This window comes from Rattus norvegicus, chromosome X (genome assembly GCF_021556685.1).
Source record: "Rattus norvegicus strain SHRSP/BbbUtx chromosome X, alternate assembly SHRSP_T2T, whole genome shotgun sequence".
NCBI lineage: Eukaryota > Metazoa > Chordata > Mammalia > Rodentia > Muridae > Rattus > Rattus norvegicus.
In genome coordinates this window covers 80,035,377-80,107,465 of record NC_141554.1, presented here as the reverse complement: position 1 = coordinate 80,107,465, position 72,089 = coordinate 80,035,377, and the positions used below count along the sequence as shown (strand labels likewise).

The 72,089-nt window shown below is 37.0% G+C and overlaps 1 protein-coding gene and 1 non-coding gene across 3 annotated transcripts; one reads left to right on the top strand and one right to left on the bottom strand.

Annotated features, from left to right (window-relative positions):
• Positions 1-23,359: 23,359 nt before the first annotated feature.
• On the bottom strand, positions 23,360-36,852 carry Lpar4 (lysophosphatidic acid receptor 4). Of its 2 annotated transcripts, none has more exons than XM_087599417.1 (3): positions 36,330-36,852; positions 33,325-33,426; positions 23,360-27,059 (listed from the first exon to the last, which is right to left on the bottom strand). In XM_087599417.1, exon 3 carries the CDS (start codon positions 26,980-26,982, stop codon positions 25,870-25,872), a length of 1,113 nt encoding a protein of 370 aa, XP_087455543.1. In that variant the 5' UTR covers positions 26,983-27,059; positions 33,325-33,426; positions 36,330-36,852; the 3' UTR covers positions 23,360-25,869. The 2 variants fall into 2 exon arrangements, with proteins under 2 accessions (XP_087455543.1, NP_001100410.1); NM_001106940.1 differs by having other exon boundaries at positions 23,363-27,059; positions 36,480-36,851.
• Positions 36,853-62,310: 25,458 nt separating this feature from the next.
• LOC120099398 (U6 spliceosomal RNA) lies at positions 62,311-62,415 on the top strand. Its single transcript, XR_015647255.1, has one exon. It is a non-coding gene; the product is annotated as a U6 spliceosomal RNA (small nuclear RNA).
• Positions 62,416-72,089: the final 9,674 nt, after the last annotated feature.

The window sequence follows — 72,089 nt, the reverse complement described above, 5'->3', positions numbered from 1 at the left end:
GTTGTCAGAGAGAGAAAGTTCATGGAATTGGGTTGTGGAGGTAGGGAGGGTCTGGGATAAATTATGGGAGGAAGGAAGTATGATCATAATATTTTCTATGAAAAAGTTATTTCAACTCTATACAAAGTGTAAAACCTGTTTTTTAGACTGTTTTTGGCATGTAAATATAGCTATCGTCCTTTTCAAAGAAGTGTCTCTTCACAGAAAATGGAAACCATCACAGAAAACCAGAACTAGACACAATGTAGAGTACCTAGCACCAATGGCTAAATCTCTTCTGCATTTATGGCTCAGGGAGCAGTGAGGAAGAGGGAGCAGAAAGATTGTTTAGAGCCAGAATACCAGGACATCTACCATGAGACTGTATCTTCTAGAAATGCCTGAATAAACAAGACCCAAACAATGACAATATCAAAGGACATATCAATACAGAATAGGGGAAAAAATCTCATGGTGTCCCACTCCTAGACAAGGAGCTACAGGCAACTAATTACTTCTAAGATAGGGAGAGTAACCTGTCCCAGAGATGAGCACCCTAATTGGTTATCCAATACAAATGGTTAGCCCTTAAACCGTGTGCACACAACAACAAAAATGAAATCAACAGGTTGTATTTACATATGTTTGATACATAACAATAATAAAGAAAAAGAGGGGCTGTGGGAGGGATTGGAAGGGGGAAGTGATGGGATTATATTTTAATTAAAACTGTATTAAAAGTGTAAAGCATAAAACTATGAAAATCCTGGAAAACACAGGGTAAGCCACTTTAGGTCATTGCAATGGCATGGATTGTTTTGCAACAAGACCTTCAAATTATAAGGTTAATACAATAAAAGAAGAAGAAATGAGTTGTAATTCCATTTGGTGAAATCCTTCTTTTTACCTTCTCTTGGCTTCCAGAGTTGTCCTCCTCTAATTCAATCTCAGCCTTGGATGAAGTCTTAAATACATAAAAACAGATCTTGATATACTCCTAATTTAGCACTTTAATTCTCTATCCATATGCCCCGTATCTCTTTGACATGCTACCTAAATCATTTCACAACTTGGACCTTGTCTCCTCCAAATTACTTCCTACTCTTGTTGTTCACCTAACATGAGAAGTTCTGATAACCTTAACTTAGGTTACTGTCAAAGTTTTAATTTCTCCAAAATAACATTCAACATACATATATTTACTATATGTAATATATTACTATGCATATAATTGTTTAGTTAAAATCTACTTCTCTAGCTAGGTTCAGTTCAAACAGCTGTTCCTTTTATCGACTCCACAGTTACCACATCTAATGTTGCACTTTTTCCTTTCCAGTTCTCCAAGAGGATTGATTTATTGCTTTCTCCAGAATTTACTGTGTTACATTGTTAACACCTGTTTACATTTTCCCAACATGCTAAACTGAGCATCTCAAGGGCCAGGATGAGTTATGTTTTTATTTGAACCTATAAACTCAGGCACCTGTGCTTACCACATTGCCTGGAATCGTGCATCTGCGCTGTAAAGACATGTTGACTGAGGAAGCGAATAGCTAAGGAGATGTTATCTGAGTTCCTTTTGTAGCTATTTAAATACTACCAAATTTCATTAATTCTCCATATGCCTTCTAATTTCATCATATTGGCATGCCATGTGTATGGTTTGAGTTTTTATGTTGAGTCAACACACTTTTTTAAATCTCAGTATCTCCTGTATTAAACAAGGGTGCCTACGCATTCAAAAACTAATATTCTACTCATGGATTTTATAATACTGATTAAATTAAATAATACTCAAAGTAACACTCCATTTTAAAATGTTTACCTATCACCAGCCATCACCTTACAAAACTGCCAGTGATGTGCATTGCCCACATTAGGAGCTACTGAGTCAGTCACATAATTCTGCATTTATATCCCTGGCCTGTGATCAGGCAAGATGAGTGTGAAATAAATACCACAGTCCAGGTCTTCCAGACTACAGCCAAAAACTGGCTACCTAGATTAAACTGTACTTCCATAGATAGCCTTCCGAAAGAGAAATGGATGGATAAAAACCCTCTGAAGATCCAGAAAAGGAACACAAAAAAGCCTAATTTAGTATAAAGCAGGGAAGATATTATTAGATCAGCATAAACATATGAGGGATGCAGAAAATATAAGGTAGAACATAAGATGAACATCACCTGAGTGAAACTATTGATGTCCTCTTTTAGAATCTCCTAATAGAAGATGACGAGAAAGCCACAGTAGCTTCTAAGGAAGCTCCAGGAAATTCTCAGTAGTTTATCCCTGAATCCTGGCATTTAGCAAATCTTATGCCTGTTGATTTAGCCTAAGGCTGGTGTCTTGTCATACCCATCATCACCAATGTACTCCCAAAACAGTGAACTTCTGAGTTATCCTTTTCTCTTAGGAAGTGCAAAAAAATTATATTTTTCAAAGTGAGAGAAAATAATATGCTATAGGAAGCACATTAAAGTACTGAGTACAAATTTGGGAGTTAAATTTTCTGAATCCTCACCTTTGTTCTCCCACTGATTCAGATTTAGAAAAAACAAGCCTCTCCAGGAAGTTTCCAGAATAAACATTTACCTTGGTTTAATTCAGGGCTAGTCTCACCATTAAGGGCTATTTTTACATGAAAAAAGTGAACATGTTGGCATTCATACAAAATGGACACTGTTTAATGAGGCCTTTCAATGGATCAGCTCAGCAGAAACACTGGTTCTGGACAAATTCTTTTCCAGGACCTACCCTGCTGAAGTCCTTTTTCTGAGCTAAGTGACTGCATATTTATGATCCCATTTTAATAGGTGTTGTTGACTTGGCCAAAACTGTGATGTCCCAAGTAGGATCACACCAATGTAAATTATGGAGTGCAAAACTGGCCTCTACTGAGGAAATTCCACTATAGCAGTCAACGATGCAGCTTTAGTCAATCTTTTCTTGCTATAGCTATCATAACTAGAATGACAAAGGGCTGGGTGTGTTCTAATAGATACAAAGAAACTAGGGAAAGTCAGGACTAAGGCCTGAGGAACTGACTGAATCACAATACATCTCTACCATTCCCATCACACATGCACTTGTATATTTCCTCCCTAAATCAGATAACCCTAATTTGGGGAAGTCATGGCTGTTTCAAGAGCATGCATGACGATCACACTGGCTGTCTCTGGGCACACCCTGATTACAGCCAGCCTCCTCAGATAGTGCTGGTGGTTTTGAATTTCTTAATCTTTCAGTTTTTCAACATGGTTGATGAACAGTGATGTGTAATTTGTTTTAAAGTTACATGAAATAGATGCCTGGCCTCTGGACCAACAGCATCAGAATCACATAGTGATTACAAGTGCAAATTTTCTTGGCCAATAGACATACTACTAAATAGGAAACTCTGGGGATGCAGGCTAACAGTCTCCATTTTAATAATTATAGATATTTTCTCTCATCACATTTCATCTAATGGACAACAGTATCTCATTATGATGTTAGAACACTACTACTTTAATCCTGCTGTTTCCATGAGATCTGTCTCTCCATAGTTCTGTGCACATCTTTTGCCTGTATTTTCAGGTAGCTCATACCCTCTATTTCAATCGCATCATCACTTCTGCATCTATCCAACTCCGACCCACAATTAGGATTCAGTCTTCTTTCCCTAGGAATTTACACTGATCTCTTTCTCGGCTTCAGTCTAACTCTTTTTTATGTTAGTTAAGACATAGTAGAACTCTGAATTATTTACTCCATTATTTAAATGACCTCTGTGTTTGTTTGATTTTTTTTTCAGGTTGATTCAAGGAATGAAATCAACCGGTTCTTTTTGTTTGTGTTGTTTTTGTTTTTGTTTTTGTTTTTGTTTGCTTTTTGTTTGTTTTGGTTTGTTTTTGTTTTTTTTTCTCATGCCATGGGAAGCTGCAAGGAAAGAATGAATTTAATTCTTTCTGACTACTTTCATAACAGCATAGTGATTTCTGGAAAAAGTAAAATGACAATATATTACATTATCTTCTTGGTTTAGATTTCTTTCAATTGAAATGAGGAAATCCACAGATGAGGAGGATTATATAACACTACATTTAATATTCCTCATTGTTACAAAAACGTCTGATATAGAGAAGGAAAGAAGACCTGTTTTTTGGGTCATGTTCATAGTGGTTTTGTTCCATAGTCAGCTAGCCTCACCAGTTTTAGGGAAAAATTCGGCAGATTATTATGATGGAGAACACATGGTGGACCAATGATTCTCAAGCTTCCTAATGCTGTGACTGTAATTATGAATAATAACACATATATGTAATAGACATACAACCCTAAGGGGGTTGCAACCCACAGATTGAGAACCGCTGTGAGGAAAGACATTCACCTCATGGCTGACAAAAAGTAGAGAGACTGATAGGGAAGGAGAAGGGACAAGGTAAGTCCTTCAAAAGCATAGCCAGAATGACATATTTCCTCTGAGCAGGTCTCATCTCTTCAGAAGCCATTTGGATTCAAAGAAGCAGCAGCAGAACTCAGGAGACAAATGAAACAAGCTTGTCTATATACTTGATTACAAGAAATTGATTGCGACTTATTCCATGGTATTCCTTAACACTTTAAGGGCATTTCAGAATTTCCCTAGTTAGCAACAACTCTTACTAATGTCTGGAAAGGGTGAAATAGAAATAAACACTCGGTTTCACACCTGTTGAAGTCTTTTCCCACATAAGGGGAAAATGTGAGGTTATATGGATCGTGTTTTCTATGAGAAATCAGCTCTGCAAAGCAGTACTAATAAAGTTAATAAAACTTTACTCAATGGACTGTAGAACAAACATCAAAGTCACCAAAAATGAAAAGTAAATACCGCTGACTTTTAAGATTTCCTCTTAAGAGTCTCATGTTGTCTTACTAGGTGTGTAGCTTAGGTCATAAGCCAATGTTGGCAAGATCTGGGAGGTTCTACACTCTCATTTTAGAAGATGTTTGTTTTTGTATGAAAGGGGGAACGTACTTACTTTCTGTAATCCCTGGGAACTCTGTGAGGCCTTAGATGATATCAAACACACAGAATGTTGATTTCAGTAGGATTAAATAAAATTCTTTCTCTTTTTCATGGAGACATAAAGCAATAAGTATCTCATAAGGGTAATAGGTGATTACCTGAGAATAAATGAAATTTGTAGAGGTCAACCTTTCACTGTAGAAACCTATCCAGATGAAAAAGCCAACAGAATTAGAGCATTGTATATTGCTTTTCTAGTGTCTTAATTGACTCAATTAATTAGCAATTCATCTAGTTGTTCGCAGTAGTAAGCCGGGTACTATGTTGAACTAATCATTTGATTAAAGTATGATTCATTCTGTCTAATATTATCAACAGAAAACAAGAATAATATTATTAGTGTTTAAGATGCTTCAGAGTTAAAGACAAATAAAGATTAAGGGAGAAGCGCTCACTGGTAAATGGTATCTATATCATAAATGTATGATTGCAAAACATAAGCGAGATGAGATAAATCATTCTCCCTGAGCTCTTTACATTTTACTTAGGAAAATAGAAACATGTCCTTGGATCTGGTTCTTTTTAATTGATATTTATTATTACTTTTCACTCACTGATATTTATTGCACCTGATGATTTTTACATTTGTTTCTCATAGTAACCTTAAGAAATGTAAATCAATGTCCCCATTTTACAAATGAGAACATAGGGGTAAAGAGTTTGAGTGACTTACCTTCATACATGACTCAGAAGGGCTGGATGAGAAATCCTAGTACAGTTATTTTAATTCCAGAGTCAATTGACAGTGTTTCGCCATTATTATGTATTGATTTGTCTTATAACAAATTCCTTCTAACTAAATCTACACTGAAAAAAAGAACTGCAGGTTTGAATGATTTAAAAGATGAAGGGGGATGCTAGAGAGATGGCTCAGCGGTTAAGACCACTGACTGCTCTTCCAGAGGTCCTGAGTTCAAATCCCAGCAACCACATGGTGGCTCACAACCATCTGTAATGAGATCTGATGCCCTCTTCTGGTGTCTGAAGACAGCTACAATGTAGTCATATAAATAAATAAACAAATCTTTTTAAAAAGATGAATGGGTTTAGAGTCAGACAGTCCTACATACTTAGTTAGTTAGTTAGTTAGTTACTTAGTTAGTTAGTTAGTTAGTTAGTTTGGTGTATGTTTGTGTATGAAGTAGGGGAGAATGAGGGAGAGATGGAGCTAGAAGGGGGCAGAGAGGAAAGAGAGAGAGAGAGAGAGAGAGAGAGAGAGAGAAAAGCATGTACTTCTGGTGGTCGAAGAACAACTTTATTGAGTCAAATCTTTAGTTTCTGTCGAAGGCTAGCTATACCTTGAGCTATCCAGCTGGTTCTTATGTCTTTGCCTCTCATGTCTAAGTAAGAGAGCTACAATGTAAAACCCTCTTTTTACACACACATGAAAAATAAGAACAAAGAATATTAAAAGTCTAATCAACTAATAGAATAAAAGGCAATCTAAGATCTCTATGACTGCAACAATTGGTCAATTTTAAGGTAACTGTGTCTCTTGAAGTCTAGCAATGAGTAGATAGATATGGTTCTCCCATCTTTCTAACACCCCCTTGTATTTTCTTGCTCACATTGCCACTTCCAAGCTAGCCTTCCCTTTTCTCGTGCAATTCTTCTTGCCTTTTAAGATGCATACAATCCACTTATATCAATGTTCCCTTCACTCTGAGTCTGTATGTCGAGCACTGACCAATTTCTTTCATATAGACTATATTCTAAGGTACTTTAACTATCGTACATCCTTGCATTATCTAAAAAGACTTCACTGTTTGTGTGAGTAACCCACTTCCTATTTTCAACTGATGGTATCTAAATATTTTAAAAAAAGCAGTGAATAAATTTTCAAACTACTGAAGCCACACACATTTCTGGCCACATCTGAGCATCACCATGAGGCAAAACTGCTTTAGTTAGTAAACATTAATTTAGACATCTTCTTAAAAACAGCATGCCTCTAGCTTTCTTGTTACTGTCTATGAATATGCTTATTCTCTGGCCTACTGTCATTCACATCCTCGCTTTATCTCAGGGTACAACTTGTCTTTTGTTTGACTTCGTTCTCTATCTAGTCTGAATGACTTGAGCCTCACTTCAGTTAGACTTTGCCCTGAGCTCTCAACAACCATTTGCTTTCATCCTTGAAACATATATCCCCCTAACAAAATCTGACACTTTCTGTTCTGTACCCATGAGTTAGAGTGCCAAGGTAGTGGTAATGGGGGCTGTCCCTGCACAAACATGCAGACTGACCCGTGCAAAGCTCTGCCGAATAAGACTTCAGTGTAGCTCAGAAATTTTGGACAACACCTTCTCTCATTATTCTTAGGAGCAAGTCCAGATACTTTTTTTTTAATCCCTCACCACTACCTCCCTCTCTCTTTGAGCAAATGACATCATCTCCTACTCACCAGAGAAAAAACCAAGGTCACTAGGCAGAAACTTCCACGACTTCCTGACTCCAGCTCTACAGATTTATCTACATCTGTAGCTGTTCTTTAAAGCCTTTTCCCTTCACAACTCAGTGGGAAAAGGTATTTCTCCCCCTACTTAACACTTGGATTCCTTGATAACCTTGCTTCTACTGGGTTTTTTCCCATTTAACATATGAATTAAAATATTTTCAGTCTAAAGAAAATCACAACAAGTGGATCAAAAAAAAAAAACACTCCACAGTCCTCATTTTCTCCACTAATTTGCTCTGCCTTTGCTTTCCTTCACAGACAGACCTACTACCAACAATAGGCTGTCTCTGTGTACTCAAAGGGATTCAGTTCTCAATATCCTTTCATTTAACTTCTGTTCTAAACACTGCTGCCACAAAAGCCACTGGTCACTCCAAGTTTCCAAATTCACTGGACAATTTTTTCCTTTCCTTTTGTTTTTCTTAATTGTTTTTCATTTGTTTATTCAATTTACATCCGGAGTGCAGCTCCTCCCTTCTCCTGGACTCACACACACACACACACACACACACACACACACACACACACACACAGCCCCTCCCCCATCCTTCCCTCTCTTTCTCCTCTGACAAAGAGGAGAGCCCTATGGGTATCACCTCACCCTGGCACATCAAGTCACTGCAGGACTAGGTGCATCCTCCTATTTTACTCAGAAGATTCCTTTCATTAGTAATTCACAATCAATCAAGACATTTACTCCTCCTTGTGACACCCTCCCTGTCTGCCTATTAAGTGACTGAAGTTTTTCTAGTATGGATCCTTTCCTCATTTTTGATTTGGTAGATCCTCATTTGTTCTGTATCCTCTCTAAATATTTTCCTCATTTACTTATTTATTCACTTAACAGCCTGATATCCACCCAACTCCTTCTTCTCCTCCCATCCTCCCCATGTATCCCCTTTCCCTACCCCTCTTCCCTTCTCTGAGAAGGGGAGCCCACCAATAGGTTCCAACCCATTCTGGGACATGTAGTTGCAGAAGAACTAAGTGCATCCTCGCCTAAGGAGGTCAAACAAACCATCCCCACTGTGGGAAAGGGACCTAAATTTTGTTTGGAGAGCTCCAGACAGAGTAGTTCACAATGTACAGCCACAACCTACATCTCAAAGTGTCGAAGCAGGCAATTTCCTCACTGCCTCTATCTCAAAGTCACTCTTTGTCTTCCAATATAGCCCATTAGCAAAATCATGCACCCAATGACCCAAGTAAAATATAAAAATCACGATATCTTCCTGGTCATCTTTTCCCTTCCCTTCTAACTTTACGAACATATCTAATCTGTTTCCTCCTCTTCGTTCCCTGTATAGAAGTCAAGACCCGAATGTTTGTCATCTCAACTAATAAAAGTGCCATAAATATTCTGCTCACTTCCTTTTCTCTTTTGTAAACCATTCCCTATAGAGCATTCAAAATAATCTCAGTCAAGGCCAAAAATGGTTGTTATTTAACAGCTTCAGCTCCTCAGTATCCATGGGTAAGGTACAGAGCAACTTCAAATCCCTTCAAGCAGGAATGCAAAGCTTGCCGGCCAGTGTTTTTCATCTGTTTCCCATAACATGCAGCCATTTATAGGCATGCAGGAAATTCTTTCAGAGTTGGATCTGAAAAGACACACAATCATTTTACCAAGTGAATTCCTTGCAAGGAGTCTTAACACTGTGGTGACTAGTTTTCTAGGAAATCATGTGATCAATTTCATCATTCCTGGATCACAAAATCATCTCAATTTTCTGGACTTTTGAAGCTGGAGTGGAAGTGAGATACATTTCTTGCTTCTTTCTTTAACTATCTTTAGAGATACCTGTGTATCATAGTGAAATGACTGGCATTTTTCCTCTCTGGGCAGTAACATTAAAAAAAAGCTGAGCCTAGTTTTGATGTGAATTACCTCAAGAAAGGTTTGACTATCTGATTTTGAATGCACAGATCTTTTAAATGCAGTCAATATTAATAAATGCATTTTGGTTTTGGAAATAAAATTGAAAAAATCTGTATTATACTCATTCACCCTTGTATTTGAATATTGAGATTTGTCCACTAGCTATGTGGCCTGAGGCAAATTTTTTAACATTTGTGAACTTCAATTTTCTACAAAAGAGATAATCTAATATTCATATCACTTTCATTATAGGAGTCTTACAATGATTAGCAGAGAAAAACACGTATGTAAGGAACCTTTGAGCACATAATAAAGGATCTAGTCTCCATGCCTTCGATCCTGTATTATCTTGTACTGCACTAAGACAACTTAAGAATTTTCTGGAAAAGCAGCAAACCACTGAACTGAGAATAGGTCCCCCATTGAAGGAATCAGAGAAAGAACTGGAAGAGCTTGAAGGGGCTCAAGACCCCAAAAGTACAACAATGCCAAGCAACCAGAGCTTCCAGGGACTAAGCCACTACCTAAATACTATACATGGACTGACCCTGGACTCTGACCCCATAGGTAGCAATGAATATCCTAGTAAGAGCACCAGTGGAAGGGGAAGCCCTGGGTCCTGCTAAGACTGAACCCCCAGTGAACTAGACTATGGGGGGAGGGCGGCAATGGGGGGAGGGTTGGGAGGGGAACACCCATAAGGAAGGGGAGGGGGGAGGGGGATGTTTGCCCGGAAACCGAGAAAGGGAATAACACTTGAAATGTATATAAGAAATACTCAAGCTAATAAAAAAAAAAAGAATTTTCTGGAAAAAGAAAAAAAAAACTCATGGAAAGACAACACATTATTGCATAGAAAAAAGAAATAATTAAAATTTAATATATATCTAAATTATTAAGACACAGAGAAAGTGAACAATCTTACAACCTGTTGTATTTTAAAACTCTTACATGTACTTTTCAATGTGAACACAAAGAAAGTACGAAGAGTTAAGGAAGTTTGCTCAATCCATGGATTATCTGTAAACAGTTTGCTTCTGGGGCTGAAGAGATTTCTTAGTGATTAAAAGTATAAACAAATTTTACAGAGGACCCAGGTTCATTTCCCAGCACCCATATGGTGGCTCACAACCATCCTTTATAACTCTAGATCCAGGGGATCTGAACTCTTCTGTCCTTCCCTCTGACATGCATGTGAGACACATTCATACATTCAAATACTCATACACATTAAATAAAAATAAAGAAAATACGTTCTGAAAAGTTAACTACCTAAGACTTTGATGTACAAGATTATGTAAGATGGTTGGGTGGATGACTTGATATACCATAGTATTACTCCAGTCAGGTAGGGAATGTTGAGCATTACTAGGAAGGTATACATCCTGTGAGTGCCACAGTTCAAGAGATAGAGGACTTGCGAAACTTTGACATTAAAGTTCCCATTTCCACTTTCTTTTTCTTTGCCAGGCCACACACAAACTGCAAACAACCAGCCTACTCATGAAGTTCTCTAGACCAGAGTTACTAGAAAAAGGAAGCCTGTTCTATTTTAGATCTTTTTGGTCCCTGTAATCATACCGGTGGGTGACGGTGGGCTTGGGAAAATATGAAAGCTCCTTGGGGCTTCAAGGGGAAAGAAGGGGAGGGGACCACACATGGAAATCTGCAAACAGAGTGGCTCATCCAAACAGCACAGTTACCTTCCACCTCCAGTTTGCATTCTGCATGTTCTGAAATGTCTGTTTCTAGGAGGCAAGCTTTTGTGTTCAGAAAACATAAATTGGAAAATTAAAAGTAACAAAACTAATCTGTTTTGCTGAGAAAATAAAATCATTATTTTCCTACCTCTTCATTCAGAAGCACACGAATGGAAGAGAGAATATTAAAATAACGTATGGAGTGCTCTTTAGGTTTGGCAAGTGAAGGGATGGACAAATTCAAATCTGTGTCAGGAGAAATTAGTTGAAGAAATTTCCATGAAGGTGTTTGGGAGGTTGGTCCTCTTTTTGTAGATTGGCTAATTGAACATTGATGTTGGATAGTTTTTTGTTTTCTCTCATAATTAATATGTGTGTGTGTGTGTGTGTGTGCGTGTGTGTATTCTGTTTTATTGGTAGCTTTCTGACTACTAACAGGTACTTCTTAGAAGAAGGAGGAGGAGAGAAGGAGAAGGAGAAGGAGAAGGAGGAGAAGGAGAAGGAGAAGGAGGAGAAGGAGAAGGAGGAGAAGGAGGAGAAGAAGAGGAAGAGGAGAAGAGGAGGAAGATGAGGAGGAGGAAGAGGAGGATGAGGAGAGGAGGAGGAGGAGGAAGAGGAGGAGGAGGGAGACTTACTCATTCCATGGCAATGTGATCGACTCACATAACACACAGCATTTTTTTTTAAATCAGACTGAGATTTCCTTTTCCTAACCCCATTACAGTGGTTCTCAACCTTTCTAATGTTGTGAACCTTTAATACAACAGTTCCTCATGTTGTGGTGACCACCCACCATGAAATTAGTGTCATTGCTACTTCATAACTATAATTGTGCTACTGACCACTGCACTATTACAAGTCACATCATTGGCCTCAATCACTTGGTGTAAAATGGATCATATGCTGTCTCTTTCTCTAGACACTGTCTAGGGAGAATAAATTAAACAGTAATTTCCTAACTAAAACAATTCCACCAACTTAGATAGATAAACAAAGAAGCAAGCAAACAAATGGAAGGGTTTTTCCCTGAAGAAAGATCTTTCTTTCACATATAGGCATTGTTTAGTATGGATGGTTGATCCATTTGTATCCTCCACTCAGCTATGTGCTTTGACTATTTCATGACTAGTCATGGCTGGCTCCTTTCCTAGCTCATTGACAAGAATGACATGCAGTAGACAGTGTTTATTTGTGTGATCTCTTTCTGTTTCACTGGGTGTTTTAGAAGCCAAGCTTAGGCTTTCTCGTGGCATGATTGGAATGTTAAAGATGACAAGGAGTGATAAGAGAAATCAAAGGGTTATTGCTAAAGGAAGGCAGAACAAAACACAATAGTTGGGAAAGACTCGGCATTCATTTCTTGCCACTCTTTCACACCATAGCCTTCAGTGATACATAGTAATCACACATACCGGTAGGATATAGTGTCATAGTTAAATTCATGTGTATAACATGAAGTGATCAGATCAGAGTAATTGGTATATTTATTACATCAAACATTTGATGTTTCTTTTTGGTAAAACCATTCAGACTTTTTCTATTCATAGGCCTTTATAATTTATTTCTTTGTATGTGTATGCCTTCATTCATTTGTATAAAGACTATTGTAGTGTATATTGTGTACTTTGCCCATGCTTACCCGATACACACACACACACACACACACACACACACACACACACAGAGAGAGAGAGAGAGAGAGAGAGAGAGAGAGACAGAGAGAGAGAGAGAGAGAGAGAGAGAGAGAGAGAGAGAGAAATGCACATGTACCCACATGGTTTTATGTGACTATATAAAATTTAAGACTCACAAATGAGAGTAGGTATGTGATATTTGTTTCTCTGAATCAAGATTATTTCACTTGCCAGGAGCAGGATGCACAACATTAATTTCAGAACTCAGGACCAGAGTTAGGCAGGTTTCTCTGAGTTCAAGGCCAACCTGCTCTATATAGTGAATTCCAAGTATGCCCGCGCTACAAAGTGAAAAACTTTTTACCAAAAAGAAGGAAAGAGAGAAAAAGAGAGATGGAGAAAGGGAGTAAGGACGTAAAAAAGGAAAGAAAGAAGGAGGAAAAAAAGAAAAGAAAAAGTATTTCACTTAATATGATAATTTACAATTCCATCATTCTCCAACATAAAGAATGAAAGACATGCAGGTGAATAAAATTCTTTATGGGTGAATAAAATTCCACTGTGTTTATTCAATACTGTTGCAACAAACATACATGTGCAAATATCTCTGTGGCATTAAGTTATTATCTTATGGATGCTTTATATTTATTCTGTTTCTGAAACAGATTTTCAGACTTGATGACAAAAGGAGGGATACGATCAGAGCTATCAGTGACAAATTTAAAAGTTCTGTCACAGAAATTACGGAAAGTGGGTAAAATTCTTCTAAGTGGGTAAATGAATGCAGTTTGAGGTTACTGTATAGAAAGTCAAAAATGGAGGCTTGAACATTACACTGAACTTGCCCAGTAGCTGAAAGCACAAGAATGTTTCAAGAAATAGACTAAATGCCTTATGAAATGCAGTAATCCCTTTTGTGATCAGCACAGGCCTGAGCATATGCAGGGGATATTTATTATATGAATGACTAAATTCTAATGAATTTCTTGGCTGTGAAGACTGACTTGATTCTTCTTGCAGCCTAAGCACTAATCAGTGAGACATAGTAGGTGCTCAATGATGGTGGTCTCTATACAAGAAAGAGAAAAATGTTTTAAGCATCTATATTTAATAATATACCCTTTTCCCCATAAAGAAACCTGAACCCTGAAAAGAGAGGGGTCCTGTTTTGAGTCATTTAGCTATGAACTGCAAACTTTAATTCAAATTTCTCATCTCATTTTCTATACATACGTACACACCTGCCAGGTTTGGTGTGTTTCCAACTCATTACTGATCAATATAAATAATCTATTTAGAGATTATGTATTTTCCCTTTTTAAACTAAATATTTACTTGTGTGTGTGGAGAATGACTGTGCCATAGTGAGTGTGTGAAAGTCTAATCAGAAGACAATTTGCAAGAGTCAGTTCTCTCTTTCCAACAAATAGTGTCTGGAGATCAAATTCAGGCAATTAGGCTTGGTGGCAAGCATCCTAAACAGTAAAGCATCTTAGAGGGCTGATATGTCCACTTTTAATTAGGAACTTATATTCCATAAATGTCAGGTTATTTAACAAAACCCAGGTAAGTGCTGTGTGAAAAAGGTAATGTTTGAACCTACATCTGAGTCTAAGGTAAATTCTCTTCCTACTGTTTTGTTGTCCCTCATATGCTACGATGCAGCTGTCCAGAGAACAGTGGTTTTTCAATGCCCTCTGGTTGTTCCCAGAGGGAACCTGATTGTCTCTATCTTGATCCAGAAGAAACACCCTTAGAGTTCAATGCTTCTTTTCACCAGATCAATAAAGCCCCTTCTCATAAACCATAGCCTGGGCCTTAGAAACCCTTCTTATAGAGTGAATTTCTCACCACAAAGGCATTTGTCATAGTGGGATGTGTTAAATCCAAGAACAATGCCTAGAATCCGTCCTTTAAGAACAAATATATGCATTATTGACAATCTAGGATAGAAAGTCCACAGACTGACAGTAATACTTCCAGAAAACTTTTTGGAAATGTTTGATATGTTTGTTATTTGCAGAAACAAGGCAAGGGAACATGAGTGGCATTGAGACTCTTCGTTTTTCTATTCCTTTCATGGTTCAATTCTCTTCTTTTGTTCCTGTGCTCCGGTGTGACTAGGCATTTTCTGAACACTCAAGTAGTGACACATTTCCACAATTAGGAATACACAGATACATGCTGCAAATGAAGCAAAGATTTGCAGCTATTTTAATGTGTTTTTCCGTGAGGCAACCAATAGACAAATATGAAGCGAGCATGAAGTATTTACACAAGAGGAGGAATTCAGAAACAGGTCAGAGAGTGAAAGTGATGGTTACTTTCCACAGGCCTTAACCACTCATGAAGCCTCCATGAATGGTTCAGAAAATGACCTCCAGGAAAAGGTTGAAGAAATAGTTTATTATGTAACTAGTAGCCATTAATCAATCCCCTCGCCAAAACTTCTAGTTCACTGCACCAGTGCACAGTGTCACCACCCAGTGACATTTTCACTGACACTTGGGTTTACTTGCTAAAGTAGCAGCCTAACCTGAAGCTGCAGGAGCTCAGGAGTATCCCTTCTTCAAGACGTATCAGAAGCAGCTCCAAGGTCAGAGTTAGGGCAAGCTTCTATTCCATAGCTCTTGCAATCTTAAAAACAGATACACAGGATGGTATCAATGGTGGCCTTGTTCCTGGGCACTGTAGAGGCCTGTGTCTCTCTTAGGACAAAGAATAGAGTTCAATAAATAAAATAATTAATTTTAAAAATTGATGAAACCTTAAAATGAATAAAATCTATCATGGAGAAGGCAGCCTGGGACCCCATTGCAGTAGAAAAGTATAGGTTCAAATGCAGTCAAAGGCTACATACCTGTGCATACACATATACAGACTTAGGAGATACACACACACACACACACACACACACACACACACACACACACACATATATATATACATATATATATATATATACACGTGGATAATGAAAACTAAGATAAAATAAATTTAAAAAGACATTGACAATCATCACTCACTCAAGAAGTACAATAAAAGTCACCTAATAAATCATAAACTGAAAGATTGATTCAAAACCTATAGTCAATGGCCCCTGAGTTCCTTGCAGTCCATATCTCATAACACAAAATTTCTCTCTTATCCTTTCACCAAGTAACCATTTATTGACCATGCATTATTTACCTGACAAATTATGTCACAAAAGGAAACACGTTCTATAGACGAGGCAGAGAGCCATCTCTTAATACAGTTATAGACATATAACTAAGAGAATAGAACAGTAGTTCTACCTGAACATAATGAAAAATACTTAATATCTGAACTTGGATTTAAATAATAATTATAAATGGCAAATCTGACTGGTTTTAAGGCCCTCTCCAAGACAGGCAACCCACGTCTGACACTGCTTATGTGAGCAAGAGTCAGATACTAGCTAGGTCATGGGCCTAAAGGTTACTCTTCTGCCAAAGGAACATATTAATAAAATGATTCCTAACAACATTCTGCTTTACTCATAGATCAGTGCCTCACTGAGCCATTATCAGAGAAGCTTCCTCTTGCAGTAGCTGCCAACTACCACAGAGATCCACAAGTGGACAACTCACTTCTAAATGGGATGTCTCCATCAAAACCCTTCCTCAGGTCCCAGAGAACTATGACAAAGACAAAATAGGGAAATTTTAAGAACCAGAGGGGATAAATGACACCAAGAAAAGAGTGGCTTCTAGAACAATCAGGACTCATGTACATATGGACTCACAGAGAGTGTGGCAGTTTGCACAGGGCCTGCACAGGTTCAAGCCAGGTGGGGTTCCAGTACTGAGACAGGAAAGTAGATACAAGCTCCTACCCCTAACCAAGGAGCTATCTGCAGTGAATACTCATTCGAAAAGGAAAACTTAGTTTTCTCCAATGGAGTCTCACTGAATATATATAAAACATACTTAAGGTAGGCCTTATGGCCAACAGAAGATATCCATTACAAAATGAGCTTAGTGGTATTTTTATAGATTTTTTTGAGTTTCATATTACTTTGTTTGGTCTTTTTCTTATCTTACTGGTCCTTTGCTTGTTTACAATGGCTTCTGATTTTGTGTTTTTATGGATTTTATTTTTTAGTGTATGTTTAGTATATGGAAAGGTGTTTCTTATGCTTTTTCTTTGTTTTGTTTTTTTAATCTTTGTATTTTTTTAGTTAACACTTTTTTTGCTTTGTTTTGTTTTGTTTTCTCAAGAGAGAGAAATGAGGCAAAGGCATGGATTTGGATGGATGGAAAGATGGAGAGAATTTGGGAGATGGAAAAGGGGAAGGGGGAAAGTGATCAAAAACTCTTGATTTTTCCATAAAAAGACTTCAAAATGAAGTAAATAACAAGTAAACAATCAATGTTCACAACTTTGCTAAATAGGTACTGCTACGAATTTGACAGAGCACACTAGTGTGTTCTCTGTTCGTATCATGTAAAACCAAAACTGATGCTGGGTATTTATACAGAAAAAAGGATTATTTAGTTCACACTTTTGGAGACTGAAGTCCAAACAGCACAGGGCTGGTTCTGATAAGGGTCCTTTTTGCTCTTACTTGTGGAAGTTAGCACAATGGTGGAAAGCCATGCAAAAGTTAGCAATTACCTGAAAATTTAGAAAGCCCTATGAAGGTGGGGGTAGACTGAGGAGCAGACCTCTTCTGGTAAGAACAACCCTTACATGATAGGTAACTCAGAAGAGCTGGCTTGATCTCTCTCTTTTTTATGGCACAACTCTGACTTCCAATTAGTCTTCACCTTCTAAAGAGTCTACCATTTCAATGCTGCCACTCTGAAGATCAGACTTCCACCGAATAGACCCTTAGAAGCACAAAGAGTAGCAAGGATTATTCTATTCTATTGCTGGTTTCCATTTTGCCAGTGCATATAACACTTCATATAATATTTTGGCTTTCGAGAAAGTAACAAAAAATTTCTACTTATAATGTAAGAAATAAACCCTGACACTGTTTTTTTCCTAAAAAAAAGTATTTCTTACAATCATTTATGGCTAACATAGTATTTCTACTTGTAACAAACTTTTTCAAATATTATTAATTTATTAAAAATTACTTCTAATAGACTTATTAACATACCTCTCATATATATAGTCTATATAATTAGAAATTATGATGTATACATCTATAAATACAGTATATATTTAACACCCACATATGCAACACATACATGGGCAGCAAGCTTCATAATGAGTGTGGAAACATGCTTGAAGACTGCATAGTTTGACAGAAAACATTAAATTTGATTGGTAAATTTGAATTTGAACTTTTGTAAAGTCAACAAAAACAAGTATGTGAAACTAATTCTGATGCTTTTATACTCTCTAATTTCATTTTAAGAAGTATTAATTTAATTTATTTATAATTTGCCATCTGGTAACTCAGTGAAGATGGCAATTTTTTATTAGCTTTAATTGTTGCGCCCTGTTCTTCAGCTCAGTAAAAGAGTTTTGCATTCATGCTTTTTACCACTCACTGTAGCTCAACCCCAGCTTGCAGCTTAGCAGACGCATGCCATTTGTCACAGAGAGCTGGGAAAGGCAGAGTAAGCAGTTCATAGAAATCCATCTCAGTTTGAGAACAGCTAATCCCCAGTCATGCTCGGCTTTAGGGGGAGGTGTGTCAGGCACTCCCTATACTGAAACTTAAACATGAATCCAGAAATGGCTCAAAGAAAACTGAAGCTGTGCAAAATATACCTGCAAATCTTCTGACTGAACAAGAACTGGCAAATTAACAGTGGAGTCAAAAGCCTTCATGACAAGCCAGATAACACTACTAAGCTCTGAATTTTCCTATTTCTCTTCTTGAGACTAGTCTGAATACAAACTGGAAGAGTGGTCAGAAAGTAGGTCATTTCCGGTTAGTACTGGAGAGCTAAGCACCTTTCATCAAGAGACAGCTAGAGAGAAGGGAAGACTCCAAGAACATATTCATCTGATTAACAAAGAAACAATTTGTATGTCCTTCAAGCTCTGGCCAGCTCACAATTCACACTTGTTTGAAAACAGGCAGCTATACATTTTCCATATAAATTCCAACTAGGCACTGTTCATTTGCATCCCCTCCCTCACTACAAGCCAAGCCAGTTCCTCTGAGGTTAGCTGACCAGCAGCTGCGAAGAGACCTTTTCTCTATGAATGCATAATTGGTCATTGATGAATGAACAGGCACTCACTCAGTCTACCTGACCTAGGGGAAAAATTCCCTGACCATCATCCCAGATGTCCATGTTGGTCAACACAATCTCCATATAATTTATAAGGTATTAAATATCAAAAATAATGGATCTTTTCAGTTAGCATCTTGGCAGATGATGATAGCAGTGCATTTTATTTGAGAAGCCAGCACAGGCTTCTCACAGTAAAACTGCAAACAGAAAACTGTGAGCATTGGCCCCAGATCATCCTAGAAAAAGGCTGCCATTATACTCCATTACAGTTGAGGCTATGTATGTGCCTCCTGGATGGCATCCAATTACATAGCACTTTCCCCTCCCTTCTTGCTTGCTTTTACTTTTTTTCCCTTCCTTTTTAGTAAAAACATGTTCTCTGAATGGCTAGACAGTGGTTTATAGTAAAGAAATAGCTTGCAAATCAACTAGAGGAATGTGTGCTAAAAGGAATGGGAGCTTTTCAGAATTACCAGTAACAAGATCCTTCTTTGTAGTCAACTTTATGTGCTATGTGACATGCCATATGGACTGAAGGTTCCAGTCTAATATATAACTCCAAGTGCCAGCAAGTGCCAGGGAGCACAAATTAAATGCAGAGAAACTGCGAAAGGAAAGGTGGTTATTTGCTTGGGATCTGAATACAGCTTAAGAGTTTTGAATACACTCAAAACATGTCCTTCTTTGAGCTCTTCCTTTAACGTTTTTAGAACCACTGTAACTTGCAGAAAAAAAAAACAAGAAAGTTAGACTAAGGAACATGACTTATCGACTTATCTAGGAAATACAGCTATCAACTGGATGTAAAACAAAGATTATGCTCTTCAACATTCATGTTCTTAGGCATGAAGGAGTTAGAAATGATGTTGCAGTCAGAAGAAGAAAAGAGTAGAGGAATATATTGAAAAGCAAGAGAGTGGATAGCAAAGCTTCTAGTATCCTAGAGACCTGAGCTCTTCTAGAATTTTTTATTTTATTCCTCTCAATAGGATGATTTAAGCATTGCCTGTATTGGATACTGGACTAAAAAGAGAAAACTTGGTTCCTCTCATGGAGGTTACATTTTATTGGGAAAGTTGCATAGGCAACCAATGAAAAGGAATCAGAGGAAAGAAAAGGTGTCATGAAGCACTAATAAGAAAACAAAAATAGTGTTACATTTTACTCCGCGTGTCTACTATATATCGGGTGACCAAGCAAGCGTATCTGAAAAAGTGGCATTTGAACCTGAATGATAAGAGTTAGCCACATGTAGACCTGGTAGGAAAACATTTACAAAATCCCATACAAAGGAAACAGAAAATATGATGGACTAAACTAAGAATGGGCTTCATTCTAATGACCAGCAAGACAACTAGTGTTTGTGTGTTTCGAGACGAAGGCAGTACTGTAGTAATACACACATTGAACCAAGGGGAAATTTCTGATCGTTGGGTTCTTCTTTTAATTATGGAGTATACTTCATACCAGCACTAGTTCTCAAGCTGTAAGACTTTCAACACATTCCTTAACTCCCAGTGTCTTCTGTTCCTTTCCTTATAGAGAAAATAAAAGTACCAACTTCACATAGCTCTTCACAGTAGGTGGCTTCTGGCAGGGGTGAGCATAGGGAAAAAAACTCTGTTGTCTTTAAGGGGCTGGACACTGGGAGTGACCATGCTCTACTGAGTGAAAATATGGGCAACACAAATTAGACTTGATGTATTTTCTCTCTCTTTTTGCCTCGTGTGTGTGTGTGTGTGTGTGTGTGTGTGTGTGTGTGTGTGTGTGTGTGTGTGTGGCAGAGGGCTCATAACAGTGGGGGAAATAGACCTGAGACTACTGGGAAGTGAGTGTGATCAGTATACATTATGTGAAATGCCCAAATATTCAAAAAATGTTATGCTGGTGGTGGAAATGCCAACCTAATAATACTTTAATAAAGTTTAAAGCAGATAAGGTATTTAAGACAGAAACTAATGTATGCATGCATTCAATAAAGCTTAGCTGTTGTTATATTCTATTAGAAAAGAGACTCTCTGCATGCCTCACTGAGGTTTAAAATCCAAAGGCTCCTAAGGGCCTGCTCTTGTTGAAGTCCTGTTCTTGCAGTTTATTATTTACTACATAGCAAGTTACTTAGGTTTCCTAAATGTTAATTTCTCATAAATAACAATGTCAATGGATACATTCAGAATTGTGTATAGGTTACTTTCAGACATATATGGACAGTTTAAATGTATATATTAATATTGTTATTATTCAAACTTTTTCTGGCCCCTCTCTAAGTCAGAGTAAGCATCCATTTTGTAAAATGTTTTCAAAAGAAGTTGGGGACACTTATCCTTTTTGTTAATGACTACATTTCTAACATTAAAAACGTATTTGTGTTGAACATGGTGGCACATACCTGTAATCCTAGCATTTGGAAGGCTGAAGAAAAAGGACTCTGAATTGAGTCCAATACAGAATATATATTGAGACCATGACATAAAAAAAACCTGTTCCTGAAGTGACAACTTCTGTCTGCATGGGTCTGGCTAGGTCCTCTGCATAGATGCTCTGGTTGTGTATTCTTGTGGAATTCCCTACAATGGGAATGGGAAGTGTCTTTGACCATTCTGTCTGCACTTAGACCCCTTTTCTCCTACTGGGTTGCCTCTTCCAGCCTTGATATGAGGGTTTGTGCCTAGTCTGACTATAACTTGTTATATCATGTTTGGTTGATATCCCTGGGAGGCCTGCTCTTTTCTCAAAGGAAATAAAGTAGATGCCAGGGAGATGAGTATTAGGGGTGAGGATACTGGGAGGACTGGAGGAAGGGAAAGTTGTAGTCAGGATGTATTGTATGAGACAAGAATAAAAATGTTCCTTAAAATTCATAGCTATGGATAGGTTCAAAGTACATGCTTAACAGACACACACAACTATGCTCAAATCACTCTGCCTTACTACCCCCATATTTAGTTTAAGATCCTTCAGTGTTTTAAGTCTCAATTTTCTCACCTACAGAAAGTGGCCTCCCTCATAGGACTGATAGGAATTAATAAATTGTGCTTAATATAATATCTAACATGCAGTGAACACCACCATCCATGTAACCCCAAACTAATAAGCACCATTAGTTTACTCAGCAGGAATATGCTGTGTTTCAGTGCTACAACCATCACAGGTGATGTAGGGATCCTTTTTCTACTAGATGAACTCAGACACAAAGTGAGGAAGGGGGGATATTTGCCTAAATGAATAGATGGGTATAAGTACAAAAATTTAGGCTTTCAATCGTTCTCTAATACTACACTTTGCTAAGAGGAAATGGGGCACAAAGACGCAATGTATATAGACTCAGTACAGGTTTTGAACAACAGCTGTTCAGAGCTTCATAAGCAACTTCAAAACAATCATTAGCTCTTGTGAATGGCGCCATAATGAAGCGGCACTGTTGTAGTGCTGACGTCCATTCTTTTAGTTATATAGCCAGTAGTGGTAGAACTGGATAATGTGGTAGCTCTAGCTTTCTCTGCCAAAAAATATTTATGGAGACTGTAAAGTCAAAAAGCTCTGTTCCTGTTCTTCATGGCACTTAGTCAGAAATACAAAAATTAGTTTCCCCCAAACTCAGAGTTTTATCGTGCTTGAAGAGTACCAAACTTCACCCTTTTCCATGAATGTAGAACTTCTCATGATGATCAGTGAAAGAAAAGTACTTGGAAAGCCATTATAGCTGGGTATGTCTGTGCCTACGAATATGACTGGAATATATATGGTTCCATCCTAATAATCTACTTTATTGCATTCCCTTTCAACCATTCTAATAACAATGGATGCTGTGACAATAGTCATTTAATTTCTTAACTATGTACACCCTATATTAATAAGTATTTCTTTTGGTTAGTGTAAAAAAAAAGAGATGGAAAGAAAGGGTGCATTGTTGAGGCCCTACCATGAAACAAGGGAGGCTGATGCTCAACAGATAACTTTTACTATTTACTGTGGCAGTCATTCCCCCCTCACAACCTCATTGGCACTCTTGCATATCTGACAGAAAGAAGGAAAATAGAAGACAAAGGAAGGGGCGGTCATTCACAACTTTCACTGTATTAACACCACTTCTTTTTTTTTTTTTTTTTTTAACCAGGTATCAGGGGTTATTTCTATAGGTGAAATTACTGGAAGGTTTAAAAAAAGCCATCGGGAAACTAAATGGATTGCATGAAATGTGACCAATCATGCTAAGGTGTAGGGGGTTAGAAGCAGAGAAAGAAAGTAGAAGGAAACAGATGTGAATCAAATAGCTTCTGTCACCATGTTTTCAAAGACATGGCCTAGGAGTTCATTAAAAATTCCGTATTTTAATAAGCTTTTTCTCAACGGTTAAGATGAATTAAGATAAAGGATAGATATCTTTGGGTGCCCTAAGAACAAAGAATTGAATAAATACATAACTGACCAAAGTATAATACCTTAATAATCCAAATATGTTTTATTACATTTAATAAACATTTAAATGAAAGTTGTAATTACAGCTGAAGGATTACCTGTGCTTATAAATGTAAAATAAATTCAACTTTACAATTAGGTATACATTACAATTTGTTGGTTACATTATTCACACCACCATTTTTATTACTATCGAGTTATATTAAATATAAAAATGAAAATTAACCAAAATAAAGGAAAATATGAAAGAGTAAGCAACATTAAACATGGAGATTATGCAAAATGCAAACGATTTCTTAAATGTATTTCATGTGAATTCAGTTAACATCCAATTCAATAATTTGATACCATAATGCTAAAATTCCATAATTTTAACAGCTAAGAGTACAGAGAGTTCACATATAGTTCAATATTACCAAAAAAAAAAAAAAAACACAAAAAAATACTGAAGGAAACAAGCAAGTTTTTCCTACTTTGATTACTAGTTTGAACTTGTAGTGTTAACTAACAACTGAACTCCATCTAACTTAACCTACTTTTGTCTAACTGAGCCTACAAGCCTTATGTACTCCAACAGTCACCATTCTCTGCAAGACAATATAATGCATAGTTATTTTTAGGAGTTTAAATCATGAATTCATTTTTACTATTGTTCTATTGTTTTAGCAACTTTTTTTTCAGCTAGTTCCTAACCCAAGCCCCAAATCAGCAGCCTTTAACACTGCATTGTGCACACAAATTTTTACTTTTTTTAAAAATTATTTTTAAGCCTACAAGTCACAGGTTAAGGAATTTCAAGAATTTTCTCATTGTTTTGGAATTTTTTACCATTTCATCATTGTTTTGTGGTTTTTAATTTAACCACTCTCTGGCACAAGTTCAGCAGTATACAACATGTGTTATTACTGGATGTTTACTTGAAATTTTCGGATATTTTTTAATTGTCACATTTTGTGCATATTATTTAAACTGACTGATGCATATTTAAGGTATATCTACTATATACATCAGAAAAATAATATTGTAAAGATTCTTATTTGTTGTTTAAGTGAGTTCCAAAAAGATTCTTTTATAAATTTCAAAATGATGTTTTTATTAATTCCCTCTCAAACTTGGTGCCAATTGTGCAGTTGCCTAGATGCATTTTGATCCAAGGCATCATCTGCAAGCTGTAGCACTTGGGAGTTTTATAAATTATGTATTTTTCTACATGTATGTATTCAATCCTGTCCCAGACACAATTTTAGCAGATTTTGAATTGAATTATACTAAAATGTTTATTAAAGTGGCATAGTACTTTTAAGTTTATAGAACTTTAAAAATAGTAAAACAGTGATGCAAGTGTTAGGAACTATTTTTTTCTTATTTGATTTTTTTTCTTTTCTAGTTTTGTGGGTTTTTTATTAATTTTTCTTTTTGGTTTTTTTGTTTTTTGTTTTTTATTAATGTACACATCTTTTTCAATATGCTCCCAACCCGAGCACAAATTTAGCAGCACCTTGGCTACAATGTGCTCCAAAATTTATAGAAAAGAGTACGTATTTCAAAGTTACAGCTATCTAACCCCCACCTCAAAAACTACTCTAAGATATCTTGCTGCTATTACTCTGTTCACTTACCTTTTCAACTTGCTCCTGACCTGGACACAAATACTATAGAGCTCTCTGGCTATACTGTGTCCCCAACATTTAACATGAAGAATAAATATTTTATACAAGTCAGTCCCCACCCCCATAAAAGATAAGTGAAAATCTTAAGAAATATTGTAGTGTTGCTTAAAGTTTAATTGACACTGTTAATTTTATGAGTTTTCCATTTGATACCTGCCAGGCACATCTGCAGCAGCTTTGAGGATTAACAATTTCATATGAAAATTCTAAAATTATTTTAAAGTTTTAAAAGCTGACACTAATTGTAGTTACTATATATGTGAAAATGTCTAAATTCCAAATTTTCCCACCCATATTCATTCAAACACTTCATTTATGTTGTTAAAATCTAGATAAAATTTGCCAATTCTTTAAAATTCAACATATTTCTATTTCTCAAAATGTCTTACTAACATTAGCTAAAAATAGTTCTTTTTGTAAAATAAATTCAATGATAATTCAAAAAAGGAAAAAAAATACTAGCATATATCAGTAGTAACACAGACATTTTTAAATAATCCCTGAATTTGTTCTATATTTATAGGCCCAACCCAATTACCAAAATTACTGGAATGCTTTTTTTAAGTTTTAAAATAACCCCACATCACTAAAAGTCAAGACCACTGGTCATTTATGTAATGAAAAGTCAACTCAACAGAAGAGTCTGATCTGTTTTGGTTGTTGTAATTAGACTTGACCTATAATTACTGAACAAAACAATATGTACAATAGTGTTCAAACAAATGTATCTGACTGCATTTGGTACATTAATCTATTCTCAGTATCATTAGCTTCAATTTGTTTCTCTTATTTATAGCATAGGAAGAAAAAATCATAAGAGACACTGTAGCTGAACCTGAAAGACAATTCCTGTGCCTAGAAGGTGGATTCCAGCATTAGTTCACCACCATTATTTGTTGTTTGATCACTAACTTCCTCTTGGATAGCTGGAAGGGAAGGTTTGGGGGTCAGAGGTGTCTCAGTCTTAAACAGCGACTCCATCCTTATGTGTGTGTTGATATAAAAGGATTTCTGAAAAGATTCAAGAGTGAAGTAATAGATAAAAGGGTCAAAGCAACAATTCAGAGTTGCAAGGCACAAGGTAATCGGGTACATTATCTTTGCAAACCTTTCCAATAAGCAATTAGTAATGGCTTGGGAACGTACCAAGGCATATAAAAAGAGAACAGAGTTATATGGTACGAAGCATACCACAAAAACTGCCATATGCACTGTGATCATCTTCAACACTTTTTTCTTATTGGTCCCAATTTGAGACAATGTTGCAGGCTTGCGGAGGGTTCTAAGCACCACAGAAGAGCAGGAAACATTCAATATCAGAGGAATGATGAACCCAACAACTTCAATGAATATGGTGATCTTGGACAGGTAAGTCTTCCAGACACGTTTGGAGAAGCCTTCAAAGCAAGTGGTGGTCGCATTGTTGACGTTAGTGGTGGAAAACAAAGACGCTGAAATACCACCACTGAGGACTAGGATCCAGACTCCAGCGCACACAATGGCGGAATTCCTCCTGGTCCTGATGGTACGAGATCGGAAGGGATAGACAATGGCTAGGAAACGATCCACACTAATGCAGGTGAGGAAGAGCATGCTCCCATAGATGTTGGTGAGGAATGCAGTCCCTGAGATCTTACAGAGGGTGTCACCAAACGGCCAGTGGCGGTTAAAGTTGTAAAATATTTTGAAAGGTAGGGTACAGACAAAAAGCAAGTCAGAGAGGGCCAGATTGGTGATGAAAATAGCGGTCTCACTTCTCATTTTCATGCGGAAGCAGAAGACAAACAGGGAAGCACTGTTGGTTATTAAGCCCAGGATAAATACAACACTATAGACAGCACCATTCAGATTATACTTGAAGGAGTCGTCAACAATGCAAGTATTATTGGCAGTTGCATTTCCCAACCTGGGTCTGAGACTTGAATTTAAATCTTGGAATTGGAAGTCAATAAATCTTCTGTCACCCATGGATTTTCCCAGAGAGCCTGCTAGGTGCAGGGGTTCACCACTCTTGAGACTAGGGACCAGTAGAGGGTGTTTTCTTCCTATAGAAAACAAGATAGAATGAGTCACCAAATCGGCCTTCCCTCCAAGATTTCTGAGGAAAAAAATACATTCTGCACACCCAGGCAAGAAAATAGGTGTTTTCTATTTGACTTGAGAAGTACTGTTTGATCACATACTACATCTAAATGATACAACAAAGAATCTATCTTGGACATGACAGAGAGCACACAACACAATAGCTATATCATTGCAAAGAACATGAATAAAATATATATTCATCAAGGGAAAAAAATCAAACACTTAATAGCTAAGATGCTGCTAATACGGAATTTGCAGATCCATTTTCTCTTTTTTAAAGATTTATTTTATTTATATGAGTACACTGTCACTCTCTTCAGACACAACAAAAGAGGGCATCAGATCCCATTACAGATGGTTGTGAGCCACCATGTGGTTGCTGGGAATTGAACTCAGGACCTCTGGAAGAGCAGTCAGTGCTCTTAACCACTGAGCCATCTCTCCAGTCCTGCAGATCCATTTTCAACTTCCAAAATACATTGGAATTGGAAGAGGATTTGAATGACATTTATTCAAAATCAGAAGTCACATTTTTGATTCCTAAACCATAAATTTTTTTCAAATAACCCAAATTTGTACTGTTTGTTCTCCAATATTATAAAAGTACCTTGTCCAATTATTAACTCTATTGTATAAGACAGCAGGTGGATATGAGGCCTCTAGTGCATGCCCTAAACAGCGATGAATATGCTATTGAAGCAATTTATTGGTTCACCTTTTAATTCTAAATCAGAAGCTCAGAATACATGATCCCTTAGTTAATTGTCTGATAGCTAAGATTTCACTGTTTTACCAACACGAAATGGACTCCATTGTTTTGTTTGTTTTAAGAGATAAAGATATGAATTAGAGTGGTTAGGGGTGGGAACTGGGGAGGAATTAGGAGAGGGAAAAAGAATATGATCAAAATATTCTGTATGAAAAAAATTCAAGATTAAAAATAAATACGTTCCTTTACTGTGTTGTGTCACTTGACCATTCTGAGGAAGAGATTAAAATATTAAACTCATTTTCTTCCAACACTAAGTGTTCTTTTTCTAGCTATACACTAAGCCTAACATATATGTTCCTTTTATTTCTCCTACTGTTTTTTCCATCAGCCACATCCATGCTTTCATCTGCTAAAATGTACCTGATCAATATCGACTTTTTCATCGAACACAAATGACAACAGAGTGTGGTGGATTGTGCCTATAACCCTAGACACTTGGAAAGGCCTAAGCAAGGAATTCATGTATGTTTGAAGCCATCCTGAACTACAAAGTGAGTTCTAGGTCAGCTTAGACCACATATTCAAGCCTTGTCTTGACATCAAAAGAAAGTTCCAAATGGTATGTGAAAGTTGAGGACCAGAACAGTCTCCTCATTCCTTGTACAAAATTTCATCTGGCCATTTAGAGGCTTTCTTTCCCAACATTTCTATATATGGTAGTCATTAACTCAATTGTCTGTTTAAATATGTAGGTCAATAGGATATGAAGATACATGTAGAAATAAATATTACCAACTTTCTCCTGGGTTAATAGATACTATTGGCTATTCTGTCTTTCAAATGTGTCAAATAATACACTGTGGATAAGTAACTGTTGAATGATTCTTTTGAGTAGGGATATGAAATGAAAGTGGCCTTTGTTCCCTGACATAACCAGTAATGGGTTTTCACATGATTGTGTTGTAAAATACAAATGGCTGTTTTCTGAAGTGATTCCCTTTCCACTTTTCCCTTCAAAATACCAAGGAAACAAGCAACAATCCCTCAGATGTATTCTGGAAGGGAGTAGAAGAGAAATCCTCTAGAAATACAGAGGACTAAAGTCACCTCCCCGAGTATCCGATATGAGAAAAACATACTTAGCTTGAGAAAAAGTCATTACCCAGAGGGAGGGATAACATCCATAACATGGGGAAAAGCAATGAAAAACTTATCATTATGATAGTGTTCTAGTTACAATTAGAACTTGCCATCCTGAATTGTCCTTCAATAAGTCTTTATGGATCACTCACCTAAAATCATGTTCCTTCTTGGCCATTTCATCATACAGACCTAGTTCAACTTTTCCGCAAAGCAACCCTGATGTACAAACAAAAGTAATAGTACAGACCTTGACCAAGTCAAGATTAACAAGATGGTCCAGATAAGGAAGAAGTACCAAAATAGGCAGGGAAGTCAGAAAGGAGATGAAAAAGAAAGAGAAGTATGGAGAGAACTTGGGAATGAGAGGGTAAGGACAATTGAACTTTTTGAAGCCATCCATTTTGTATTAAGAATCTTAGGAGGGCTTCCTCTAATCTCATCCTCATCACTAGATTTTATTCATTTTGTGTTTGCCAGACAGAAGAATAGTTTTCAAGTGCTGTGTTTAAGACAGTGAAGCCAATCAGCTGAAACCGGAAGAACCTCAAAAATCTCAGTACCTGGTGCTCAGAGCTACAGACGAAGTTATTATTGTTTCTGATTTAATGTATAGTCACGCTCGCCAACGCAGTGGTAGAAAAAACATACGAATGCCACACTTCTCAATCTTTTCAATCGTTTCATTTACTATTTTAACTTTGTTCTTATCTAGTAGTCCAGAGGACTCATTTACACTAAAAAGACTATTTAAATTTTAAAAATCAATTGCTGGAAGAAATCAAGAAGACAGTGAAAGAAATAATTTCCCATCAACATAGTGATATACTTTTAAGAATTTATAGAGGCTTTAAAACTCAACATTAAAACCAGGCTTCATTCATGATCTCTTACACTCACCGTATACAATAAGCACTGCTAGGAACTTTATTTTACTTAGTAAAAGATTTCGTATAAGAAGGCTTTCCACCTTTTCCCAGAGCCCCTCCAACCCTATCCCCCTGGTTATATCTGTGCCAAGAGCACATAGTTCCCTGGCCATATCTTATTTTCTACTTTCCTAGATTAATATTCTGAATAGCTGAGTTTTGTATTCTACTTTTACATTCAGTTTTTTTTCAGAAATACAATCATTTCATTTTATTTCTTAATTCACATTATTAAAAAAATTAACATCATAAATAATAACTGCATTATGTTTATGGAGTGCAATGTGATTTATAAATGAATACATATTTATATTGACGTAATATAAGGTGATTAAGTCAAGTTGATTGATAGATACACCCACCACCAAACTTCAGTTTTATAGCCCCCAGGACATATGCATTACACCCACAGCAGGCAGTCTGTAAATGCATGACACTTCTACTCTGTTGCTTTGGGTAATCAAAACCTGTGGGAGAGAGGACCACAGACAAGAAAGCAGTACAGTCTCACTCCTAAAGAGAGAGCATGGGAAAAGTGCCACTATGGCTCTATTCATAGTTCTCCCTTGCTTGAACACACACCACCTTTACTGTCTAGCAGGGAGGGTGTGGTGTCGGGTCTTAACACAGCACTGGAAGCAGAAAGATCTATTTCTGACTCAGACACAGTTCAGTCTGTAACTTGGCTATACTGTTTTCTCTTTCCTGTATAAACATTACCACTGAGCCTCACAGCTAATGCTAGGAAGATTAAACAAGGCTATGAGTAGTTTGGTGAACTTGCCAGTTCCAGCCCTACAACAAAGGAACATTATAGAGTTTGTTCCTTTCACCCATGACTAGAAATCTCAGTCTTTCTTGGTATCTTTAAATTAGTATTAGAAATGTATCCTTCATTTAATTCCTAGTACAGCAAAAAGTTCCTTCTTGGGTTTGAAACCTTAACTACACTATTTACTAATAAGAGAGCAATCCTGGAAGGGGCTCCCATTGAACAACCCACTTACAGCTCCAGGTTTTTTAAATAAGAATTGTATTTGCCTCTTGAGCTAACTGAAAATAAAGAAAAATAGTCAAGAAACAGGGCCTGTTTCCTTTTTCCTAAGTGTCTAACATACTGTCCACTAAATGTACAGGTCAATACTTGAGTGCTCAAAGAGAGAAAGAATTAAAGAAAAATAGCCTACATAGTTAACTGCATTTTCTTCTATAGCATCAGACTACTGTCTTGTAAAGATGTTTATAACCAATTGTTCCAACATTATGGACTAAATGAGAGATCAATATTAGATAGACATACTTTTATTGATAATGGTCAGAAAGCAGGTCATCTGGAGGATAGTCAAAAAGAAATTCAAAGGGGCAACAAGATGGCTTAACAGAAAAAGACACCTACCACCAAATTTGACAACCTGAGTTCAATCCCTGAAGTCCCATCTTGTGCAAGGAAGAAAGGAACTAACTCTTGTAAATAATTCTGACTTCCACATGCAGGACAGCATTCAAATGTGTGTGTACCTGTAAGCATGTACACATACGCTCTCTCTGTCTCTGTCTCTTTGTCTCTGTCTCTCTGTTTCTCTCTCTCTCTCTCTCTCTCTCTCTCTCTCTCACACACACACACACACACACACACACACACACATACTTGCATGCACACACAAGCAGAAAGCCAGAGACATAGGCAGAGACAAAGAAAGATCTTAAAAAGTAAAAATTTAAAAAGAAATCTTAGAGTAAGGGTCAACAGAGAGAAGTATAAGAGAGTAATGTGGAGGTGAATATGATCAAACCGTTATACACAGTCATGAAAATGTCATAAAGAAATTAATTGTTTCTTACAGTTAATAGACAATAATATTTTATATAATAAAAAATTTGATCATCATTTTAACTCTTTGAATATCAGAGCCCTTTCGGAGAATTCATAATAATGTCCATATTTTTCTGATGCCTAAAAATAATGGTGGATACCAAGTTTGAACCACTAGATGAAGAAAAGACACTTTTGGCCTTATAAGGATTATTAAGTACATAGATTACTCCATAACCTGCTTAAATTTCGTAAGTTCTGTTGAAAATAAAATTATAAAATCTGGCATAAATCCAATACCCTAGAAAGCCTTGACTTACTTTGTTCCTAGCCAAACACAGTCAAGAGGGTAGGAAAAAAGCCCAAAGGCAGAGTATACTCAAATTGTCTTGCTTTGCTCCATTTTTAGTGAAGTAGATCAAGTCAGAGTGCTCGTGATCCCTAAAGCATTTGTTTTTTCTGCTTTGGTCACAACTTGTGAAAGCTGAGACAAAGTAAACTGAAGCCTCTTGTGTCCTTGATTATAGGCATGCTACAGTGAATCAAATCCAAATATTCACAAATATTACAAAAATAGAACTGAAGTCCATTCTGGTGGAGTAGTAGGAACTACATCCAGACTTGTGCTCTTCCAGTGAGTGGTCGCTAACAGATAAGATTCCCGATGGCAACAGTGTAGGCCAAGTCACAGGCATAGGTCACCTGCATCCAAATGATGTTCCTATGCACTGGTTAAGGTTGACCTATCAGTCTTATGTTTTGATACAATTAAAATCTCTTTGAAAAATAGCTTATTTCTATAGAGCCTGATTTTTACCGAGATAACTAAGGTCATTCTGTCCCCATGAGGAATGAATGAATCTGAAAACATCAAGAAAGGGCAGAAGCTCTCGTGTGACTGGAACTCACCTTTAGTGACTAAATTCATCATATATTTATTTTTTTACCAAAGACCTAGTGTTTCCTACTAACCCTTCACCTGATGACACAGGCCAAGCCTTAGGGAATATTGTGGTTTAATAATCAATATGACATGACTAAAGATTGCATCAGAGCTACTAAAGCAGAATTTTCCCTAGTACCTAGTTATAGAGTAAGAAAGCTGCAGAGAAATTGCACAATCTAATATGATGAAATTGTCTAGAGCCTTAAGACTCAATATCCCATCTTAGTAGAAGCCCCAGATATTTATAGAACAATATCGGGTTTTCTGCAAAGATCTCATTTCCAAATTCTGCAAGACTTATAAATGCAAACAGAACTCAGATTTATCCCTGTATACAAACACACAAAGTATAAATTAGTACGAACACAAATTCATTTGCTATGCTAGGGTACTATCACTGATCATAAGAAGAAAAGCATGCCTTACATCAATCTATCTTCTGTCTGTCTGCCATCTATTTTCTATCTGTCAATGGTAAAGAAGGATTAAGTCAAAGAATGTTGAAGAACATTCATCTTAAACAAAATTGCCTGGATCCTAAATACATAACCATAACACCTCCACTTCCTCTATTTATTCTGGAACTTTGAATCACATGATCTGTAATAATATAAAAGCACTAGTTACAAAAAAGAATTGAAGAATAAAATGAAAAAAAAGGTGAAATCTGAACAATGGTACTCACATTAGTTAGTTCAAACCAAACTCTGACACCAGATTTATCTGAAATGTGGATAATCAATGAGTTCTCTGGAGACAGGTGTTCAAAGAATTCCTCGAATGAGTGCTGTGGAATAGAACATCCATAAAGATAGCTCCTCAATAAACTGTATGCCAAAATTATGAGGTAGATGAAATAATTACCTGATATAATAATTACATGCTATAATATATAAGAAAACAACTTATTTCCAGATGATAGTAAATGTCTTTGACTTCATTATAACACAATTGAAGATAGCAGTTATTCTCCAAACTTACCAGGGCTGCATACATGTCATAGTAGTATTGACTGGAGTCCAAAATTTATGAGTAACTTAAAGATAACTAGTGACAAGAGTCATAACAAAACTCCCATTTCCATATATTGAAAAACAATAAATGAACAAAGATTTCTTTAGTGGTCTAAGGTTATATTGGTATGTTTTTGTTTTTGTTTTTTTTTTTCCTGGTGACAACTGTTATGATTGGACAAAAGGTAAAAGGAAGGACGACTGGGACAAGTGTGGATTCCAGTGCCTTGCCCCTACCCTGCAACCCTATTAAATTTCTTTCCCTCCTGAACTGCATGAGAAAGGCTTCCACTACTAGATATTTGTATATCTACTGAGACTCACATGTCTTCATAAAGACTCCTAAACTTAGTTTACATAGCATATATGGACATTGAGAACCATAACTCCGAACAGCATACTCATATAAAACAAGATAGGCATGGTGCTGGAATTCATGCAAGTGGCACCTACATTTGGATCGTTCTCATTGTAGTACTTGTAACCCATAATTATCTTATAGTACAGACTGATAGTGTTATTACAGCTCACCCACTTCTGAACAAATGTTGGCCTAAAACAAAGCAGGGTGTTAAATGAACCAACAAACCTCTCGAAATAACTTTTCTTCACGTTAAAAAAAAAAAAAACCTAAACAAGTAAAACAGACAACCTAAGTACACAGAGATCAACTTATTATTAAAAAAAATTGATTTCCATTTTTCTCCAGACAGCAATATTCCTGAAATTAAATCAATATCAGTATGGTTTGCCTGAAAAGAAGACAGAGATATTAGCATTTCCTTCTTTTATGGGCCTTTTTTCTTGATGTAGACTACACATAAGAGTCTTTTATTTGGAATATAAGAATAATAGGAGATTAAATAATCAGAGTTTGCATAATTGAGATTGGTTTAATATCCTCATCACAAGTGAACTATAGGACGTCAGTGGAAATTATTTTCTAGGCCTCAGTTTCTCTTCACTTTCCATATTTGGCCCTGACTGAAAGAGGCCTTCAACTGGGGCCACAGTAGAGTCTTCACTGGCTGTTCCTGTCTGTCAGTTATTTCACCTGCTTCTGCTTGTCATGACAAAAAAATAAATTAATTAAAAAAATAGAAATACCAAAAGCCTGGAATGAGTCATTAATTTTTTTAGACCCAACGCAATAATTTTTAGGTCAATTTGAATGTCAGAAATAAATAGTATTGATTACTACTGGAAGCTTAGATTTAAAGAGCAAGGTGACATTTACACCCTAAAGTCTTCCTCGTGCCCTCATCTTCCCTGATCTCTGTACCGCCTATTCAATATCAACTTTAATTGTGACGGTCTCAGCCCTTTAGTCCTCCTACCTGATCACCTTGCCCCTTAAAGTGTGGGGTTAAGAGCCTACCCCAGAACAGAGCTCTCCGCAATAAATAAGACTATTTGTGCACTCTTCTCATCAGTTGTTTATCCCTAAAAGCTGAAGCTCTATTCCCAGTGCTGAGTGGCCTTTTATTAAGTTCCTAATTTTTAGTATCAATGTTGACAATTATAGGGATTTTTTTCTTCCCCATTCGAGGGCCAAAAAGAGATTGTATATGATGACAGAGACTAAAAGACAGTGACCAAATCACAGCAGGAGCAGCAAACCTCAGTGCATTTTCTCCCACAAAGGGAAGTGAATAGATTAAACTTTGTCTAAGCCTGACTTGAGTGTTGCTATGAGGCATCTTCCCAGTCCCCCCTTTAACTTAGAGAATACACATTCTGAAAGGCTGCCCTGATTGTTCCAAAAGGGCTTTCATTCGCATCTCTGATTGGCAGCCAGGAGGTGCTTTAGAATATAAGAGCCATGAGGTTTATCAGCTGAACTCATCCTTTGCAAGAGTGCAACTTCTCATCTGCAACAAGACGGAAGGATTTATAATCGATTTCTGACGGGGGAAGCTGTCAGGATGTTGTTCTGAAAAATAATCATGTGGAAAAGCCACTGGATAATTTTGACTGTAAGTTACTATTGATGTTTTTATGTTACTCAAGGAAAGGGAAGATGCATTATTTGGTAAAGCAGCAAAATAGATAACATTATCAACCTTTGACATACTCGAATTTTTTCAATTTCTCTGGTCTTTCCCACACACACACAGAAATCATGATAAATTATGTAGCTGTATTTCCTCCCAAAACAGAAATTACCTAACATAATTACTAATTAATTCAACAAGTCCTTTCACCAAAAATATTTAAAATATTCATAATATGCAAGCAGAGAATTTTAAACATGTACCATCATTATTTCATTTACATGGCAAAAAGCAATTAATTTCACATATAATAGAGAATTCTATTTATGCTAGAATTAAGTTTTCATTCAAACATGATTCCTCCTTTATGGGCAAGTTCATGAATTATTCAATATAGCAAATGTCACATTCTCCATAAATCAATTAGGCATCAAAGGCATGTAGTGTATAGTTTTACTAGAAGAAACCTCATCATAATAAAAGCCACGTTAGCTCACAATCTTTTGTAAACCAAAGAAATATAACGCTAGCCAAAAGGCTTTCTAACTTATTCTACCCTGTGATTTTGAATCAGCTCTTTAAGATTGTGTTTACATGAAAGAACAGCCTGAAAATCCTGTCTCTCTTCCACTGAAACAATATTAGTACCAAAACAATAGAAATTCTTGGTTTTTTTCTTTTACCATTTAACACGATGATCCTTGTTCAGTACTTCAGAGCTGAAGTCTAACTTCTTTTCCCAAACACTCAAAGCATCAGTGTTTCGACTGAAGTTTGTTCCACCATCCCCCACCCCCAAACGCCAAAATCAAATCTTTCTCAAAGAGACTTACCCCAAAAAAGAGTGTGCTAGATGAGAGAATGTGCTCATGCCTGTAGATAGTTAGCTAATAATCATGTAAACGGGCAACTCGCACTTTGGAAGAGCATATTTTTATCCATTAAAAAAAAAAAACAAAAACAAAAAGAAAAACAAAAAAAAAAAAGGGAAAGGTTAGTCCAGCCCAAAAGGAGCAGACTCTGGGCTGCCGCAGCTCCTTACTGCAAACCGCTCATTCTGAAAATGTGAGCTTATTTACATTTATCTCCTTCCCTTTGTTAAGGACTGGCCCTCTTGAATGCTGTAGCCCGCATGCCTTTAACAAACAGGACACAAGAAAAGGCCCAAAGTCCTTGCTGGAGCCGAGGGCCGCCGGGGGAACTCTTGGGGGTCTCAATAGGAAATGCTTTTCATTGGATAAGGAGGCATTATTAGGAGCCGTGATCCCGCCCAATCCCCTCTGCTTCATAGTTCCCTTAGTCACCAATCGCTGGACTGAAGAAGTTTTTCCTTAAAGAGCATTGCCCAGGAAAAGCAGTTTCACAGTCAAGAATTAGTGGCTTAAGTGCCACTTGACAATTTAAAAAGTGTCTTTCCTGACCAATTAATTCACAGAGAAAGCTTGTCTGCCCGTCTTTGCGGCAGGACCGCTACCCTCTTACAATTCTAATGAGAAGGAGGAGGAGACAAAACTCCAAAATGGGAGGAGCAGCCCATGTTTGCTCCTAGTTGTTTAAAACGATCACAGAAATATTAGTAAGAATTAAGGAGCGGGCAGGAAAAAGACAAAAGAAACGGGGAATGCATGTTTATTACAGTATGCATAATTAAATTTCTGTCATTCTACAAAATTCAATTTAATACCATAATCACTTAACCCAGAACAAAAAAAAAAAAAAGAAAGAAAGAAAGAAAGAAAATGCCCTCAAACTATCCTGGTAGAGATGTGCCTGCGTCCCAGAGCTATAACACTTGCCTCACATGATCCAGGCAGTGTTCGGTAACAAAAGAAGAGCCATTTCTCTTAGATAACTGCGTGGCAGGAAGTCTAATTACCATGACATTTTCAGAAGTTTACTAAAAGTAAAGTAAATAGTTCAGATGCAATCTGTTCATAGAGAGCTGTTACCATCAACTCTACCGAACTGTCTTGGTCCACACTGCTTCTTCCTAACTCCCCACTTTTCTTTCTTCTCCTCCCTCTCCTTGATCTGAGTTTGTTGTGGAAACTTACCCCTTTGTAACAGCCATTGCTAGCCTTTCCCTACTACCAGCAACCCCCGCCCCATTCCTTTCTCTACTTCCACACACTGCCAACACCACCACCAACAGCAACGCCCTGCCCCTTCTTAGGAATGAAACCCCTTGGCAGGAATAGTTGCTTCCCCTTTTCTGGGCAGAGTCATGCCCCCAGATGAATGGGAGTAATCTCCATCTGCTTCATAACTTCCACATAGTTAAGCTAAATCCCAAATAAGATATGTCTCATTCTTGTTTATCTTCACTTTCTCTTCAGACTTGTTTTGGGGCTTCCCTTACTAACCATCTGTAACAAGTCATTGTGAAGTTAACACTAGCCTTACTACTTGTAAGTGACTGAAAAATCCCTTTTCTACAGCATCCCCTCCCACAGCCCTGCTTTCTCTTCCTCACTATCTACCTCAGGCTAGCACTGACTATATCTTCACAAGTTGTCTTCCTTCTCATTTGCTCTCGGCCTAGAGCAGCTTCTGATAAGCTGAAAAAGTAGAAGTTATTCTTCTGCAGAACTTCCTTCTCTACTTGAAGGCAAAAAGACACAGAGTATTGAGATACCAAAGAGATTTAAAAAAAACATTAAAGTAGGTACAAGGAGGGTGAGTTCTGCACTAGTTCAGGGAAGAAAAACAAAGTACCAGAGTGAGTGCCCAAAGAACTTCCCAGATAATGTGAGGTTTGAATAGGGTCTTATGGATGACCAGAACTTAGGTAACACAAAAATGAAAAGGTACAACTTTCTAGGCTCTTTGTGAGAAATGATGAAATGGAGAAAATGAGGAAGGATCAGGGATAAGGAGCCTGGCTGTGAAAACAAAGGTAAGGAGAAGAAGCATTCCAGAAACATGCTATTGTAGCACAAGGTGCAATAGACAGAAGGTCACCTTTATCTCTAGTGATGCTCACTCTCTCTCCCGATCCATCTACCTCCATTTTTCCTTATGTGATGCTAATGTCTTTCTGGTTTATCTCCCAAAGGACTTCTTAGGAAGGTCTTTAAGTTATCACATACCCTCAGAGTATCACTCTTTCTCTGGCTAAACTTTGCTTTCAAAGACTCGCTTCTGTCTCTCAGAGTCATTTCTGATTTCTCTCACTATTTATATTTCCAACTCTCCTGACTGGAACACACTACTCATCTGTAGCAGTTCCTTCCCAACTGTAATTCTTACTCCTTCAGATACTTTCCTTGTAACCATGACTTCATGGAACGCTCCCTTGGTCCCCAGTTTAGGTCAATATTCAATATGTGTTACAGTATTACAGATTTTTCTTCACTGTATTTATTGAAGACATGACATCAAATGCTTTATATGACTTATTTGCATGACAGTTTGATTATTGCTAATGTCTCCCCATTTAAACTCCAAAATTCTATCCCTGCTTATTTGCAAATTACCATTCACAAAAATCCCTCTTCCTGACCCTTTCTCTTCACCAAAAAAAAGAAACTGTTTTGTTGTCGTTGCTGTTTAACTTTCCTGCTGAAAACCATGTGATTTCATACATATTCAGACGAATCCACCTCAAGGAAGGTGTTGTCTAAGGACAAATATTCTAGACACACACACACACACACACACACACACACACACACACACACACACACACAAAGGATAAAAAAATCCTTTGACAAGAAACTAAAACTTAGAGTCTACCAACCCCTTTCCACACTGCAAATTGTAGATTTGCTTGCTTTGGTATCTGAAAGGCAGAAGGAGGGGGAATTAAAGCTTTTTCAGGGTGTTTTCCAAACAGTTTGCACTGGTTTACAGCCACCCAACTTAATCCAAAATATCCTTTTAAACAGGCCTTCATTGAGGTGCTGATGTTTGTTCCAGAGGGGGTGGAGGATGAATATGCAGCCGAAAAAAAGTGCTTTCAAAATGACTTGGGAAAGTATGTGGCTCACTTTTTTATCTGTTGGTGAGGAAAAGTAGCTGAAATATAACTAAGTTCCAAATGTGAATTTACAAACTTGAATCTAAACAGTCAGACTCTTAGGACCTTCACACTCAAACCTAAATCAAGTTTTCTTTCTTCCAACCATATCAAAAGACTGGGTGAATTCTCCCTAAGTGCCAACAGCTCAAAACCATGCTAGTTTCCCTAGAAACAGTTCAAATGGAAGCAAAGGATTTTAACTACGCCTCTGGATTAGAGTCTAGCTAACCATTTTTGGTAACTTTCAAAATCTGTACGATACATACTGCCTATGCAAAGCCCTAAGCAGTGTCCTAGGGAAAGGGAGCTGATTAATTGCTAACTTTGCACTAATTAGCTACACAACCTTTTGCAAATACCTTGAAACCTTTCAGAAAACAAAGAGTCCTCTAGCCATTCTTTTGTATACAGTCTTCTTTTGTTTCAAGGGGAGGAGGGGATCAAGAGGTCAGACTCCCCACCAGTTCATTTAGGACACTGCTTCCTTGAAAGAACAGGAAAACAATTTTCAAGCACACAGACTCTGGAAGAATTTTTTTTTTAAATCTCATCCTTCTTACGAGGTCACCTTCACCTCTGTCTCTTAGCTGTTTTTCAAACCGATGGGCTTTCCTTCTTCTTAACTGAGGATCACTAATAAGTTGTTCCCATTGCTTACAGGCAAGCCTGCTAGACATAGAAAAAGAGCTTCTTGAGCAACTGAAGCAAAGAGCCAGGCAGTCTTGAATGCCTGGTGGAAACTTGAAATATTTCAAGGTAGTAATAATCATGATGATGAAAATATAAAACATTTCCTAAGCAAACTATACTCCAGGAACTAGTTTAAGAATTATATTGATATTTCATTCCCTAATATGCACAGCACTCCATGGTATGATTACTGTTCTTCCTAGTTTATACCTGGGAAAATAAGGTGCAGAGAGTTGAACTAATTTTGCAAAGATGAATTGAATTAATTTGCAAAGACTCACACAACTACTAATTTTTCTTTGAATTCTCACATAGCTCCTAATTTCTCTGTGAGTTCTGATAATTTTTACCTAATCACCATAATCACATTTGTCTTTGATAAAGCATTCAGATCTCTCCACATATCATCTTATTCGAAAACAAATACCAGAATTATACCCTTTGTGATACAAACTGCTCACTAGAAATTGAGAAATCTTACAATGAGTAGCTGACGAACTTTTCAAAAGTGTTAAAGATAAATTTTAAAAACTCTAAGGATCTGTTTTGAGAGCTAAAGTTATCAGCTGACATTTTCTTAAAAACCCAAATATGAAGGTTTTGTTTTTTTTTTATTGATTAAATTTTTTCTTGAACCATTACATACCAACCACTGTCACAGTACTCACTTTCTTTCACCTCCTTACCACATTATCTACTTTCTTTATAAACCTCTTTCACACATTCCTCTCTATCTGTTTGCTTTTGGGACATTGAGCTTAATCAGGGCCTTCTGAGTGATTATGGGTTTGGAGGTATGTGTTGGAGCCTGGTGAGCTCAGCACTGAGTACAAATAATAACAATGATTATACTTCTCCCAGAAATCCCCAACAGTCAACAGTTCAACATTAAAGTGTGAGGGTGCTGTGAGCCACTCCCTTCTCCATGATTGATTGTTGACAGGGACTGCCTTGTGTGTGGCAATCAAGGTAACTGTGGTTGTGAGTTCACCATTGCACTGGTCATGCTGAATCTAAAGGATGGCATTTCACAGCCTTTTACCCTGTCTTCTGGGTAAATCTTACACAGTTCCTACTCCCTCTGCAATGTTCCCTGAGATGTAAATGTCTTATTTACAGCCGAACCATCAATAGTCACTTATTCTCAGCATCTTGGGCAGCCATGAGTCATGGCATTCACTGTTGTCCAATATAAAGAGAGGCTTTTCTGGTTGAGGTTGAGAGTAGACTTTTTCTATGGTTTTAAACATACATATATGGATGGCAGTCCGATGCTATGTCAATTTAAATCATAATAATATGTTCCTCACACCTGGGATGTTAACCAAACTTACACTAAAAGGCACAGGTTCTTTTCCAAGGAGCAGGCCTGACATCCAATCAGAAAGCAGTTGGACACCTCTACAACATCACAGCACATCTTTCCCATCCAGCATATTGGGTTTTTGATTCACAGCCTTCAGAGCTGGGTAAAACCAATGGTGATTTTTCTCATTCAACCATACATTGATTCTTAAAGATGATGATGAGGGGTAGGGTAAGGGAGGGAGGTTGCAAGGGAGATAGAAGATTTTTGAGTATAACAATACTAATGAGTAGGTCTATCAATCCAAACTCAAGTAAATATAAAATCATGTTTAGTAAAAATATGATGTATATTTGAGTATAAGGTATATGTTGGAAAACCTAGAACAGCCACTAAAGAAAAATGCTGTTTAAAAAAAAAGCACCAAAGGGATTAATAGAAAAGGCACACTAGAAAGAAACCCCTTTGAGAATTGAGAGGAATATGAGACAACAAAAGCTATGAGATAGATATATTTTAAAAAGGCAAAATGTCGTGTATCAATATAAATATTTCAGCAGTAGCATGATTGAGTACAAAATCAAACCAAGTAGGCAGATTGTGAGACTGAATTACAAGACAAGATCCTTGGCTAGGGTTATACTCAGTAGTACAGGACTTGTCTAGCAAGCAAGGAAAGGCCGTGATTCAATCCTTAACACATAGGCAAAAATGTAAAAAAAAAATGCTTATAATCCTAAGCACTCAGGAGGATGAGATAGGAGAATTGCCATAAACTTGAGGCCAGCTTAAGATACATAGTGTGTTACAGACCAACCTGAACTACAGTGTAAGATCTTATCACCAAATGACTAAAAAGATCTACTTAAATGCCGGCTATAAGGCATGTACATACTTTACATTTTATAAAACGTAAATAAATTTAATGTAAAAAGACAGCAAAAATATATATCTTAAAATAATTACCAAAAATGAGCTAGAATTTTTATATTTGCATTAGAAAAATAGATTTTAAAATAAAAATTGAACATCTGATATTGAAGATAGGTAGGTACTTTTTTATTTTATGTATATGAGTATACTGTAGCTGTCTTCAAACACACCAGAAGAGAGTATAGGATTCCATTACAGATGGTTGTGAGCCACCATGTTTTTGCTGAGAATTGAACTCAGGACCTCTGGAAGAACAGTCAGTGCTCTTAACCATTGAGACATCTCTCCAGCTCAGATAAATGGATATTTTATGATACTATATTTGTACTTATAAGTAGAAAATCAAGATATAAGGCAACAGCTTCTGTAATATAGAGATAAGTAGACAACTCATCAATATTGAATAAAAACTTCACCACTGTTAATAATGGATAAAATGTCCACACAAGTGATCAAAATAGTTCTAGAATATTAAAAAAAATCAAACAATTAGATCTACTTTAAATATGTAGAACACAAAAGAAAACAACGTAGACTATACATTCATTTCAAGTGCATGAAATCGTAGGCAGATTACATGTTTAGACCATAGAAAATTAATATTAAAATCATGAAAAATATTCATAACTCTAGAGAAACTAAATTAGAGATAATCAAGAGAAAGAAATTTGTGGAATTAAAGTCATGTGAAGATTAAATAATACAGCGCTAATTACCAGTTTCTCAAAAAGAAATCATCATAGAAAATATTTTTAAATTAATAAACATGAAAATATATCAAAAACTTTAATTATTGAGCAAAAACACTTCTCTGAAGGAAATTTATATCTGCAAATAATATATTAGACAATAATAAGAAACTAAAAACTTCCTACTCTTTGACAATAATAGACAAATGACAGATAATTCATAAATTAGGTAGAGATGGATAAAGAAATAAGATAGATAGATCGATAGATAGATAGATAACTCAAATCCAAAGAAACTACATGAAAAGGATTAGCAATTACTGTATGTAAGTAAAATACTTAGTAGAAGAAATAGAAAAAATCATGAAATCTAAAAACTTACTTCTTTGACTAAATCAACAAAACTGACAAACTTAGCTAGACAAAGTCAGAGGTAAAAGAGTAAACACAAATATTGTTCTTACAAAGTAAAAGTATTATAATTAAAAATATTACAAATAATTGCATGTTAAATTTGGAATCCAAATCAAATAAATTCTTAGAAACACACCAATTATTGAAATGAGAAATAAATAAAAATGTACATAAAGACCCAGAAAATAGTCTAAATTTTTGTGTAAGGATTGCAATATATTAAGATGCAAATGCTTTACTGGTAGATTTTCCAATCATTTAGGAAATAATTATTTTTTGAATTATAATTAAATATTTATGAATAAGTTTTTTGAAAGATTTATTTATTTATTTCATGTATATGAATGAGTACACTGTAGCTGTCTTCAGACACACCAGAAGAGGGCATCAGATCCCACTACAGATGACTGTGAGCCACCATGTGGTTGCTGGGAACTGAACTCAGAACCTCTGGAACAGTAGTCAACATTCTTAACCACTGAGCCATCTCTCCAGCCATAGGAAATAATTAAAATCAATCCTCGCATACTTCATTAAAATGTAAAATAAAGGAACATTCAATTTACTCTATAAGACTAGTGTTTTGTTTCCTCAAAATACACACACACACACACACACACACACACACACACACACACACACACACACATTTGGACTGGAGAGATGGCTCAGTGGTTAAGAGAATGACCTCTCACAGCCATTTGTAACTCCAGTTCCAGGAGATCTGACATCCTTTTCTGACCTCTGCAGGTGCTGCATGAACGTAGTGCACAAACATGCACAGTACAAAATAACCACACATATAAAAAATAATTTTTTAAAAATTAAAATTATCAAGACTCATATAAAAATGATTGTTCCATGACTGTGGTAAATACTAAAGTACAAGGTTGCTTCAACATATAAAAAATCAAAGTAATTCATATTTGCAGGATAAAGGACAGACTATATTATATACAATAAAACAACAAAAATAATTGATACAATTCAATAGACATTCAAGAACACACACTAAACAGACTAAGCATAGAACAGAAACTCAATATGCTGAAGGACATCTTTAAAAAACAAAACCCAGGGCTAATGTCACACTCAATAACGAAAGACTGAAAACATTCTCCCCCAAATCAACAAGAATTAATGTCTGTTTTAAGTATTTTACTCAATATAGTACTAGAAAAAAAAAACAGGACAATTAAGCAAGGAAAAAATAAATATGACCCAACTAAGAAAAGGAGTAAAGTATTCAAACAGCATAATATTACATTTTTAAAACACTGCAGAGAGTCAGAACACAACTATTTAGGATAAACAATACTGGGCTGGAGAGATGGCTCAGTGGTTAAGAGCACTGACTGCTCTTCCAGAGGTCCTGAGTTCAAATCCCAGCAACCACATGGCAGCTCACAACCATCTGTAATGAGATCTGATGCCCTCTTCTGGTGTGTCTGAAGACAGCCACAGTGTACTTACATAGAATAAATAAATCTTAAAAAAAAAAAAAAGAGAATAATACCATGGGGTTTCAAAATATAAGATTATTATATAAAATAATTTCTATAAACTAGTAATGGTCAATGTACAAGGGAACTAAGAGAACAATTTCATTTACATTTATAATAGCAAAATTCTAAAGAAAATACTTGGGGGTTCATCAGGTAAAAGTGTATACTACTCTCAGAGGACCCAAAGATGCTACAGCTGGGCAGAATTGAGGTACACGAGGCTTGATGTTCCTGGTTTGGGGGTCAGAGGAGACCATGAGGGTGGAGAGAGGAGTAAGATGTCATGGCTTAGGAGTCAAGGAAGCATAGCCCTGAGAGCTGGCCAATTGGGGTTAAGAGCAGCCCAGATGAAACATAGTAGATATCTACTAGTGCTGCTTAAGGCCATGTAAATATAAAAATTGTGTATGTCTTTTACCTGTGAACTAAATAGTCAAAGGTGAGACAGAAACCCCAGAAAGAGATTAAATTTTTCTACAACATCAGAAATAATTACCTTTAAACAACACATACTTTATATTAAAATGCTTCTTTTAAATGTGTATTTATACAGATTTGAATTTGTACAGCATGTTATATGAATCTGTAGACATTCAGTCTTTTAAAGAGTCAAATAAATTCTTAAGATTATAAAAATAGTTACATATGTACACATGTACAAGTAACTTCACTCCTTAAAATATATTAAAAAAATGAAATGTGTATCTGTCTAAAAACATAATAATATTAATAACATTGTCATTTGTAGTAGCCCCAAATGGAAAAAGAACAAATGTTCATCAATTCATAAATAAAAACATAAAATGTGACTCATCCATACAATGGAATATAAGTTAGCTTCATAAAAATTAATTACTGGCTAGGCTAGGTAGCACATGTCTTTAATCTCAGTGCTTTCTGAGTTCAAGGCCAACCTAGCATACATAGTGATTTCTACAACAGCCCAACTCTATAGAGAGAATCTACCTCAAAAGGGAAGAAAGTATTCATATATCCACTAAAGATTAAAATATTCTGCTAGGAAAAATGTAGTCATAAAGGATCACAGAATGCAGTTGTATGAAATATCTAAAATACACAGATCTCTAGAAAAAGAAAATTAGTTGTGTGGTGGCTACATTGAAAAGAACAAAATGTATAGTGACTAGTTCTACATTCTAAATTCCCTTTAAGGTATTAATACTTATAAATCAGGCTCTTGTGACAATTATACTGTTCAGGAATGTATGAATATCAGAATCATTTACTTTAAGTGGTAAAATTTAGAGATATATAAATTATATTTGAGTAAAATTTGTCAGAAACAGAAAAATAAAATCCAAAATCTAAAGGGTTTTCAATTTTTTGGAGTTTGTTGTTAAATCTAACCAATTGTGTTCTCTCATGACTATTCTTTCTTGTCTATTTTCTTTGTAAAACATTCTATTGAATTTGAACTCAAAATAAAATGACTTCAAAAATTTCATTACAGTTTCTTTTTTCTAATTTATTCATTTATTCTATATAAGTACACTGTAGCTGTCTTCAGACACACCAGAAGAGGGCATCAGATCCCATTACAGATGGTTGTGAGCCACCATGTGGTTGCTGGGAATTGAACTCAGCAACTCTGGAAGAGCAGTCAGTGCTCTTAACCGCTGAGCCATCTTTCCAGCCCTCCATTACAATTTCTATTAATAATTGCTACCAAATCTTAATGCACAAGATACAGTAGAAGATGTTGTAAATGATACAGAGATTTCAGTATTTGACTCTCCAACCATCTGGCTGGTTTGAAACCGAAAACACTATACCACAAGTCAAGAGAGAGGGAAATCCAGCTGAATGTATCAGAGGAGATTTGACAGAGGAAACTTTCCAGCCTTAATGATGAAGAGGCATTTGATTTAGTGCAATGGCACTCGAGACTGAGAAAAAAAAATAGGTGAACAGAAATGCAGGCAGAAAAGGAATTCTCTGCAAGGACCTAAACTATACAATGGCCAGGATAACTTCAGTTACCATGGGTCCTGGAACATCAAAAAGTATAGTGCCTTTAAAATATATGATAATTCCTGTTCCCCACCTCTAGCCTCCAATTTATTTGAATGAGTGAGGCTTTCTTATGCTCCTCCTCATACTTCTGTGCCTCATAGTTGTTAAGGAACTTAGGTTTTATGGTCCTGTAGGGTAATAAAGTAATTCATTATTATTTTGCGTTCAACAAAAGTAGAATTAAGAAACATTCTAAGCCCTCTTATCTCTCTCTCTCTCTCTCTCTCTCTCTCTCTCTCTCTCTCTCACACACACACACACACACACACACACACACACACACACACAATATCAAAAATTCCCCTGAAGATTTTGTATTTCAAGAGTTTTAAATTATTATGTTTCACAATTTAGAATAGTTTCAGGTCAGGTTTACAGAAAATTTGAACAGAAAGTACATAGAGTTCCTACATACTACCTCCACCCACCAAACCCAGTTTCCTTTATTACTAACATCTTGCATTACTATGGTACATTTGTTCCAAGTGATGAACTAATATTGATACACTATTCTTATCTAAAACCCATAGTTTATAATAGTGCTCAATCTGTTTATTACACAATTCTGTGATCTTTATAAATGCATAACGGCATATCTACCATTACAGTGACATGCAAAACAGCTCTACCGCACTGATTATTCCCTGAGCTCCATCCCTTCTTCTCCACCTTCCTGGACCCTTGGCAGTCACAGACAGTCTACTGGCTCTATATTGAATCTTTACAAGAATGTAATGTAGTTGGAATTATACAATATGTAGACTTTCACACTGATTTTTTTTTGCTTTTGAAAAATTTTAGATGTACTTATGCTGTCATATTAGTGTTTTGTCTACACATGCGTATATGTGTCACATGCATGCCCAGTGCCCATGGAGGTGAAAAGAGAGCTTCAGATACTCCAAAACTAGAGATACAGGTGACTTTGAACCACCAGGTGGATAGGGGGAAACAAACCCAGCTCCTTTGAAAAAGCAGCAAAAGTTCTCAACCACCAAACTATCTCTCCTGCCCCTTCCTCCATGTCTTTAATGGGATATTTCCATACCTTAGTTCTTTCTGAAACTGAACAATATCTTATCAAATAGATAGATTGTAGTTTATTGTTTTACTTGTGGAAAGCATCTTAGTCACCTTCAAGTTTTAGAAGCTATGAAGAAGTTTGCTCTAAATACCTATGGTCAATTGCTGAATAAAAATTCACAACTGATGTAGGTAGATGTATTTACTACAGTATATACTACTACATACTTTGATAAAGTTTATCTTCTCTTGGCCATTCATGGCTAATTCTATATCTATTTAGTAACCAAAGAGCATGTTTTGGTTATTTTTATCATCACTGAGACTAAATACTAAAAACTATTTTTTTAGCTTATGGCTCCAGAAGATTTCCTCCATCCTTACTTGGTCTCACAGTCTTGGTTATATCATGGCAACAGCAGTGAGTTACAGAAGAGCTTCTTCAATTCATTGCAGACAGACAACAGAAAGAGTGGATACAGCCCCAAGGGACATGCCCCAGTGACCTATATTACTCAAGTAGGTCCTGCCTCCCAATATTGCCACTATATTATTAATTATTCAGAGAATTAATACATTAGTTATGTCAGAGCCCTCATGGCCAGATCCTCTTTGGCAAAGTCTGTGTAACCATACCCAAAGATATGTGTCATTCGTCTCCTAGGAGTTTCTGGATCCAATTAAGATAACAATCACGATTAACCATGAAACGATGCCAAGTGTCAGGTATGATATTCTCATATGCAATTCCATCATTTTGGTGGTAGATCCATGAGAATTTTAGTTCCAGCCTCTACCTCATTGTAAAATCCTATCTCAAAAGTTATAGATTAGCCACTATAGAGGATAAGCCAAATCATGCAGCTTTCTATTGGAATTCCTGAGAACCCCAATAGTAAATTTTAATTTGTTTCTTGTATAGTCTTTAAGATTATAATATAAACAGGAGCGGCAGGACCCTTGCGCCTGAGACACCGCCAGAACCTGAAAGGACAGACCGGATAAACAGTTCTCTGGACCCAAATCCCATGGGAGGGAGAGCTAAACCTACAGAGAGGCAGACACGCCTGGGAAACCAGAAGAGACTGCACTCTGCACACATCTCTGACGCCAGAGGAAAACACCAAACGCCATCTGGAACCCTGGTGCACAGAGGCTCCCGGAAACGGCGACGCAGATCTTCCTGGTTGCTGCCGCCGAAGAGAGCTCGTAGGCAGCACCCTACAAGCAAACTTGAGCCTCAGGACCACAGGTAAGACCAACTTTTCTGCTGCAAGTGAGCTGCCTGGTGAACTCCAGACACAGGCCCACAGGAATAGCTGAAGACCTGTAGATAGGAAAAACTACACGCCCGAAAGCAGAACACTCTGTCCCCATAACTGGCTGAAAGAAAACAGGAAAACAGGTCTACAGCACTCCTGACACACAGGTTATAGGACAGTCTAGCCACTGTCAGAAATAGCAGAACAAAGTAACACTAGAGATAATCTGATGGAGAGAGGCAAGCGCAGGAACCCAAGCAACAGAAACCAAGACTACATGGCATCATCGGAGCCCAATTCTCCCACCAAAGCAAACACGGAATATCCAAACACACCAGAAAAGCAAGATCTAGTTTCAAAATCATATTTGATCATGATGCTGGAGGACTTCAAGAAAGACATGAAGAACTCCCTTAGAGAACAAGTAGAAGCCTACAGAGAGGAATCGCAAAAATCCCTGAAACAATTCCAAGAAAACACAATCAAACAGTTGAAGGAATTAAAAATGTAAATAGAAGCAATCAAGAAAGAACACATGGAAACAACCCTGGATATAGAAAACCAAAAGAAGAGACAAGGAGCTGTAGATACAAACTTCACCAACAGAATACAAGAGATGGAAGAGAGAATATCAGGAGCAGAAGATTCCCTAGAAATCATTGACTCAACTGTCAAAGATACTGTAAAGCGGAAAAAGCTACTGGTCCAAAACATACAGGAAATCCAGGACTCAATGAGAAGATCAAACCTAAGGATAATAGGAATAGAAGAGAGTGAAGACTCCCAGCTCAAAGGACCAGTAAATATCTTCAACAAAATCATAGAAGAAAACTTCCCTAACCTAAAAGAAGAGATACCCATAGGCATACAAGAAGCCTACAGAACTCCAAATAGATTGGACCAGAAAAGAAACACCTCCCATCACATTATAGTCAAAACACCAAACGCACAAAATAAAGAAAGAATATTAAAAGCAGTAAGGGAAAAAGGTCAAGTAACATATAAAGGCAGACCTATCAGAATTACACCAGACTTTTTGCCAGAAAATATGAATGCTAGAAGATCCTGGACAGATGTCATACAGACCCTAAGAGAACACAAATGCCAGCCCAGGTTACTGTATCCTGCAAAACTCTCAATTAACATAGATGGAGAAACCAAGATATTCCATGACAAAACCAAATTTACACAATATCTTTCTACAAATCCAGCACTACAAAGGATAATAAATGGTAAAGCCCAACATAAGGAGGCAAGCTATACCCTAGAAGAAACAAGAAACTAATTGCCTTGGCAACTAAACAAAGAGAAGAAAAGCACACAAACATGACCTCACATCCAAATATGAATATAACAGGAAGCAATAATCACTATTCCTTAATATCTCTCAACATCAATGGCCTCAACTCCCCAATAAAAAGACATAGATTAACAAACAGGATACGCAACGAGGACCCTGCATTCTGCTGCCTACAGGAAACACACCTCAGAGACAAAGACAGACACTACCTCAGAGTGAAAGGCTGGAAAACAACTTTCCAAGCAAATGGTCAGAAGAAGCAAGCTGGAGTAGCCATTCTAATATCAAATAAAATCAATTTTCAACTAAAAGTCATCAAAAAAAGATAAGGAAGGACACTTCATATTCATCAAAGGAAAAATCCACCAAGATGAACTCTCAATCCTAAATATCTATGCCCCAAATACAAGGGCACCTACATACGTAAAAGAAACCTTACTAAAGCTCAAAACACACATTGCACCTCACACCATAATAGTAGGAGACTTCAACACCCCACTCTCATCAATGGACAGATCATGGAAACAGAAATTAAACAGAGACATAGACAGACTAAGAGAAGTCATGAGCCAAATGGACTTAACAGATATTTATAGAACATTCTACCCTAAAGCAAAAGGATATACCTTCTTCTCAGCTCCTCATGATACTTTCTCCAAAATTGACCATATAATTGGTCAAAAAACAGGCCTCAACAGGTACAGAAAGATAGAAATAATCCCATGCGTGCTATCGGACCACCACGGCCTAAAACTGGTCTTCAATAACAATAAGGGAAGAATGCCCACATATACGTGGAAATTGAACAATGCTATACTCAATGATAACCTGGTCAAGGAAGAAATAAAGAAAGAAATTAAAAACTTTTTAGAATTTAATGAAAATGAAGGTACAACATACCCAAACTTATGGGACACAATGAAAGCTGTGCTAAGAGGAAAACTTATAGCGCTGAGTGCCTGCAGAAAGAAACAGGAAAGAGCATATGTCAGCAGCTTGACAGCACACCTAAAAGCTCTAGAACAAAAAGAAGCAAATACACCCAGGAGGAGTAGAAGGCAGGAAATAATCAAACTCAGAGCTGAAATCAACCAAGTAGAAACAAAAAGGACCATAGAAAGAATCAACAGAACCAAAAGTTGGTTCTTTGAGAAAATCAACAAGATAGATATACCCTTAGCCAGACTAACGAGAGGACACAGAGAGTGTGTCCAAATTAACAAAATCAGAAATGAAAAGGGAGACATAACTACAGATTCAGAGGAAATTCAAAAGATCATCAGATCTTACTATAAAAGCCTTTATTCAACAAAACTTGAAAATCTGCAGGAAATGGACAGTTTCCTAGACAGATACCAGGTACCGAAGTTAAATCAGGAACAGATAAACCAGTTAAACAACCCCATAACTCCTAAGGAAATAGAAGCAGTCATTAAAGGTCTCCCAACCAAAAAGAGCCCAGGTCCAGATGGGTTTAGTGCAGAATTCTATCAGACCTTCATAGAAGACCTCATACCAATATTATCCAAACTATTCCACAAAATTGAAACAGATGGAGCACTACCGAATTCCTTCTACGAAGCCACAATTACTCTTATAGCTAAACCACACAAAGACCCAACCAAGAAAGAGAACTTCAGACCAATTTCCCTTATGAATATTGACGCAAAAATACTCAATAAAATTCTGGCAAACCGAATCCAAGAGCACATCAAAACAATCATCCACCATGATCAAGTAGGCTTCATCCCAGGCATGCAGGGATGGTTTAATATACGGAAAACCATCAACGTGATCCATTATATAAACAAACTGAAAGAACAAAACCACATGATCATTTCATTACATGCTGAGAAAGCATTTGACAAAATTCAACACCCCTTCATGATAAAAGTCCTAGAAAGAATAGGAATTCAAGGCCCATACCTAAACATAGTAAAAGCCATATACAGCAAACCAGTTGCTAACATTAAACTAAATGGAGAGAAACTTGAAGCAATCCCACTAAAATCAGGGACTAGACAAGGCTGCCCACTCTCTCCCTACTTATTCAATATAGTTCCTGAAGTTCTAGCCAGAGCAATCAGACAACAAAAGGAGGTCAAGGGGATACAGATTGGAAAAGAAGAAGTCAAAATATCACTATTTGCAGATGATATGATAGTTTATTTAAGTGATCCCAAAAGTTCCACCAGAGAACTACTAAAGCTGATAAACAACTTCAGCAAAGTGGCTGGGTATAAAATTAACTCAAATAAATCAGTAGCCTTCCTCTACACAAAAGAGAAATAAGCCGAGAAAGAAATTAGGGAAATGATACCCTTCATAATAGTCCCAAATAATATAAAGTACCTCGGTGTGACTTTAACCAAGCAAGTAAAAGATTTGTACAATAAGAACTTCAAGACTCTGAAGAAAGAAATTGAAGAAGTACTCAGAAGATGGAAAGATCTCCCATGCTCATGGATTGGCAGGATTAATATAGTAAAAATGGCCATTTTACCAAAAGTGATCTACAGATTCAATGCAATCCCCATCAAAATACCAATACATTTCTTCAAACAGTTAGACAGAACAATTTGCAAATTCATCTGGAATAACAAAAAACCCAGGATAGCTAAAACTATCCTCAACAATGAAAGGATGTCAGGGGGAATCACTATCCCTGAACTCAAGCAGTATTACAGAGCAATAGTGATAAAAACTGCGTGATATTGGTACAGAGACAGACAGATAGACCAGTGGAACAGAATTGAAGACCCAGAAATGAACCCACACACCTATGGGCACTTGATTTTTGACAAAGGAGCCAAAACCATCAAATGGAAGAAAGACAGCATTTTCAGCAAATGGTGCTGGTTCAACGGGAGGTCAACATGCAGAAGAATGCAGATCGATCCATGCTTATCACCCTGTACAAAGCTTAAGTCCAAGTGGATCAAGGACCTCCACATCAAACCAGATACACTCAAACTAATAGAAGAAAAACTAGGGAAGCATCTGGAACACATGGGCACTGGAAAAAATTTCCTGAACAAAACACCAATGGCTTACGCTCTAAGATCAAGAATTGACAAATGGGATCTCATAAAACTGCAAAGCTTCTGTAAGGCAAAGGACACTGTGGTTAGGACAAAACGGCAACCAACAGATTGGGAAAAGATCTTTACCAATCCTACAACAGATAGAGGCCTTATATCCAAAATATACAAAGAACTCAAGAAATTAGACCACAGGGAGACAAATAACCCTATTAAAAAATGGGGTTCAGAGCTAAACAAAGAATTCACAGCTGAGGAATGCCGAATGGCTGAGAAACACCTAAAGAAATGTTCAACATCTTTAGTCATAAGGGAAATGCAAATCAAATCAACCCTGAGATTTCACCTCACACCAGTGAGAATGGCTAAGATCAAAAACTCAGGTGACAGCAGATGATGGCGAGGATGCGGAGAAAGAGGAACACACCTCCATTGTTGGTGGGATTGCAGACTGGTACAACCATTCTGGAAATCAGTCTGGAGGTTCCTCAGAAAATTGGACATTGAACATTGGACATTGAGGATCCAGCTATACCTCTCTTGGGCATATACCCAAAAGATGCCCCAACATATAAAAAAGTCACGTGCTCCACTATGTTCATCGCAGCCTTATTTAAAATAGCCAGAAAATGGAAAGAACCCAGATGCCCTTCAACAGAGGAATGGATACAGAAAATGTGGTACATCTACACAATGGAATATTACTCAGCTATCAAAAACAATGACTTTATGAAATTCGTAGGCAAATGGTCGGAACTGGAAAATATCATCCTGAGTGAGGTAACCCAATCACATAAAAACACACATGGTATGCACTCATTGATAAGTGGCTATTAGTCCAAATGCTTGAATTACCCTAGATGCCTAGAACAAATGAAACTCAAGACGGATGATCAAAATGTGAATGCTTCACTCCTTCTTTAAAAGGGGAACAAGAATACCCTTGGCAGGGAAGAGAGAGGCAAAGATTAAAACAGACACAGAAGGAACAGCCATTCAGAGCCTGCCCCACATGTGGCCCATGCATATACAGCCATCCAATTAGACAAGATGGATGAAGCAAAGAAGTGCAGACCGACAGGAGCCGGATGTAGATCGCTCCTGAGAGACACAGCCAGAATACAGCAAACACAGAGGCGAATGCCAGCAGCAAACCACTGAACTGAGAATAGGACCCCCGTTGAAGGAATCAGAGAAAGAACTGGAAGAGCTTGAAGGGGCTCGAGACCCCATATGAACAACAATGCCAAGCAACCAGAGCTTCCAGGGACTAAGCCACTACCTAAAGACTATACATGGACTGACCCTGGACTCTGACCTCATAGGTAGCAATGAATATCCTAGTAAGACCACCAGTGGAAGGGGAAGCCCTGGGTCCTGCTAAGACTGAACCCCCAGTGAACTAGATTGTTGGGGGGAGGGCAACAAGGGGGGGAGGATGGGGAGGGGAACACCCATAAAAAAGGGGAGGGGGGAGGGGGATGATTGCCCGGAAACCGGGAAAGGGAATAACACTCGAAATGTATATAAGAAATACTCAAGTTAATAAAAAAAAGATTATAATATAATTACTCCATTGCCCCTTCCCTTTCCTCCTCCTAACTCTCCTCCATGGATTGCTCCTTGCTTTTTTTTTTTTAAATTAATGGCTGCTTTTTCCACCTTAATTTTCATTACATACATTATATATATTCCTAAACGCATAACTATTGCCTGTCCATCCTGTATATTCTTATCTATATACATGTGTTCAGGGCTAACTAATTAGTATGGGGCAACAAATCAGTGTACTCTTCCCTGCCCTCAGCATTCCTTAGTGCCTGTAGTTTCTTTGTGTAGGGTTGAAGTCTCATGGGGTTCCTCGTCCACACTGGCATGCCCATTGGTGTCATCCTTGTTAGGCTCACATTTGAGTAGTCATGGCAGAACTTTATGGACGTAGCGTCTGACACATCCCTCTCTGGCTTTTATAATCTTTCCACCCTCTCTTCCACAGTGCTTCCTAATCCTTAGGTACAAGAGCTGTCTCAGATACAGTCACTGGGACTGGACTCCAGGACTCTGCATTTTGATTGTGGGATTCTATAATAGATACTTTTGCAAAGAGACATTTTCTTGATGATGGGTGATGTGGATATAAGATTATTCAGGGGAAGGTGGGTGGGTGGGTGGGGAAGCACCCTCATAGAGACAAAGGGGAGGGAGGAGAGGGAGGTTGTGGGATGGGGGACTTGTGGAGGGGTAACCAGGAAGTAGGATATCATTTGAGAAGTAAGCGAATGGAATAATTAATAAAATAAAAAATAAAGGTACATGATATCATGAAAAAAAACAAATATTCAGAGTGTATTTAGTGATACACTGGTTTAATAAAATGATGTTTGTAGAATCTCCTCCAGGATCCATGACTTCACTAGCCCTGGGTAGTTGGTTAGATTTCTCATACCTGTCATGATTTTCCTCCTGGTAAGCCAATCTTAAGCCCAACCAGAGAGCTGTTGCTTACTACCATAGTATGTGGGTCACTACTATACTCTTCATGTTATTATGCCATGCCACATATTGTTATGGTTCATAAATATCATACTTGGGTAGGACTGTTGGTCGCTTTCCTCCTTTGAAAACTTACATGCTGCTTTCTTGTACCATAAAAGCTGGTCCTCAGGGAAGAACTGCATTCCTATCAGTTTCAACTCATTCAGAGGCATCTGGATCCTATGTCTGAAGTACAATAGGGATTTAACTTTCAGCACTAGAGGACAACCAAGGGCAAGTACAATAGCCTGTAATGCTTTGGTAATCTCTGGGACAATAACCAACAACTCAAAAGAGAGATTTTCATGTCTGGTATTAGAGTTTTCTTAGATGGTCTTTGGCTCCTAGACAAAGCATTGTTAGCCCAGAAGGGAAATTTTTATTTTAACTATATTTATATTATATTTATGTGTACATTTATACACAGACTTACCTACAGAATTTTTTAAGGAAGACAGTAGTCAACTAAAAAGGGCAATAGGCAAATATGTGTCTCAAAGGGAATTAAAGTCACATACTAACTCAAATACAGGACTTGTAGGGACTTGAATAGGGTTAGTAGTGACAAGTGATAATCAGAGTTTTGTTACCTACATGCTGTTTGGCCTTAAGTAACTGTTTTATTAATCTGTTCTTCAACTTGCCCATCCACTCAACAAATAATAATAATTGTTTTTGCTTTATGAGTTGTAATAATTAAGTAAAATATTATCTATAGATAGCTGAGAAGATTGACTGGTACATAATGAGTATTTTATAAATGTTAAACACAACATTTTTAATTGCTAACACAACGTATTTACCCCAGTGGTCATTTATTTGACATCTCCCATTTTGAGCCCTTTCCCTTCTCCTTTTTTTGAAAACTAATTTCTATAACCTTATTCCACATTTTCCACATCATTTTCTATTTTGTTTCAAAATTAAAAAAAAACTGAAATATTGTCTTTTTCAATTTACTATACTTCAAACCCATGGCGTATAATAGTTAATATTAGTATATCACTGAAAACGTCTCTTCGGCCCTCTTGTAATTTCATTTCTTTATTTGTTAAATAATTATAGAACCTATGTCATATACTGTTACAAGGACTGATTGTATCCAAAGCATACAGCAAGTGCTACATGAGCATTTGCTGCCATTAATGTATCAGCTCTCAAAGCATCCATTGATTTGCTGCTCCTATTGCTAACTGATTTGAAGGATCAACTCTGAGACATGTACCTCAGCCTACAAATGACTATGAAGTCTGAAGAGACTTACTTCTGAAGCAGTTAAGAGTAGAAAGAGAAAGCAAAAGGATACTTCGAGAATTGGCATAGTAACAGTAACAAATGTGTGCTGATTTCACGAAAACAGAGGCAACTGGAGAGAATTATATTTGGTGAATTATGCCGATCCCAGAAATACAAGCATTTATATTTTCTCCTAGGTAGAGTTTTATAATATATATAGATATATAAAATATGTGCTTATGACATGAGAGTGGAAGGGAAGCTGCTTGGGTAACTGGTGGGAAAGGGAAGGGAAGCTAAATAGAGGGCACAGGGTATGAGGAGAATATGTATAATGTATAACACATACTTGTAGGGGAAAAGTTTAAATAAATCTAATTTGATGATAAGGCTAGGAATTGAGTTCCATTGTTTACGTATTACCCTTTAATGGTCATTAGCTATGCCACAAATATGAGTATAAAAGAAAAAAACAACATGATTAATGTGAATTCAGGGGTGGGAAATTTTTATTTCCTTTAGGTGTAAGTAGGGAAATATTTGTATAAGGTTCTCAAGAGATGGTGATGATGATAATAAACTATATATACATATATATGCAGATATATATGTCTGACACACATACACAAATACACACACACACACACACACACACACACACACACACACACACACAGTGTGAATGAGAACCAGAGCTTTCCACAGAAATATATTTGAAGTGAAATCCTACAACTTTGAACTTTCAGAGCTAGCTCTCTTTAGGAGTGTAAGTTCAACCTCCTCTCTTTTCCATAATCTCCAACTCACGGTTTAGAAAAATTGAAGACCAGACATTAGGCATATAACCAATAAAATAAAATGAGTTATTGAGTAGGTTCTACTATGTTTGAATTCTTGCTGCATGATTTAATTCATTTGATCCAAATTATGTTTTAAAACTTCTTCTCCACCTATCAAACCATTACAACACCTTGATCTTATTTCATTCTTGTTCACATGTTGGCACTTGTGACACAGAAGATAACAATATATTTAACTTGATTAATACATGAAAGTAAAGAAGGCTAAAGTAATATGATATACTTTCCATCAGTCAAAAAGTTCTGGTCCATCATACATCTTTACACATTTCTTTTTATACTACACCTTTCTCAATTCTAATGTACAAACTAGTTGCTTTTCTGCTACTTTCCACTTTTTAATTTCTCGATTGACAGATGTTCTTATTACTCGAAGGGAATAAAATGTACTGTTCTATGAACAAAGACTCAGGAAACATCACAGAAGAGCAGGAGGAAAGAATTTACAAAGTGGAGAGCTCTGAAGATGCAAGCCTAGCTGAGAAGCTATTAGCAATTGACAGTCACTGAGGGAGCAGGGATAGTCATTCTTTTGGGGAATGTGGCCACTGTTAAGTTGTCCGTGCCCCAGTGGATTGATCCACAATTATTTACACACTTTCAGTACTAACTGGACACAGTTGAATAATTAATAATAATAATAATAATAATAATAATAATAAATAACAACAATAATAAGGACACAAAGTAAGGACAGATGTGTTAGAGGGGCCCAGGGGTACTTAAAGAGAGAGACTAGAGGTTAGATAATATCAAAATATATTTTATACAAGTAAGATTTTTAAAATAACAAAAGTATTATTTTAAGAGACATAGTATTTTCATTGATGACCAATTTTAAATAATTTGCGTTTTTTAAAATGTGCATGGCATTAAAATGCTAAATATAATCAAGTCATTTACTAGTAAACTCTTAGAAATAAAGAACCATTGGCTTACTTTTGAAGGCTCTACACACTAAATCTCCATCTTACCATCCAGTCTTTTTATTCATGGGTGTCACTCAAGTTGCTTATTCACTTCTCTTTTAAAATATCTTCCATATTACAGCCTCGTGTATAATACCCTGCTTGTGATCTACATACTTCTCCCCACAAATATCATATATTCAAACTTCTCTAGTTGTCAAAGGAAACTCTCCAGCTGTCAAAAGAATTTGGTAAGATTCTTCGTTTCTCAGAGGATCAGGAAACATAAAGCTTGGTTCAGAAGCAGAACTACCTATGAACTTAGGTCCCTACCCCCATGGTCATACATCTCACAGCCAAACTTTTAGTCCAATGGGCATATGATCACATAATCCTGTGTCATTTCACATTCAATCTGTAACAAGTTGAAACCATCAGACTTTGCAAAGGTAAATCATAGGGAAACAAGATTGAGCTGAGAGAATTACATCTACTCTTAGAGGAACGGAAGCTAAGAAACAATCACTAAGAAACAAGGAACATACAGTGACTCCAAATTTATCAAATACTTTCAAGCAAGGAGGTCTTGCCTTTGCTTGAAATACCTTCAGTATTTGTTAAGCTGAAGGAAACCTGTTTTGCTTGGGTTTGGCCATCAGAGATGCTAATTGGATCATTGATACCCTTTTGAAATAACTAATTCAGTGAGGCCACAGGAAGTCAGGACGGGATGCAGCATGTCATTGGATAGGAACATTGCCAAAGGAAAAAAATATGATAAATGACTCCAGAAAAATGACAGAATCAAATAAAATCTCTATTTTTAAGCATTCTATTCATTTACATTTCAAATGATATCCCACTTCCCGGTTATCTCCTTCACCAACCCCCATCCCATTATATCCCACTTCCCTGTTAAGCCTCCACCAACCCTCTCATTCCACATCCGCCCTCCCCTTTGCCTGTATGAGAGTGTTTCCCCACCCACATTCTCCTGCCCCTATCTCCCTATGCTGGGGCATCAAACCTCCCCAGGACCAAGGTCCTCCCTGGGACCAAGGGCCTCCCATCCTGCTGCTGTCAGGCAAGGCCATCCGCTGCTACATATGTATCTGGAGCCATGGATCCCTCCAGGTTTACTCCTTGGTTTCTGGTCTAGACTCTCGGAGAACTGGGTGGTCAGGTCAGCCTATATCTCTTTCTGCCACACAAAACATTGACAAAGTTTCCTTGAATCTTCTTGGAAAAAAAAAAAACCTTTAAAGTGCTTATGTTTACCAAGCATGCAAGCTACTGTAACATACTTGAGATGTTTGATGGCCTAATTTCTAAAATGTCAATTTTCTATTTTATAAAAGGCTCAGTGAAATATCATTAATTATACTGTTATGCATCCAAAGGTACTTGCATACATTATACATAAATGATCTATTGGACACTAACCAGGTAATGTCTATTTTTTAATTTTTTTTAATTTTAAAATTGCCTTGAATTGCCTACCATCACTACTCTGATAATTTCTTTAAGAGTTTTCTAAATATTGTTATTGAGTGTACATTCTCACTGTTTATGTCTATGCTCCAATAATTTGTAAAACTCAGACCAGAATCCATCATTTATTAATATTTGTGTCCTTCAATTATTTAGCACAAGTCTTGTACATAGTGAAAACAGCTTCCTAATTTACATATATGTATATGATTTGCAAGCATTTGTATGTACTATGCAAGCATTTGTGTACATGTTCACATGCTTATGGTCACACATGTGTGCACACATATAAAAGCCTAAAGTTGATGTCCGAGTCATTCTTGATTACCTTACATTTTATTTACTGAGACAGGGCTTCTCAGCTGAACTAAGGGCTCAGTAAATCTGGCTAGTCTAGCTAGCCAGTTTACCACAGGGATTTCCTGTCCCTGCCTCCTTTCCCAATGCTGGGATTGCAGGAGCTCTATGCCTGCTTCACAATTGGGCAGCAAGAATTTTATCCTATAAGCCATCTCTTTAGTCTGGGAAACAATTTGCTAATTATTTATTTACTTGGTTTTTAAAACAGTCTGAATTTTTCTCATATCTTTCATGAGTTTTTAGTTATTGATCCATACATTTCAGTCACTTAAATCAATATACTGAGAGCAAACAATAGTCATTTATAATCTATAATATGGTTCAGCCTGTAGCAGAGAACCTAGGCGAGAGGTTCTGAGGCTCTGGTAGGGGAAAAATTTAGCAGAAATTAGAGAAGAATTAAACTCATGAGAAGAAAGCCAAGGTAAAACATGGGATAAAAACTTTATTTTTTTATGTTAAGTATATTCAGGAACTTCTCTGATTTATATATGCTATTCTCATTGTTAGAATTAGAATTAAATGGGCAAAAAGATATTCTCTATAATGAACAGTTTTGAATAATTTGTTTAGAAAATTCTCTGATAAATATTGAGTTATTGACTCAAATATATTGATTGATCTTTCTCCTATTCGTGCTTCACCAGTGCTTATTATTTCTCTTTTGTAGACCCCAAATATCTCTTCTACAAGTGAAATGCTTACACTGGATGAGCACTAAGGTATCTTCAATTTCTGATGAGTCTCATTATTTTTGCAATGCTGGTAGCAAGCAAGGAGCATTGCCTTTGTTCTCAGAACTTCCCACTGAAGTCCTGTTATCAACTGACCTTGGCAAGATGACATATTTCCACATCCTACGGACCAATCAGTAAAGCCTACAACTAAGTTCCTAAAAGTGTCTCTTGTCTCACTTTATCAGTGCTCAGCAGTACTTTATCCACATCACCTGTTGAGTATTGGCAGTATCATTTTTGTGATCACCAGGTTTTCCACAATACCCTATATTCCATCAGTAAGTCTTTCCAACTATTTCTTGAGATGACTCCTCTCCATGTTCCCTTTGGCGGCACATATACTAAAATTGGAATGATACAGGGAAGATTAGCATGGCTCCTGAACAAGCATGACATGAAAATTCATGAAGGGTTTCATGAATTTTATATTGTTTTTTTAAATGTATGGACGATTGGTCGGATGCATGAATGAAAACCTAGCCACTAAAGGAAAAGGTTAACAACTGAACTGTCACTTTTAACTACTGGGACAAGGAAAGTCACTTTTGTACAATGGAGTGACACTGGGTGTATCAACCACTCCAGGGTAGGCCTCCTATTCAGAAGGAGTTGACCAACATGTAAAGGACTCCACAGGTTTTTGTGCGTGAGATTGTATTTGGTTACAGTTCAGTGTTTTTGTAGATTTTTTAGGGAGGGTGCTGTCTTATGATTTATCAGTTTGAGGGATATTGTTTTATTCAGTTTTTGTTTGTATTGAGAAAGCATTTAAAGTTGGGTTGGTATAGAGGGGGGAAGGATCTAGAAGGACTTTGGGAAGGGGAAGAATATGATCAAAATATTTTGGAATGTAAACATTGTTTTAAATAATAAAAATAAAAAATAATACTCCTCTTTTCTTACACATCTACTGAAGTACTCGGTTAATTCACCCTAATTTTTTCTTAACGGCCTGTTTACCACATCCCTTGTTACGGTGGCCAGGGTGATCCTTTTGAAGGACATATTGTAACATGTAACTCTAGTGCTCAGAATCTTTCAAATTGATTTTCCTCCAAATAAACATGGAAACTTTTTTGGTTTTTTTTATTTTTATTGAAAAAAATTTCATACAATATATTCTGATCACAGTTTCCTCTCCCCTTGTTCCTTCCTCATTCTACCCACCCAACTCCATGTTCTTTCTCTCCCTCTGAGAGGGAAGTCCCCCCCATATCCCCCCACATCAAATCTCTGCAGGATTAGGCCCATTTTCTCCCACTGTGGCCAACCGTGGCAGTCAACTGCTACGCCAATGCCCAAGACAGCTAAACTTTTTAATCTTATTGTTCAAAGAGTTCGAAGATACCACTCCACTGATGTATTTTCCTGCTGTGAGCTTTTTATTTTCATACGTATACTCTCTGAAATTCTTAAATACCCAGTTCCTTTATTTACACTAGAAAAGCTGTATATTCCCTATTTTCAAATCTGGAATCTGCACGAAAGACTATATATGAAAATATACATAAATTTGTTAACATACAGTATGGAAAATAAGGGGCTCAATTCATAATGCTTGAATCTCCGTAGCAAATTGTCTCAGCTTTCACCTAAATAAACAATGCAAGTTAAATATGTGCAAACAATGTGCTAATCTAAAAGAATTGATCTGTGAATCAAGAGTTGGAAGCATACATTCTCCTCAAAGCATAATGAAAGAGTATCTTTAAAAAGATTGTAAACAAAGATATTGTTCTGAGACAATGAAGGAAAACTGGAGAACATTTAAAATCTCTTTGAGTGTGTTAATTCTACTTCTTCCCCTTAATTTTCCTAGAAGATAATTTTTAATTTTTAATTTTGTTTAACTTAAGCATCCTGAATCTGAAAATCCCAAACCAAATGTGACCCAAAATCTAAAATGTTTTAGTTGCCAGCATAATGTCACAGGTGAAAAAGGACATGTCAGACCTCATGAGGTGACTTTCAAAGTTTAGATAACTATAAATATTGCATAAAATGACCTTCAGGCTAAATGATTAAGACATATATGAAACATAAATGATTTTCACTCTGAGGACTCTCATCCTCAAGACAGGTATGAACAAATATTTCAGCCTCCTACAGAAAATACCGCTTTTGACCCTTGGATGTTCCCAGAGACTGAACCACCAACCAAACAGCAAGTATGGGCTGCCCATCATAGCAGATGGACGACTTGGTCTTCATGTGGGACCTCCAACAACTGGAGTGGGGGCTATCTCTGAATCTGTTGCCCGCCTGAGGATTCTTTTCCCCTAACTTAGCTGCCTTTGTCTGGCCTAAGTGGGAGAGGACCTAGTCCTGCAGGGACTTGAGGTAGCACTAAGGTAAGGAAGTGCAGAGATACCCAGGGTAGATCTTTATCCTCAGATGAGAAGGGTAGGGGGAATGAGAGAAATATCTGTGTGAACGGGAACTGGGAGGAAGGAGGGGATGATATTGGGATGTAAACTGAATACATATTTTTTTAAAAAATGAAAATACAAAACTAAACACTAAGCATTTCAGATATGATATTCAATCTGTATCTATCAAACCCCAACTATGAACTTCCTTCTCTGAGATGTAATACAAAATTGAAGGTTCTCACTATGCTATAAGATATTTGAATGTCTAGAAGACAATTTTACTTAAGAGATAGAGAAACTAAAGGAAATGTTGTACAATTGCTTTTATTTCTTCTAAGAACTTGACTTTTTGAAAAATACGAGAGATGATTTTAACCACAAATTGTGTATTTCTTGGCTTCACGTCAAGGAAAATGTTCATAAAATAAGCAAATTGTCCTATGTACAAGCTGGACACATCGGTGTATGCTTCACTGTCTATTTTATAACTTTAGTCTTGTATTATATTTCGATCCCCAAAGCAAGTTCCCATCAATTTAACAAATTCATGAGTGCCTGGAATAATAAATGAGTAGGAGGACCAGAAATAAATGAAACATTATCTCTGATTCCTGAAACCTGCAGATTTCAAGTTGAAAAATTGGATAGGCATGATGAGTCTAATGATCTACCTCTGGTAACAAATTATATAGTTAATTAGGAGGAAGGTCAGAAGTAAAACCATTTTGGAGGGAAAGACAAGCTCAGCATGCCTATAGGTAGATAATTTTAGTTCATATATGGGTAGTCTGGGGAGCAGGAAGAATTCAAGAGTAAAGATATAGATTATTAAGCTATGATCTTAAAAGACACATTTATCTGGCATGGTAAACATGCCCTTAATCCCAAAACTTAGGAGGGAGAGGCAGGCAGATTATTGTGAGTTTGAGGTCAACCTAGACTAGATAGTTCTAGGATAGCTAGGAATACATAGAAAAACCCTTTGTCAAACAAAACAAAAACGAAATAGAAAAATAATCTTTCAAATTAAAAGGGTAAATCTTACCACTCAAGGAGAACAGATAGAATGAAACAGGGAACGGAAAGCAATTTTCTGAGAGATAGCCATAAAAGATGAAGGCAGGATAATAGGAGCAGTAGAGAGAAGTCAGATCTAAAGAAATATCACTGATTCAACCTTCACTGAAAACATATTGATGCAATAATGTAATATTTTCATAATCATAAATCCACAAAAGCAAAAAGAACTGGAGAAGTGACAATTGAGTTTGAGATACTAGAGAGCAGGGATTTTCGTGGTGACTAATGTCACAAGCTGCAAGCATTGAGCAGGATTGTTTATGGAAAGCAAAACAGATGCAGGGAAATGTAGGGGGATTACTGATTTTTATGACTCTTTGTGGAAAGCCTAATTAAAATCAGGAAGCTAATTGCTGAAATAGGTTGAGAAGCAAATTGATAGTAAACAATTATCGATGTCTTATACTAATCATTGCTTCAATAAATCCAGATACAAAAGAAATGGAGCAAATAAAGATTGGGATAAAAAGAGGAGAAATACAAAATGGTGTTTGTTCAAAAATCTTTGATACTGGAACAAATTTCTTTTCTGTGAGAACACACAATACCTGGGAGGAAACAGTAAAAGATGACTGGTTATCAGGACATTAGCCAAGAAGATGGGAGAGTGCTGTTACCCTATGGACATTTTAAAAGAAGTAGAAATGTAGGTCATCTGCTTAAAGTGAAGAAGCCAAAAGTGGGGCTCTGAGAAAAGAAATGAAGGTTTGGAACAGCTGCTGTGGGAAATGCTAGCAGGAGCCAGCTATGGATGAGAAAAGGATTAAGGATAAGGGTTGAGGGTCCAGCTGAGGTTGAAAAGCATGTATTTGTACTGGAGCCATGAGCATGGATATTCAATTTTCCCCAGATAGGTCTTCAGCAGCCTGGGAACAAGAACAGGCAAAGTGGACCACTGAAATGAGCCAGGACTGGGCAGGGATTGCCAAAGCTGTGATATGGAAGGTGAAGGAGTCAAAGGAATGGAAAATGCTTGTGAGTGTCGTTGAAATGGAGTCCAGAATAGGGAGGAAGGGAGAAGACAGGATGTGGCTGCTGGCCTAAGAGATTAAGTAAGAGAGAAAGGAATGGAGTTCCAAAGAAAAACAATTTGATTGATCACAAGGCCATTTCTTGGTGTTTCAGATATAAAATTCAGGTGACTATTGCCTCTGCAACCAAACACTGAACGTTTTTGGCTAGGTAGCTGCCAGTTCTCCATGCAAGTACAGCGTTCATAAGGCTTAAATGAGTGGTTTCTACCCTGAGTTATTTCCCTGCGGTGCTCTTTAGTCCAGTTTTCCCATTGTTTTTAAGGTATTTCTTGCAACTAATCTTGGCCAATTCAGCCTGGGTGGGGGAAGGGGTTGAGGCACAATGAGGGGAAGTATGTATTTAATAATTTCCTTTTGTGTATGGCTCTGGGTCTGGCTCTGCCTCAAAGACCCTTTACTCTAAGGAACACAAAGAACATTTGGAAGCTATCACGTTGCTGAGGGTCCCAAAGTGCAGCCTTCCCTGAAAAGAAATCTCAGTTAATCTCCTTTCCAGCCCTCCTCTAGAGGGCAGCTGCTTCCCTCCTCAGTTTGGAAGCCCACAGCTTCTTGTCCACATAGCTGTTCACCATGTGTAGACTGTGATTTTACAACAGTAGAGAGGGGACGATACGGTAGAAGTATTCATTGAACAGAGAACACAGAAAACCCAGGGTCTGCCAATCTTCAACCCATAGAGGCTTCCTCCAGACTTCTGGATCATATCAGCAAGAGAATGTTGTATTAATACGCACAAAGCTACAGTGAATTCAAACATTTGCATTCATAACAATTTCTCTGTCTGCCATAAAGAACACATACAACTTCTTTGATCCCCTAGTTATGGATAAATGTTCAATACCAACTAATTCTAGTTCCTTGTTATTAAGTGGTTTAAAATTATAAATGTTTCTGTTGGGGGGTGTTTCCAATGATATTAAGGTTCCTAACTTTAGTCTTTAGTTTATGTATGGCAACATAAAGTTTAATAGCTACATCTTCTGTTTTCAGGGACAAAAGCTTATACCATAGAAGCTGCAACATACATAGGATTTGTCACATTGGTCCTGATCTTCACTGCTGGAAAAATTTACCAGGAGTCTGTAAACAAGAACTTAGCAGGACTCAGCAAACAAGAATTTACAGGACTTCTTAAAGAAGAATTTACCAGAATTTCTCAAAAAGATTATCTATGCTAATGCTTCTTATTTATCAAATGCTGACTTCCCTCTCATACACATATATTGATATTCTATCATTTCTCACTATAAAACCCTGCTCTGATTTTATGTCCCAAAGCATAGATGTTCTGAATGTCTCTTTCTCCATTTTGGCCCCAAATTGTGTAATTTGATCATATTTATCTAATTAGAAATTAAGACTAAGACAGGCTTTCAAAGGGAACAAACATTAGAGTTCTGTAAAACAGCTGTTCAAGAAAGAATCACTTTGACTACAACTCTTTCATTTTTTGTCGGGAGATACAAAGAGCTAATTTTGATATTAATATGTGAATTTTGTTAAAGGAAAATGTGTGGAGAGGGGGATATTTTAAGAGACCATAGCTATCATAGAATACATGTTGTCTAAGAATTTTAAAGAATCTATAAGTAAAATGTCAGAAGCATGACTATAAGTTTACATAAAAGAGGTACTATGTCTAGTTTTACCCACTCATACCAAACTATAGCAATCTTATTTAAGATGAAAACCTCTGACTCACTTGGTGATAAAATTAAACTTCCTAAAATAAATGCTCTATGAAGACTTATTAGAATATCCCATGGAACAAGATAATGAAGAATGTATAAGAAGAAAACTGCTGCTTAGTAACTAGTTTCTTTACTAATTCAAACGTATATATCTTTCTAATTTGTTCTCTCTTTATAAACAAAAGTATGTAAGATAAGTTTCTGCAAGCATGAATGTAGGCTGCACATTCTCCTTTAAGTTTATCTTACAAAGAAAATGTATGCTTTTATTATCTCACCACCCTGGGGGGGGGAGGGGACTGTCTTTAGCAGTTTTCATTTTATTTCACTTTGGATTCTTATATCCTGTTACTTCTTTCAGGTAAATGTTTGTGACCTTGGCATCTTTTTCCACAGCAGCGCCTTTGGTTTATGAGCTTTCGTGCTCCAAAGTGCAGCACACTAAGAAGAAAAAGGTCTTTCAAAAGTCTGACACAGAGAGGTTCTGGACTATAGAGAAGCCCATTCTAAGACGTGGTCATTAAAAAAATTCTGTCTTACCATAAACCAGAACATGCCAGCGGCTAGGAGTTGGGAGAAGAAGCTCTCCAGCTGCACTGTTTATAATTGTAAAGAAAGAAAGACAGCAGTCACTTTAAGATAAATATGTGCATGTCGCTGCATTTGTCAGGCTTACTTGGCAGCTCAAAAAAATAAATTTAAACAATTTGAAAATGTTAGGAAGATTACAAGACTACTATATTTCAAAATGTTTATAGGTTAGTTTTGCAGAGGAAAAAAAAAGAGAACAGCTTCATTTAACAGAACAAGGACATTTATTGCAAAAGAAGCCAAGAAGTCTGTTTTTCAAGAATATTTGCAATAGGAAAAAGTACCCAAAAGACAGCCCTTTTTGTAGCAAAGCTGGAAACCTTTTCTGGGTGATTTAAAATGCTCTCCAGTGAACCATGGCCAATTTATGATTAAAAGCAGAAATAAAAACTGAATAAAACTGCAAAGTGTCTTTTTGGTAGAGTTTTCTTTTTCAGAAATCTATAATAGGACTGATTTATGTCTTATCCAGATCCAATATGCTGGTAAGTCACTGCAACTGCCTTTAAAGAGGCAATTTATTAAGGACTCAATCCCTGACTATAAGGCCATAGTAAACTAGTATTCAAAATAGCTGCCAGTCCAGCTGGTAGCAGGCTATTTCAATACCTCGAAAGTGGAAAAGGCAGAGAATATCTTGACAATGGGCAACTCACTTCTTAGGCCAAATAGGTACTCTTGTACATGGTATGAAACCTAGAAAGTTTCATAAAACTATTCTGACTCAAAATCAGGTCCCAGGGGCCTGATTTGTAGATTAAAAATTTCACCATGACAGTCTCTACTTGAAGTTCAGGATACTGTTCTAACCTTGAAAAATAGCATGCAAATAACTATAGGAAAAATTGTAGGCTCATCATGTGTTCCGTTGCAGAGCTTTGACAATGATAACAGAAGTATAACATAGTACATGTATGATAAAACACTGGGTGGTGGGTAAAAGAGAATCTGAGTTTGCGGTTGGCTCCAATTTAAGAGAGGAACTTGTGTACTAAGGACATGGGGACTGGGCATACCATATGGAAGAAAGAACCCTGACTTGAATTAAAACACATAGTTCTAGTCAACTTCCTATAAACACCCTGTGACATTAGATAATGTGCTTGCCTTTCCCTACATTCAAATTTCTCCATCTATCTTAAGGTGACAGCGTAGGTAGAAAACTAGCCTTTGAAGTCCTATTCAACTTTCTCCTACTTAGAAAAGCATGTATAGAAAAAAACAACCTGAATATTTGACCATGTTGTCCAGGGCCCACCTTAGCTCCTGGGCATCAAATAACCTTCTATGAAGATACTACAGAAATAGTAAGAAATAAAGCGCATCCATTGCAAAGAATAGTGGCTCTCCCTGTCAAGGAATCATCTTTCTCCAGTTGTTCCTCAGGCTGTCATGATTTCAAATAGTAAAGACAAGTATTAGCCTAGTAAAAAAAAACTGGGGACCAGTTTTCTCAAGGTGACACAGCAAAAACTCAACACACCCAGGCCACATTTGTTTTCTATCTCTATTTTATCATATTTTGTTTTACTAAAGACCTCAAGGGTATCAAAACATCAAATACTTTCATTCTCCTAACAAACCTCTCCAATATGCGAGGTAATAAAACAATAAAAACATGGAAGTGATCATAAGGCTGTCATGCTAAATAAAAAGATAGTAAACACTTAAGGGCAAATGAATTTCTTCTTGCCAGTATGGGATTGCCTTTTATGGTTAGCCTTCAAGAATGTTGCACAATCTATGTTGAAATGCCTTGTTATGCTGTCACATCCCCATAGAGACCAGGCCTTAATTTAAAAGAATTCACTAGCAAGAAATTTAACTCACATTAAGCCCACAATACCCAATAATTTTTACCCCATGCTTTTGCATTAAATAGCAAGCAATAGGGAAAAATAACTCACCACCACCACCTGCTTTCAAAACTCTCACAGAATCACAGTTGAATCCACTCTCTTTGTTCTGCATTCTTTAAGCTCATTAACCTAATCTTATCTTGACTATCTTGTTTGATTTAAATTTGCTTTGGCCCCTTCTTATTGGACGATAAAGCACGTTTAGGCTTATCCAGTGCCATTAGCTGGTGGTTAGTTCCTGTTAGTTGTGAGTTGTTTCAGCAAATATATTCCCTCCATTTAAACTGCATCATAGTAGTCCATCTGCCAAGAGAAAGGCACTCTTTTTGTAAGAGAGAAGGTCAGAAGCTTCGGTTAGGATACAACTTAAAAGAAAAAAAGTTCCTATGCTCAAAGGACATTATGTGTTCCCATGAAAGTATCCTTATGAAATCTGTCACCAATACAATGAATATATACAAGTTAAAATTGTTTCATTTTTTAAGGTTTACTGTCCTTTTAACACTAAAATATATTTAGCCTATTTGAAAAAAATTACCCCAATTGCTTGCTTATATGTGGGATTATAACTCAATAAGAAACTAGAAAATGGGGCTGGAAAGATGACTCAGAGGTTAGGAGCACTGACTGCTCTTCCGGAAGTCCTGAGTTCAATTCCCAGCAACCACATGGTAGCTCACAACCATCTGTAATGGAATCCGATGTCCTTTTCTTGTGTGTCTGAAGACAGCTATAGTGTACCCACATACATGAAATAAATCTTTAAAAATCATTTTTAAAAAAGGAAACTAAAATGGGTATTTATTATTTTATTTAGTTAAATTTCAAATGTTGTCCCCCTTCCCTGTCTCCCTTGTACACACACACACACACACACACACACACACACACACACACACACACCGTCCATCCCATCCCCCTCGCCGTTGCCTGTAAGAGGGTACTCCCCAACCCACCCACTCCTGCCTCGCCCTTCCAGCATCATGCTTTTCAGGTATATTGTGGGTATTCATGGCTTGCTGTAGTGGATATCTGGACTCTGATGGTGACAAAGTATATTGGCTTCTGTTGCTTATAATCTTGCACTTGCCTCTCACCATCTGGTGTTAGCTGGCCTGAGTATCTCTGTGTGGAGCCTGCCTCCTGTGTCCCTGGATTGCCACAGATCTTTTGGGGGATCTGTGGCCCTAGCTGCAGCCGAACTCTGGGACACTTCCAGACTGTTGCCCTGGCTGCAGCAGACTCCTTGGAGCCCTGTAGAGTTGCATACAGCTGGGGAGGAATCCTGCATCGGATGGGCACCTTGGGGGATCCCAGCTGCTGCAGTTGTTTGGGCAACTATCCTACCTGTTACTGTGGCTATAGCAGCCCTCCGGAGAGCCCTGCAGAAAGTTCAGTGTTGAGAGAGAGGGGGAGACAGGCTAATCTGCACCCAAGGACTAGAAAATGGCAGGAAGCATGGCAGCCCTAG

Excerpts from the sequence above, each read along its gene's own strand:
- Lpar4 (XM_087599417.1), bottom strand. The coding sequence starts at position 26,982 with ATGGGTGACAGAAGATTTATTGACTTCCAATTCCAAGATTTAAATTCA.